Raw genomic sequence first — 72089 nt, forward strand, 5'->3', positions numbered from 1 at the left:
ATTGAAATCGGCTCTTCAACATACTCTAATTTGTTGTTCAAAGCAATCTCATCTAACGACACCCAAGTCGATTCATCCGCAAGACACTTACGGAGATGGGTAATATGAAATGTGTTATGGATTCCCGCAAGTTCTTCGGGTAACTCTAGTCTATAAGCAACCTCACCAACAAGAGCCAAAACTTTGAAAGGACCAATAAACCGAGGAGCTAACTTTTCTAGTTTTTGAAACCGAATAACACCTTTCCATGGCGAAACTTTAAGCATCACCATGTCACCTTCTTGAAACTCAATCAGTCGCCTTCGTTTATCGGCATAAGATTTTTGTCTATCCTGCGCCGCCTTGAGTCGAGCCTGAATCATCTCAATCTTACTATTCGTCTCTAAGACCAAATCGGTACTCCCGATTTCTCTTTGATCCACTTTACCCCAACAAATAGGAGTTCGGCACCTACACCCATAAAGCATTTCATAAGGTGGCATTCCAATACTAGCATGATAGCTATTGTTGTACGAGAATTCCACCAAAGGTAAGTGCTCATCCCAACTACCTCTGAAATCGATAATACACGCCCGTAACATATCCTCCAATGTTTGATTCGTACGTTCGGTTTGACCGTCCATTTGAGGATGGTACGCCGTGCTCATTCTCAATTATGTACCCATATCTTCATGAAACTTATTCTAAAACCGAGATGTGAAACGAGTATCCCGATCCGAAATAATAGATATAGGAACCTCATGCCTCGATATTACCTCCTTGATAAACAACTTTGACAAAGTCTCTGACGATAATGTTTCCCGAATGGGAAGAAACAAAGCACTCTTCGTCAACCGATCGACTATCACCCAAATCGTATCAAATTGGGTTCTCGCCGTCTTTGGTAGCTTTGTAATGAAGTCCATGGTAATGTGCTCCCATTTCCATTTCGGGACTTCAATGGTTGTAACTTACCATACGGCGTTTGGTGTTCGGCCTTAACTTGTAAACACGTGACGCATTGTTCAACATACTTAACGACATCACGTTTCATGCCCGGCCACCAATACTCTTTCTTCAAATCATAATACATCTTTGTTTCACCCAGATGAATGGAATACTTTGACTTATATGCTTCATCGAGTAGCACTTGTCGGAATTCTCCCATTCTAGGCACCCACACTCGCCCTTAAAAGGACAACAAACCATGCGGGCCTAAGGTAATAAACTCCGTTTGGCCCGCGATTCGTTCCTCATGTTTGTTGTTAACAAAAGCTTCAATTTGTATCTCACCAAGCTTTACAAGAAAATCGTTAGTAATAATCATGCGTAACGATCCTACTCGTATCGCCGGGTGTTGACTCTTTCGACTCAGCGCATCTGCGATCACATTCGCCTTACCCGGATGATAAAGTATTTCATAATCGTAATCCTTTACCACATCCATCCACCTACGTTGACGATAATTCAAATCTCGTTGGTCAAAGAGATGCTTTAGACTTTTATGGTCCGAATAAATCGTACACTTGACACCATACAAGTAGTGGCACCAAATTTTCAACGCATGAACCACTGCCGCCAATTCAAGATCATGAGTCGGATATCTCTTTTCGTGCTCCTTTAATTGTCAAGAGGCATAAGCGATAACCTTACCTCTTTGCATTAGAACACACCCAATTCCATTTAGTGAGGCATCACAATAAACCGTCATATCTTCTACACCTTCCGGTAATACTAACACCGGAGCTTGACATAATTTCTCTTTTAATAATTGGAAAGCAATTTCTTGCTCGTTCTCCCAATTGAATCTCACATTCTTTCTCGTCAACTTCGTCAAAGGAGAAGCAATTTTAGAAAAGTCTTGGATAAACCGACGATAATAACCGGCCAATCCGAGAAAACTTCAGATTTTCGTAGGCGTAGTCGGTCGTTCCCAACTCTTCACCGTCTCTATCTTCCCCGGATCCACTTGAATACCTTCTTTGTTCACAATATGGCCAAGGAATTGCACTTCCCTTAGCCAAAATTCACATTTGGAAAGTTTAGCATACAACTTCTCCTTCTGCAACGTCTTCAATACTTCATTCAAATGACGTTCATGTTCCTTCATACTTTTTGAATAGACAAGTATGTCGTCGATGAACATAATTACCAACTTGTCCAACATAGGTTGGCACACCCGGTTCATAAGATCCATGAATGCTATCGGTGCATTCGTAAGACCAAAAGGCATAGCTACAAACTCAAAATGCCCATAACGTGTTCGAAAAGCCGTTTTCTCAATATCTTCCTCGCGGACCCGCATTTGGTGATAGTCGGACCGTAAGTCAATTTTAGAAAAATACGTCAACCTTGGAGTTGGTCAAACAAATCGTCAATCCGAGGTAATGGATAACGATTCTTGATCGACACCTTGTTCAACTCCCGATAATCGATGCACATCCGCATACTACCATCTTTCTTTTTCACAAATAGAATCGGAGCACCACATGGAGAGGCACTCGGTCGAATAAAACCCTTTTCAAGCAACTCTTGGATTTGATTTAACAATTCTTGCATTTCAGTCGGTGCTAAACGATAAGGAGTTTTAGCAATGGGAGTAGCTCCCGGAACCAACTCAATGCGAAATTCAACCTGTCTTTCCGCCGGAACACCCGGTAACTCATCCGGAAAAACGTCTTCAAACTCATTAACCACCGGAATTTCACGAATGGATGGTGTCTCATCACGAGTATCAACTACATGGGCGAGAAAAGCCATGCCACCACTACTAAGGAAATGACGTGCCCGTGCAATAGTGCATAATGGCAAAAGTCTTCTTCGTCTTTCGTCATGAATAATTAACTCTCCCCCACTTGGGGTCTTCACACGAATAAACTTTTCATAGCATGCAATATCGGCTCTATAACGGTCGAGCCAATCCATACTAATGACAATATCAAACTCACCCAAAGTCATCAGAATGAGATCGATTTTAAACGTTTCGGTACCGAGCACCAAATTACAATCTTTACAAACATCAACCCCTAGCACCGTCTTGCCATCCGCTATTTTGACTTCTACCGGATGACTAACGGTTTATTAAGTTTAGGCACGAATCGAGGTGACACAAAAGACAAATTAGCACTGCTATCAAATAATATCCTTTCCGGATTATAGTTAACCATGAAAGTACCTGAGACAACTTCATTGGATTGTTTGGCCTCATCATTGGTCATTAAATAATTTCGCCCTCGAGCCGTACCCGCCGCCTTCTCCAACTTCTTAACATGATCATCCCGTAACTCGGGACACTCCGTCCTTCGGTGCCCTTCCTTACCACAATTATAACAAGTAAGTTTGGTTGTAGTAGATGGTTTGGTGCAATCACGGGCCATATGCCCCTTTCGTCCACAATTGTGACAAGAATAAGGAAAAACTCCGGAAGCACCTTTCTTCACACTACCAACACTCTCGGTTGCACCTTTACTCTTCTTGCTCGAGTGACTAGTAGCTTCAAACTTCCTTTTGCCAAAAGTAAAGCCACTATTTCTCAAGATGAGCGACTCAGAACCTTTGGCCATATCGAACAACTCATCAAAACTTTTCACCACGTTTACACTAATCTTCTCTTGATAGTTGTCGTTAAAGATTCGTTAGTAGTCTTCCTTCAACATTTTATCATTCCCGACATACTCCGGGCAAAATTGGGTCTTTGACAAGAAAACGGATTTGAGAGTGTTCAAATCCATCGACCCTTGCTTCAAGGTACGCAACTCGTCCTTAGCTCTAGTAAGATCGGCCGAAGTTCAGTACTCTTGGAAAAACTCTGCCTTGAACTCGTCCCAAGTAAAATCCATACATTGTTCTTCACCGTAAAGTTGGATTTTCGCATCCCACCATAACTTGACATCACCTCTTAACATGCTACAACCATACCTCGTCTTCTTATCGAGAGGGCATTCATAAGTACGAAAGGCCCCCTCCATATCCGAGATCCAACGGGTACTCTTAAGTGGGTCCCGTTCACCCTCAAAAGTGAGAGGTTGAGCATCTTTGAAGTTCTTGTAGAAAAAGTCTCGCCTTCCAACATTATCTTTGTGAAGAACGGCCTTAATTTGTTCCTTAACAAGATCAACTACTTGCTCGTCGATAGAATCTAAGAACATCTTCCTAACATCCTCAAGAAACTCCGTTATTTGATGTTTAAAGATGGCCTCAACTTTGGCCGTGAATTCGGAGTCCTCGCTCGGGCCTCCATTTTCGGTATCATGACCGTTTCTCATCTTCATTCAATAAAACGATATAAATTAGGCAACGAAACGATAAGTCATGACATAAATATATACACATATACACCTTACCGCCCCATGTTGCTCAACAATCGTCGTACTTCGCTTGTTTGACACGATTTGCACTCGTAACAATGGTAGCTAGTCATTATTATGCGAGCATCTCGCATTAACTTGCTAGTACAACGTCTATCTCACTTGATGGATTCCAAATACAACACAAAACAAATAGCTCAAGGCTAGTTCACATAAACCTATGCACTAACCAAACCCGGTCTGACCCGTCTCCTACAAATCCCGTATAAAACGCATACGCAAATAAGTCTAAGTCTAGGCACCTATCTCAAGTTGCCTAAATCCCTTAGACCATGCTCTGATACCACTTGAAACAACCCAACCCGTAATCAGCACGACAAATTTTTTTAAAAAATTTAATAAACCATTAACGCCCAATTAAAAGATTACATAAGGTAAACCGTTCCATACAATCCGTTTAAACCAAGACAACAAGTTTAATGTTTACAAAGAAGGCACGAAGGCCCTTAATCAATGTAATGTAAGTTCGACCCATTAACATGATAGTTTTAATCTAAACAACACCCGAGCATAGTTTGGGGCTAAACTACCCAAAACGGTAGGTCGACTTCCAAAAGCTCCAACAAGCATCCAACACCGGGAAACTAGTGCCTAACAACCCCTTCCCTTTCTTAGCACCTACAACTAAAAAGTAAACAACCAGAGGGGTAAGCTAACGCTTAGTGAATGCAATAATTATACATATACATATATAACCTACTTACTTGCAATCACTTACACAATACCGCATACAAGCTAGCAATTCGACAACCATGCAAACATTATGCATAAAGTAATATCCGCAATTCACAATAAGCTAGCAATACCAATAGCATATAGTTCACAATTAAATATGCCAATACGAAAATTCACACAACCATGGTTAACCAATCGTACAAGGGAACGGTACTCGCGAAAGACCGTCAGAGTTCATAACATCCATTAGTGTACTTAACACCGCGTAATCACTAATCCCCCGGGTGATGTCTTGAACACCGCGACTAACTCACCCCCATGACAATGTGGTGTCTTAAACACCGCGACTATCCCACATGTCAATCAAACCCATGAGTGGTGTCTTAAACACCGCGACAATCCCACTCCAATGACAATGTGGTGTCTTGAACACCACGAAAATTCCACATGTTAATCAACCCATGAGTGGTGTCTTAAACACCGCGACTAACCCACTCGTTATGTAGAATGTGGTGTCTTGAACACCGCGACAATCCCACATTTCACGCTTCACAAATAAATACATTATATACGTACACGCATAATTATTCCACTCACCTTATCACGCCAGTGGTGATTAAACACTTCCATAAGCTTCAAAGCAAGTACCTAATTCATTAAGTACACATTTATTACACAAACTAGTTGGACTAGTCACCAACATTTAACACTTGAGCATTTAATGACCCACTTGCATTAAATGACTCATTTACACCACAACCGCCCACTAAAGGCCAAGACTCATCATTAATCACTAAAAGCTAGTGATTAAAGTCTACTAACACCAACTAACCCGAACTTAGGGCATTTCATACCCATTTTCACCCAATTAGGTCAACCATAACCCATTTGACCCATTTTTAACACTTAGACTTACAAATTTTGGTCAAACTTAACCCATTAACAACCTTTCATCATTTTACAAGTGTATTAGTAACTAACAACACCATTAAAACTTACAAGCCTCAATTTACATGACCAAACCCTAAATTATAACCATTAGGGTTTTCCTTACATCAATTTAACCCAAATTTACCCATTTAATCCCCAAATGGGTTTTACAAGTCTCAAATGACCATACCCTAGTCATAAATCAACTAAAACTCAAAACACGGAGTTAAGACTTACCAACACTATCAAATCGTAGCTAAGAACGATTGGAACAATTTTACTTCTTGCTCCAAAGATCGATTCACAAATCTTCACCTTCAAATCTTACTTTGAATCTAAGTGGGTTTTAAGTTTTGAGAGAAAATAGAGAAAGAAAAGAGGAAACAAAATGAAGAAATGAGATAAGTGGCTGGGATTTGAGCCACAATCTGATCCATACACAAAAAAATGAAAATACCCTTGAACCACCCCTTTTTAAAAACTGAAAAACGGATCAGGCTGGCCGTATGGTCGCGGGACGACCCCGTTTCTCCGCGGCGCAGCATTACACACTATTTTCGAGCTGTTTGTTTATCCTCCTGATCTTGATTCACGTTTAGTGTCGCGGCGCGACTTTTCCCCACCACGGCGCGACAATGGCCTAAATCTGATCACATTTTGACAATTTAAACCAACTATTGTTTATACAACTCGTACACTCCGTTCTTGCTTCGTATATACATCAAAACTTCACCATAAAGTCTCACTCGACTTAATACACTCCTAACCCATGCTTATACCTATACATGTATACATTCTCATGTATATATATATATATATATGTATATATATATATATATATATATATATATATATATCGTGTACATAAAATTAACACTTTATATCATTTAAACACATATATGATGAAGTATAAACGTTCTAAAGGTCAATCACGTACCTTAAATCACGTATGGGAAAAACAGGATGTTACACTACAATACCCGTACCATGATGCTACCAGCTCCGTGGTTCACATCATAGCACACTCGCACATACTATGGCACTTCCGGCTCTGTGGATCATACCATAGCATACAAGTAAATACATTATATACATACATGCATAATTATTCCACTCACCTTAACGCCTTTGGTGAATGATATCCCGAGCTCGCAACCTTCAACGTAACGCACCTATTACATTATGCATATAATTGATGTGCAAAACGTGGTATATGAATTATTGTATAAAATAGTATGGAAAAATACCTATTAAAGATTGCTACACACTAACGGGCAGTGTACCCGATCGTGTAGTAGTATAGTAAATGGTAAAATCCGTGTATCGTTCCAAAGACAATATCTAAGTCAAATTAGGATTATAAACTAAATTGTGATTAACTAATAAAATTACAATTACAAGATATTTTGGTTTGCCCTTTTTCGATGGGCGAATCAAGTGATGAATAAGATTAAAAGACAATATTTTTGGTATTTTAAGTTTATGAAAGTAAAAAGATAGTTTTGATATCAAATTAAGGAAATATGCTCATCTAGACTTTTTACCCTTAATGTTGAATGTTATTTAGGATTAAGATCGGATTGATTGGTTATGCACGAGAACTAATTAATTGGTTCACCAAGAGTAATCTTGCGCAAACACTCAAACGGGATTACATGACGCAAGTGATATTCTTGTCATCTAAGACCTCCTATTTGTAATCAACTAATTCAACTAGTTTGAAGACTTGAAGAATGATCAAGTCAATGGTGTGTTGTACATGATCCACTCCTATATCAACTAATGGTTTAACTTAGTTCATTCCCTTGGTCCGGTTAAATGATCAATTCACCTAACCCAAGTAATTAACTAAGTGTTATAATAAGATCCCTATAAACGTCACTAGATAAGGCAAATCACTAACACATGTTAATTAATGGAACTAGGTAGTTGAAAGAGTGTATAACATATTCTAAGGAATTGGCCATTCTCCTAAACGATTACACATACTAATTAAGCTATCCCAAAGTATCTACAAGAGTCGTTCTTACATTCTCATGTAAATTAACCATTTGAACTCAACTTATTCCTTTTGGTAAAAGACGAATAAACACATGTCACTAAGTGTAAATCAATACATTAACTTAACAAGATGATGTTTCTTAATCAAATGAACAATCGAATTGATTAAACTTAACAAGAATGGTTCTTGTGTTCAAACATCAAACTATCGTGCATAATAACAATCAATCAATATTTAATATTCAACATTTCAGTTATTTATCTAGATGAACATAAAATGGACTAGCCAACAATCATGTTTGAAAACTTAAACAAAACAGTAACAAAGATAGAATTCATTGTAAATACAAGATTGACCTTTTAGGAGTAATCTTGGATGAAGCTCTTGAATGATCCTTGATTCTTCAATGATTTGAGTGCTTAGATGCACTTTGATAAGCCCAAGAATTACTTTGATTCGTATATTTTAGTCTCAGAACAGAAAGGAAACTGGTGCCCTTTGAAATGAAGCTGGACATAGAATTAAATAGGCTGAACAGTGGTTGGAAAGTAGAGTGCGCCAAGCGCACCAAAGTGAGTGCGCTACGCGCACAGTTCACCTACTCCACTTTTGCTTTACAGCTCGATATCGCACGTTCAAATCTGAGTTACTGGAAAAAGTGCGCGGAGGGGTGCGCTGAGCGCGCTACTATGCGCGGCGTGCACTATGCTTGGCGCACTTTGGTTTTGGCCAAGAAATCTTCTGATCAAAAGTTGGCCTTGTGCGCTGTGCGCACCCTTAGTGGTGCGCTGAGCGCACCTCACTGTTCTTTGGCTTCTGGTCTTGGTTTCGATCTCTGGGCAGTACCATACATAATCTTCCATATTTCTTCAAGTTTACAATGATTCTAGACTATATTACAATAATATGAAATACAAACGGAAATACTATGTTTTCATACGAAATAAACAACAATAGGACTCGATATTGCGAATAAAGATATGTCTAATTGGAGCAATATCAATAATTAATCACACGATCAAGTTGGTCCACCAACTCACTCACCATCTTAGAGTCATTTTGACCCATAGTGCAAATGTGACCCATTTGCACCTTGAACCCTCACACTAGGTCAAGTCTACACCAAATCGCTAACATCGACCGACTACGGTCTTAATACACTTATTAACACAAGGTTAGTGCACTTTCACACACACTAGGAAACTTAGGTTACTCAAGACCCATTTGACCCATTTCAAGGTTAACACACCCATTTGGGTTATCCACAATCCAAATTAACACCCATTCACTCAATATCAAGGTGTGCTAGTGACTAACTTAACCATTTGAGACCCATGACACAAATTATCACTTTAAAACCCTAGGTTAGCCATTCTTGGGTTCTTTTAACTCCATCTTACCCAAAAAAACCCCAAATCACTAACAAATGGGTTTTATGTTCACCATTGACCCAAACCCTAAACCTTAAACAAATCAAAGTAAAGAAAGTCAAGATTAGGACATACCACCACAATCAAAACGTAGCTAGTAACTAGATGAACAACTTTAATACTCGCGCTTTAACCCGAATCAAGCTTCTTCCTCCTTGATTTGAGCTTTCTCTCTCTCAAATGGGTTTTCTCTCTCTAGAATTGAAGTGGAGAAGATAAGGTTGGTGAATGAGGTTAATGAGCCTCATCCACCCCTTTGATAACCTTAAAACCGGCCTCAAGTGAAAAGTCCACAATACCTCTCCTTAAAATTAATTAAAAAAAGATATCCACATCAGAAGCTAGCCGCGCCGCGAACCGATTCTGAAACATGAGCCCGCCAGCTCTTATTATATATACATAAATGTACATTTCGAACTTGGGTCTTACATTAGTAGTCAATAATATTAATATTGATATATATCAAATGTATAATACAATTACAGAATAACAAAAAAAAAATCATTTAATACTGATAACATTTGTATAGAAAACATTAATATTGAATATTAAAACATATATTATGAGCCCTTTCTGTTAGAATAATTTTAACTTCAATTGACAAATAATCGATAAATCACAAAATATGAGCCTCTAAAAAGTTATTTTAAAACCGACTGTTAAGAATAATATTTTATATACATCTCTAATTGTATATGTTTTTTTGGTACACATTAATTTCATTATTTCAAAATCTCAAACGAAGCAGAGCAAACATACATTTAAATATCTATAAGGATTATCAGATAACAATTTTAACTTTAATTAACAAGTATGAGCCCATGCGTTTATATAATATTCTACAAATATTATATTAACTTAATTTTCAAAATTTATGCGCAAACTATAATTAAGTTTATATTATGTAAAATATCTTTCATAAATAATATTACAATGTTAATAAAGAAATATATATTTTATAATTTTTATTACAATAAAAAATATTATAAATGATTTTATTACATTGTAAATATATTATTAATGTAATTATAAGATCTATTAATATAATATTATATGATAATATAATATAATATTTTAGGTAATGAAATATATATATATATATATATATATATATATATATATATATATATATATATATATATATATATATATATATATATATATATATATATATATATATATATATATATATATATAAAATTAAATTAGAAAATCTAATAATTCAATTAATATATGAAAATAACTGATAGATTGACACATCGCAGTATGAGTTGAAACGTGGCTAAAATAAATGAGAAGTTGACATATTGAATAATTATTATGCGATTTATATAATGTAAATAGATAGATATATGTCATATATAATTTATGATACTTTTAAAAAATATATATATAAACTAGTGAGTAGGGATGGCAATGGGCCGAGAAAAAACCCGTGATTCGCGGGTACCCGATCCGTGATGGGCGGGTAAAATCATTAAATCTTACCCGCAGGCACGGGTACGGGTAAAAATTTATACCCGTCGACGGGTTGCGGGTATATACTACCCGTCGCGGGTATATACAACCCGTCGCGGATAAAACCTAACCCGTGAGTACATGAGACTTTTCTTAATTTACCCACGAATTAATACTTATAATTTTTAAATTTAAAAACTATTTTACTAGTATTTGAATAATGAATAAAAATATAATATTATATACAAGTACAAAACTTAATTTTCACATCATTATACATATAGCTTGTAAGTATGATTTTATAATTAATAAAATTATTTGAATTTTCTAATAAAAAGTTGTATATTATTATTACCCGCGGGTTACCCGTGGGTCACGGGTATTCGCGGATCACGGGCATGAGCGAAATGTTTTTACCCGTGGACGGGTAATGGGTCTCAACGTGCAAAAAAGAAACCCGACGAGCGGGTATATAGAACCCGTACCCGTTACCCGCGGGTGCCATCCCTAGTAGTAGTGAGGCCATTGGACTTTACCACCTTGTATGTAGATTCGCCCCTACGTAAGCATAATAATCACACGTATTATTACTTAAGTCATAATAACAAATAAGTTAGTGTATACACATTCATTCTTAATATAGCTCTTGTAGGAGTAGTATATATTTGTCCCACGCCTAACTTGTTCTGATTAGCTTGTTTTGATTTTCGGTTGTTTAGTTTTTGTAATGTTTAATTTCAGGTTTGTCTAGCTTTATTAAGAGTTTACTTTTGATTTTTATTTCTTTGTTATAAGGGGACTTTTAGTTTGTTGAGTTTACTTTTGATTTTTATTTCTTTGTTATAAGGGGACTTTTAGTTTGTTTTGATCCGGGTTGGACTTAGTTGAAGATAGCTTGTACTTGTTGTTCTAGGGTGTTTTGTATTCTTGTCTCGATCCTAGCTTGTTTTGTTCTGCCTGTATTGTGTTTGGTTTCTTTCGTCGTCTTTCATCGAAAGAGCCTTTAATTTTAATTTTTGTTTATCGATAAAAAACCTATTCTTAATCTAGTAAGAGTAATATATTTCAATTCATAAATTTATATATGTATGGAGATTATTAATATTTTCAAAAGTTCAAAGAAATACAATTCATATAAGTTTGAGTTCAAAGTTTATTTAGAAATCACGTGACTCGGATATTGTACAAAAAGCCCTCCGGTTATTTTTTAAACGGTCCGACCGGTTTTTTACGAGCTTCAATTTGCTCTGGTGCATTTCCAGCACCCAAAATGCAGCAGTAGGGTTTTAAGGTTTAAGGAGCAAAACATCACTTTACATTTCAATCCAGATCAATGGCGTCTTCACTTTGTAGAAGAATTTATCGTTCTATTATATCAACTACAAATCACAATCAATCTCTCCCTATCTCTCTCCATTATTTCACCACTGAAACATCATCAGACTCTACATCCGGGTCGGATTCTGAGCCCGATTCAACTATCCACCCGGAACCCGAATCAGGTCCGATTCCCCAATTTTCCGATTCCAATACTCGGCAGACGAACTCCGGTGACCGCCCCCTTGAAAACGGGTTAGATGTCGGCATTTACAGGGTACATAATTACATACATTGATTGATTATTGATTATATTATACTTATTATCCCTTAAACAAATTGCATAAAGGTTTTATTTTTAGTATTTTGCTAGTTATGAAAATTAGGGTTTTGCTGTGTTGAGTAGGCATTTTAAGGGTACATAATAACATCAATTTTACTTTGTTCTCTTTATAGTTATAATTATAATTATAATTATAATAATAATAATGCTTACAGTTTTGAGTGTCATTGTTTATTAGCTTTGAATTTTATAATTAACTTTGTTTATGAAATGAGTTAGCATTCACAGGGTATTGATTATATTCTCTTTATTATTAGACTACATAAGCAAAAGCATGCTGATTTCAGCCTTTTAATAGGTATTAGCATGGTTTATACATGGATGTTTTTTGTAGAATGGGTGAAGTTGTTAGATTTTGATTGTTTGTTAGCTGTGAATATTTATGATTATGTTATGTTGAATAATGAATGAATAGGCGATATTGATCGGGAGAGTTGGTCAAAATGCAATAGAGAAGAAACTGAGAAGTGGGAGGACAGTGACTATGTTGTCGATAGGGACTGGTGGAATGAGGAACAACAGGAGGCCGTTACAGAATGAGGAGCCAAGGGATTATGCCAATCGGAGTATGGTCCAGTGGCATCGTGTCTCTATTTATGCTGATAGATTGGGTGCACTTGTAGCCAAGAATGCTGTTCCGGGGTAAGATTTAAGTCTGCTTTGAAGTTCTTTTTTTTGTTCTTTGAGTTTTTTGTTTCACTAGTGCACTTAATTTTGCTAAATGTAAGTGCGATGGTATATTGTCTATGTGGACGAATTTGGGGAAATTTAGGGTTTAGCTCTTTTTCTGATGTGTATTGGAATCTTATGCAATGTCAATTAATATTTTTTTTAGTTTTTAATTTCAGTTTAACGGGAATAGCTAAATGCGTATCCTTATAATGGTTTAAGAAGATAATATAAAATTGCATAGAGAATTTTAGTCGAATGGACTACACCAAAGTAGTTGGCCGTAGAGAAGATTCAAGGATTGTGTGAATGTTTACTTCTCGTTTTGTCAACCGTAATGCATTAGGTTCCGCTTGCTTATTATTAAGTGGAACATTATGTAGTTTAAGAATTGGTATTTTGCTCTTCTACACTTGTTACATTGTCATTTTTTTTTCTTACATCTGCCGATGGGAATGGTGTTTTGTGCTTATTATTGAAGCTATTACATCTGGGTGGTTTGGTTTACTGTTGTGTACTAATTAGTTTTATAAGGCAAATTACTAATATGTACCTTTTTTGTTTGTAGTTCGATCTTATACTTGGAGGGGAATCTGGAAACAAAGATTTTCAATGATCCAATAACAGGTCTAACTAGGCGTGTTAGAGAGGTAGCCATTCGTCGAGATGGTAAGTTCCCTACTTCCTTTCAAGTTAAATTTATATCATGAATATTATGAATCTATTATCAAATGAAAAGCGATCATATAACATCCGAGAAAGAAAGAAAGCAAGTAAGCTTAATTCATTTGCTCCTTTAACATTACCATCAATAAATTATACAATATATATATATATATATATATATATATATATATATATATATATATATATATATATATATATATATATATATATATATATATATATATATATATATATATATATATAGAAAGAAAGCAAGTAAGCTTAATTCATTTGCTCCTTTAACATTACCATCAATAAATTATACACTATGTTTCACCTCATTAAACAAATATTACATATGATATTGTTGACCATTAGCAATTTAGCATCTTACACGTTCCGTAATTGAATCACAGGTCGTGTCGTGTTTCTTGATAAAGGGGGTGGTGGTCAAGAAACCCAGCAAGCAGAATTGAAGGGGGTTGGTTATTACTGAAGGAATATCATTGTTTATTTATGGCCATTACGATAAGTAGCTGCTATGTAGATGATAGTCAAAGGTCAACGTTATCATTTTCAATTTGCCCCTTCCGGTGATAATTAGTGGTAGTAATATTGTGCATACGTTTTGTGCAAACAGTCACTACCTGATGGACAAGTGTGCTATGTACACATTGTCTGAAAATGAGCAGGGCATGGGCAAAGTCTCAACAATTTTATCATTTACTGCATTACATATTTTATTTTGAACTACAAGCTTTGCATCAGTGTATTATTTATTTCAACGACACTCATCATTTGCACACACACGCGTTCGGGAGGAAACCCGAATCGCATTACAGGAACCCGATCCTTTAACCATCCCGAGGGGCAGGCGGACTGGGTTTGAATTCTGAATGGATCTGGGAGAAAACCCCTGGGTCAATTTGGATATCCATTTTTCAGGCAGATTAATTAATAGGATGAACATAGCGAGGCTCGAACCCATGACCTAACCCCCAACCCTAACGCACAAGGTGAAGGGGATGCCGTTTTACATAGTTCTCTCTCGCTAATATTTTAATCCAGACATTTTGATCATGTAGTTTTACTTATTTTACTGTATAATGTGACAGTAATATTCTGTGCTGCACTCTGAACCATTTGTTGTCGTATTGACCACTGCCACATAAATTTACACCAACTGCAAATTTGTAACGCGTAAACGAAAATGGCTATGAAGATTTGCTAAAAGGCCGATCTAAAAGTTAGGCAGGAGTGTCCCGTGAGACTTGCAAGTAGTATTAAATGTAGACTTTATGGACTTCAAATGTTATGCAACTGTTAAAAGTTGATTTGTGAGTGCTTATACCACTCTCTATCTTGACATTTAGGAGTTAAGACCGACTTATTGACTGTCACAACCAAATATTGAATATTGAATATTGTCTATTGTAACACATGGACTCAAAAAACATAAAGAGAACATAAGACTAAGAAGGATTGAACCCTGCCTATTTCATAAATCACCGCGCATCACTTGGATATGAAAAAGACCGGAATGGAAATTGAGATAAAATGCTATTTTGCAACTAAAGAAATTATTAGAACACTTTTATTGGCAATATCCATAGTTTAGGATTTAAAAATGCACAATGGCAAATAAATAAGAGTAAAGTTCAGTTGAATTGCAATTAAGATTATAATTGAATTTCATATATTGTTAAAAAAATTAAAAACACTTTTTTTTTTTTTTTTGTAAAGACAAGTATTTGCGATCACTAACGAGAAATAACCCACCAACTCGATCATTTTCCATGCACACACGCGCTTTCGGGTAGACCCTAACCGCAGGGACTCAATCTTTAAACTATTCTGAAAGGCAGGTGGAGCGAGCCAAAATCTTGAAAAACGAGCCCGGTGTCACTCCATAAAAACCCTATTTTTCCTTTTAGTTACACCAAGTTCTAAGGTTTTTCTTTCGGGTTATCTGGGACCGGAGGTGAGTAATCCAATCTCATACGTATGGCCACCACAAGATTCAAACCTATTGTATACTTAGCATCAAGAATATTTCTGAAATATCATAAATTAAAACCAGCAATTGATGTAACTTTGAAGACGGATCATAAGGAAAACAATGTCAAATTCACATAACCCTATGACACAAGCCGAACTTCATGAAAAGGGCGTATCTTAAGGTTAAAATGTCATGTAATCAAAGCCACTTTGTACTTTTTAGGAGGGCAACTTATGATTGGTAATTAAAAAATTATCCATTATCCATATATACTAATCGCAACTAAGTTTTTGGTCGTTTTACCCCACCCCTCACCCAAAAAATGCCCAAAACAACGAGGAAAAAAAAGGGGGGGGTAAAAAAACAAATCAACCCCTAAAAATGTACTAATCACAACCAAGTTTTTGATCGTTTTACCCCACCCCTCACCCAAAAAATGCCCAAAACGACGAGGAAAAAAAAAAGAGGGGTAAAAAAACAAATCAACCCCTAAAAATTGTGCCAACTTACCCCCAACCCTCAAACTAGGGGTAAAAAGTGTAAAATCAATATTTTAATAAAAAAATCTTAACCAAACTTCACCCATATTTTCAACAGGACATATCTTTCCGCTCGCCTTACGTTAAGTTTTTTCGAACCCACCGTTCAACTCAAAAAAATCTTACGAACACAACGGGACTAACTATATGCGAAACGGACACTTCTAAAAAAAACGCTAAATACCTCGGACTATATTCAATACTCAACGTGACATATCTTTCCGCTCGCCTCGCGTTAATTTTTTCCGAACTCACCGTCCAACTCAAAAAAATCTAACAAACACAACGAGACTAACTATACGCGAAACGGACACTTCTAAAAAAAACGCTAAATACCTCGGAATATATTCAATACATACACACACCTATAATAAACTCCCCAAACTAGCTACATCATATCGATAATTCTGTTTCCCTTTTTTTTACACGATCTTCCCGCCGTTAAAAACGCATAGACCATTAGGTACATTAGATACTAACTACGTGTATTTAAAAACACCCGTAGCAAAACGTTTTTACTTCTGTAAATACATAACGCTCCATTAACTATGAATACGCAACCCAAAAGGTCCCGCGGCATCGCGCGGGCCCATTTTACTAGTTCCGACCATTGTGGATGGGAATGGGATTACTCTCTCTTGTTGTCCACAAAACTAATTCCTTGCAACCCCACACACTCAATTTCCCCATCTCTCTCTCATTCTCTCTATCCATCATTCTTTTTCACACACACACACACACACACAGCAATCCATTAATGGAGAAGATGTGGCAAAATGCAACAGTACGGCATTCAACAGCTATGCCACCACCACCACCAATAACACCGCCACAGATTCAAACTCCAGAAACTATCAAACTGTCACGTAGACAGCTTGCAATATGTACTAAGTCATCTGCACTACTCATCCTCACTTCCCATTTTCAAGACTTTTTCTATCTGCCTAAAGCAAGAGCACAAGAACAACAAAACTTGTTAATAGACGACATTCCAATCGAGACTAATACCGCCACAAATTCTATGCAAGAAATCTCAGTTGACGACAGTTCCACCACCGCTCCAACTGAAGAGACCCCAATCGAGAATATTGACAACACTACCAACACCACCGAAGAAAACCCAGTTGACAATGGTGAAATCACCAGCACCACCGAAGAAAACCCAGTTGACAACGGCGACATCACCAGCAGCACCGAAGAAAACCCAGTTGACAATGGTGACACCATGGGTCCTGCCGAAGAGAACCCGGTCGAAAATAGGAGCAATGCGGGTCCTACCGAAGACAATCAAGTTGAGACTACTAGCACCATTAGTCCTGTTGACAATGATTCGTACTCAACCGCAACGGACAGCTGCACCGACAAGATTCTTACCAAGCGGGCTTTTCTGGATATATCGATCGACGGACAGCCCATTGGTCGAGTTGTTATTGGGTTATATGGGAACAATGTACCAGCCGGGACTACTAAGTTCAGTGATTTTGTCAGTGGTGCAGCAGGTCTATTAATGTTTCATAATTCCCTAAACTAATATCATAAGAGTATATAATTATAATCGTTCGAACATGTACTTGCAGGTATTAGTTACAGAAGAAAAGAGTTCATAAAGATCACACCAAATTATGTGCAACATGGTGGGGTTAGATCATATGGAGTTGATGCTGAACTCGCAGCTAAAACCGGGAGGAATTTTGCAGTCGAAAATCTCGTTGCTGAACTGGAGAGAGAGAATGGAAGATGTGCCGGGATTAAGAACGTTGCAGGAACTGTTGGTATTATAGTACGGGACCCATTTAAGCCGCCACCTAAGCAAAAGCTGGTTGCCCGAAATGGTAAGTTGGTTATTGATGAGGAAGAAATTGGGAAGGAACCAAACGGGACGGAGTTTGTGATTTCGACAAAAGATTCGCCGGAATTGGACACATCAACATTAGTGATAGGGAAGGTTCTAGAAGGTATGGAGGTTGTTGAGAGGATTGGTCAGGTTAAGACTGTTCAAGATAACACTAGTTCTGCCTATTTCAGGTACTGATTTATTGATGAACAATTAATCTACATCTACATTAATATCAAATTAAGTATAAGTATTAATGAAATTAAATAAATTTTGTTGTTAAACAGGGTGGCTAAGTTGATTGGAGATAAAAGGGCTGTGGTTGCAGAGAGAGGGTTCAACAGACCATATTCAAAAGTAATAGTGACTAATTGTGGGTTAATGGCTTAATTTTCATTTGTTCATGTTAGTAACCTATATTTACAAGGATCAAAGAGTTGTGGATCAATGCAAATATTGTTATACGTTTGATTGTGTAAAGCCTGAAAATTTTGTTACAAACAGTTGAGCCTATCCCTAAAAAAGAGCATACCATGGATGACAGGATATTCAAAAAATTGTTTAAAGCGAAAAGAAAACACTTCTTACTTTGTGACACATGTTTAATTGATGTTTTATGCTAATGGTGTGCTTCTTTAGCTCGAACCAAGAGTGAAATTCTTTCTTTTAGTTGATGGTGACGTGAGAAGCTTTTCGACAGAACCAATGGGGTCTTCCACCTGCAAGGTAAACACAGATTGGTAACAGATCAATCTATTTGTTGCCATATATTAAAGAGAAGTCGTTTAGAAACTGAAGCCGGTAATTAGACCGCAGATCACAACGCACAAATGTATACATTATACAGACACACTAGTGATTAAAACGTTTTACTTTTTTAGTTCACATGTAGACTAAAAAGCACATACATCTAACATCCAATTAATAGTAGCAAAGTGGACCCAAAGCAAAACATATAGTTAACTGACATTACTGTGGGTTACTATTTCATCAATGTTAATTCACAATTTCACATACTGTGAAACTAGTTCCGCAGGTCATACTTAATACTATCTGAAGTTTGCTAGTTCTTCTAGCACATTATCACTATCATTCAAAGTTTTGCAGTCTAAATTTTCTGGTTGACCTGAAGTTGTAGTGTCCAGTTCAGTGGATCAAGAAATTGGAGTTCTCATAGTATTATTCCTCCCACTAATTTGATTCAGCTGACCGATTAGTTGTAGAACTAAGGTGATTACCATCAACAGATTCAAATGAAAAAGAGTCCTCAAATTTCGTCCAACAACAGGCAGAGAAAATGTTGGGCGAAAGTTCTGCTACTACCTGCTAATGTCGATGTTAATAAGGTTTCTATTTGAGGATATGGTACCACTATTAGCAATAATTGCTGCTTGTTCACCATTTTCATCAAGAGAATTTGGCGGACTGTGGTATTTCTATTTGACCAGCAGCCTCCTTTCGGGCTCTCTTAAGGTTAATCACATATGGTTAGTCCAGATCTTTTACGATTAGAGAGATTAATTCATGGTGGGGTATTGTAATGAATCTCACATCGGCCATATGAAAATGTGATTGATGGTATATATGTTTGGGTGTTCCTTCCTCCTTCAAACTAGCTTTCGGGAGTGAGTTCCATGGTTGCAAACAATGTCCGTTGTAGTGTTTTGGTGACTATACTGTCCCGAACCTGTCTCGGCGTCTCATAAGTTGGGTCAAAGGCGGGAAAAGTCGGGTCAACGCCGGTCCAAAATCAAAATTCGGTTAAAGTCGGTCAAACCAATCAAAATTGACATAGTTTAGTGTTACTTTTTGTATTATATTAGCAGTAATAGTGATTATAGGTACAAACTGGTCAACGAAAATTTGTTGGCTTTAAGATATGTGTATATATGCATTTATATATTTAAAAGTCAACGTCGGTCAACGTCCGTTTGGACCCCGTCTCAACCCTTTAAGGTCCCAACCGTCTCGACCCCGTCTCGCGTGTTTTTCTGAAACAACCCAACCCGTACTCCATACGATAATTTTTTTTTTTTTAATACACATTTATGCGCCAATTAAATATGTAAACCATTCCATAAGTTCCATTTAAACGTACATCAATTTAAATGTTTACAAAAGGCACGAAAGTCATTAATTAAGTTTAATACAAGTTTGACCCACTACAAGAATAGTTTATAATCCAAACGACCTCGAGCATGGTTTGGGGCTAAACTACCCAAAACGTTAGGCCAACTTCAAAAGCTAACACCAAAAGCACCCCCGACAACATAAGCGGGAGACCACTAGTCCAAACGTATGCCCTTACCCTTGTCCAAGCCGGAACCTATAAAATGGTAAACAACGAGAGGGTAAGCAACGCTTAGTGAGTGCAACAATTATACATACATATATATAACCTACTTACTTGCAAACACTTACCAAATCCGCATACATACTAGTTACATGCTTAGCATACATTTCATAAGTATAACGCTAAGTACCACGATAGCAAGGCTAGTATAACAATAGCAAATATCACAACAACACATTATGCTAAAATACAAGTATAACGATGATGTTCACAACATCCATAGTACTCAAGATCTCAAGGCTAGCCCAACGAATGGTATCGTCAACATCGAACTTAAACCCCATTCGCCTACATTAATGTGGTATCGTCAACACCGAACTTTAAACCCACATATGAGGTATCGTCAACATCGAACTTTAAACCCTCATCAACTCAGTACAATAGTCGTATGGCATCGTCAACATCGAACTTTAATTCCATACGTGAGGTATCGTCAACAACGAACTTTAAACCCTCATCACAACACAATATACTCTAGTGTATGGTATCGTCAACAACGAACTTTAAACCCACACCCCACAAGTAAATAAATTATATACATACACATATAATTATTCCACTCACCTTGTCACAAAGATGATGATTTAGCACTTCCGAGCTTCAACGCAATGTACCTAAATCATTAAGTGCACATTCAATTTCACAACTAGTGGGATTAACCACAATACTCCCACTTGAGCATTTAATGACCCAAATTGCATTAAATGACTCAACCACTCACAACCGCCCATAAATGGCCAAGTCTCGACTTTAATCACTAAGACTAGTGAATTAAAGTCTATTAACTTCAATTAACACAAAACTTAGGGTAATCCATACCCATTTCATCTAATTAGGTCAACTAGTACATTTGACCCATTTTACATTACTTAGACTCATAATCAAGTCAAACTTACCCATTTACACTTCTTTCATAAATCCTAAAGTGCATTAGTGACTAAAAACACCAATTGGCACTTACAACCTCAAATCACAAGGCCAAAACCCTAGATTATGGCTATTAGGGTTTCATTACAACAACATAACCCAAACTCACCCATTTTACCCTCAAATGGGTCATACAAATCTCTAGTAACCCAAACCCTAGTCATTAATCAATTAAAACTCAAAACTTAGAGTTAGCACTTACCAAGACTACCCACGCGTAGCTAGAGACAAGGAGAACAACTTTAAATCTCGCTCCTAGGTTTGATTCACAAATCTCCAACTTCAAATCTCAAGATCAAGCTAGGTGGGTTTTGTGTTTTGGGAGAGAAATAGGAAAGAAAATGGAAATAAAAATGAAATAAATGGATGTGTGGTGGAGAGTTAATGCTCCCATCAGATTTACATGTCAAATTACCATTTTGTCCCTCAAAGTCATTTAATTTAAGCTAAAACCGGAATCAGAACTGCAGAACTGTCGCGGCGCGACCTTAATCGTCGCGGCGCGACACATAAAGGGAAAATATACTCTTCTTAAGCCAACTTCTGATCCCAATTTGCTTGTTATGCCGCGGCGCAGACCCAATTGTCGCGGCGCAGCCTAAGGCATGATCTGGTCAGCTCGACCATCTTAAACACAAAAATCGATTTACACAACATTAAATTCGTTCAAGCTTCCAATACACGTCTAACTCTCATATCTAAGTCTCACAAGACTTAACACTAACCGAAACTCCTTTAAGACTTATTTACGCACACATTAACAAGTACATATATACGTATATATATATATCCACACATATATCCATGCATTTATGCATAAGTTAACGAGTTATAAACGTAAAATTGATTAAGTGAGTACCTTTCGCTACGTACGGGAAAACGGGATGTTACAACTCTCCCCCACTTGAATCGGAGCGCGTCCTCGCGATCCAAGCCGCATGACAAGAAGGAAGATAGACCAACACAAACTCTTCGGGCTCCCAAGTAAACTCAGAACCCTTACTACGACGCCATTGAACTTTAAAAGTCCTGACCTCTTTATGTCTCAACCTTTTGACCTTCTCATCAAGTATGGCAATCGGTTCCTCGATATACTCTAACTTATTATTTAGCTCAATCTCGTCTAATGGCACCCAAGACGAATCATCCGCAAGACACTTACGGAGATGGGAAACATGAAATGTATTATGGATCCCCGCAAGCTCTTCGGGTAATTCCAAACGATACGCGACTTCACCAACACGAGCTAAAACCTTAAATGGTCCAATAAACCGAGGAGCTAACTTTCCTCGTTTCCGAAATCGAATAATACCCTTCCATGGCGAAACCTTAAGCATCACCATGTCACCTTCTTGAAATTCGATCGTTCGTCTACGTTTGTCGGCATACGACTTTTGCCTATCTTGAGCCTTCTTCAAATGCTCTCGAATCACATCAATCTTGCTATTCGTCTCTAAAACCAAATCGGTACTCCCGATTTCCTTTTGTCCCACTTCACCCCAACAAATCGGGGTTCGACATCTACGCCCATAAAACATCTCATATGGTGGCATCCCAATACTAGTATGATAACTATTATTGTACGAGAATTCCACCAAAGGTAAGTGCTCGTCCCAACTACCACCAAAATCGATAATACACGCTCGTAACATATCTTCCAAAGTTTGATTCGTACGTTCGGTTTGACCGTCCGTTTGAGGATGATACGCCGTGCTCAATTTCAATTGCGTACCCATATCTTCATGAAATTTTCTCCCAAAACTGAGACGTAAAATGGGTATCTCGATCCGAAATAATAGATATAGGAACACCGTGTCGAGAGATGACTTCCTTGATAAACAACTTAGCCAACGTCTCCGACGATATCGCTTCCTTAATGGGAAGAAACAAAGCACTTTTCGTCAATCGATCAACTATAACCCAAATCGAATCAAATTGGGTCCCCGCCGTTTTAGGTAACTTTGTGATGAAATCCATGGTAATGTGCTCCCATTTCCATTTCGGGATTTCTATCGGTTGTAACTTACCATACGGCTTTTGGTGCTCGGCTTTAACTTGCAAACACATGACGCATTGCTCAACATACTTCACAACATCACGTTTCATGCCCGGCCACCAATAATCTTTCCTTAAATCAAGATACATTTTGTTGCGCCCGGATGAATGGAATACTTTGACTTATGTGCTTCATCAAGTAGCACTTGTCGATAATCTCCCATCTTAGGCACCCACACTCTTCCTTGAAAAGACAACAAACCCCGCGAGCCCATAGTAATGAACTCCGATTGTCCCACAATTCGCTCCGCATGCTTGTTGTGAACGTAAGCCTCTATTTGAATCACGCCGAGTTTTTCAAGGAAATCGTTAGTAATAATCATACGTAACAATCCCAATCGTAACGCCGGGTGATGACTCTTTCGACTTAACGCATCCGCGACCACATTCGCCTTGCCCGGATGATAAAGTATCTCACAATCGTAGTCTTTTACCACATCCATCTACCTACGTTGACGATAATTCAAATCTCGTTGATTAAAGAGATGTTTCAAACCCTTATGATCCGAATAAATCGTACACTTGACACCATACAAGTAATGGCGCCAAATTTTTAACGCATGCACAACCGCCGCCAACTCAAGATCATGAGTCGGATATCTCGTCTCGTGTTCCTTTAATTGTCGAGAGGCATAAGCGATGACTTTACCTCTTTGCATTAGAACACACCCGAGTCCTTTTAATGAAGCATCACAATAAACCGTCATGTCTTCCACTCCTTCCGGCAACACTAACACCGGAGCTTGACATAACTTCTCCTTTAACAATTGAAAGGCAACTTCTTGCTCGTTCTCCCAAACAAACCTCACGTTCTTCCTCGTTAATTTTGTCAATGAAGAGGCGATCTTAGAAAAGTCTTGGATAAACCGACGATAATAACCGGCCAATCCGAGAAAACTTCGGACCTCCGTAGGCGTAGTCGGTTGTCTCCAACTTTTTGCCGTCTCTATCTTCCCCGGATATACTTGGATACCCTCCTTGTTCACAATATGACCAAGGAATTGAACTTCCCTTAGCCAAAATTCACATTTGGAGAACTTCGCATACAACTTCTCCTTCCGCAATGTCTTCAATACTTCACGCAAATGACGTTCATGTTCGTTCATACTCTTCGAATAAACAAGTATGTCGTCAATGAACACAATTACCGACTTGTCCAACATAGGTTGGCATACTCGGTTCATTAGATCCTTGAATGCCGCCGGTGCATTCGTAAGACCAAAAGGCATAACTACAAACTCAAAATGCCCATAACGCGTTCGAAAAGCCGTTTTCTCAATATCTTCCTCACGGACCCGCATTTGGTGATAGCCGGACCGTAGGTAGATCTTAGAGAAATACGTCGCACCTTGGAGTTGGTCAAACAAATCGTTAATCCGAGGCAACGGATAACGATTCTTGATCGTCACTTTATTCAACTCCCGGTAATCGATGCACATCCGCATACTACCATCCTTCCTTTTCACGAATAAAACCGGAGCGCCCCACGGCGAAGCACTCGATCGAATAAAACCCTTCTCAAGCAACTCTTGGGTTTGATTTAACAACTCCTGCATTTCCGTCGGTGCTAAACGATAAGGAGCTTTAGCAATGGGAGTAGCTCCCAGAACCAACTCAATGGGAAATTCAACTTGTCTTTCCACCGGAACACCCGGTAACTCGTCTGGAAAAACGTCTTCGAATTCACTAACCATCGGAATTTCACGAATGGGTGGTGACTCGTCACGAGTATCAACAACATGGGCAAGAAAAGCCATGCCACCACTAACAAGAAAACGACGTGCCCGTGCAAAAGAACATATCGGCACAAGTCTTCTTCGCTTATCGCCGTGAATAACTAGCTCTCCCCCACTTGGGGTCTTCACACGTATAAACTTTTCATGGCATGAAATATCGGCTCTATTTCGATCGAGCCAATCCATACCAACAACGATATCAAAATCGCCCAAAGTCATAGGGACGAGATCAATTTTAAAGTTTTTGGTACCAAAAACGACATCACAATTCCTACACACATCAACCACTAGCACCGTCTTGCCGTCCGCTATTTCGACTTCTACCGGACGACTTAACTTAGCTAACGGTCTATCAAGTTTAGGCACAAATTTTGGAGACACAAACGACAAATTTGCACCGCTATCAAAAAGAATCCTTGCCGGATTAGAATTAACCAAGAAGGTACCTGAGACAACTTCGTTGGATTGCTTGGCTTCGTCGTTAGTCATCAAATAGTTTCGACCCCTAGCCGTACCCGCCGCCTTCTCTAGCCTTTTAACATTATCGTTGTTCAAATCGGGACACTCTGACTTTCGATGTCCTTCTTTGTTGCAATTAAAACAAGTGAGCTTGTTTGTTGAATTTGGCTTCGAACAATCTCGAGCCATATGTCCACGTACCCCACAATTGTAGCAAGTAGGGACAAAGCTCCCAAAACCACCGGTAGCGCCCTTCTTCTCACTATTGACACTTTCGGAACCCTTTTTGTTCTTGTTCCTTTTATTTGAAAAATTCGAATGACTCGAACCTTCGAACTTTCTTTTTGAAAAAGTGAAATCGCTTTTTCTTGGAACCTCTGGCTCAAAACCCCGAGCCAACTCGTATAGCTCTTCAAAAGTCTTAGCCATTCCCCGACTAATCTTACCCTTGAACTCGTCGTTCAAAGTACGGTAGAAATCTTTCATTAACTTGTGATCGTCACCAACATATTCCGGGCAAAAGCGAGTCTTTGCCAAAAAGGTAGACTTGAGAGTAACCAAGTCCATTGAACCTTGTTGCAAATGATGCAACTCGTCCCGGATTCTATCAAGGTCGGAAGAAGTTCGGTATTCTTGGAAGAATTCCTTCTTAAACTCCTCCCATATCAAGCTCATGCACTGCTCTTCGCCATACAAATTGATTTTATCGTCCCACCATAACTTGCCTTCTTCACGTAACATGCTAGACCCATATCTCGTCTTCTTCTCGGGAGGACATTCCGCGGTACGGAAAGCTCCCTCGATATCGGAAATCCAACAAGTGCTTTTCAATGGATCCCTCACCCCATTAAACATCGGAGGTTGGGTATCCTTGAAATTCTTGTAGTGGAAGTCCCGCCTTCCTTCACCTCCTTCACCGCGAGGATAAATGTTTCTAGCATCAAGGGCCTCTTCGATAGTGGCCTTCATTCGTTCATTTATCAAATCGGTCACTTGCCCATCGACCGAATCTTGGAAGACCTTTCGGACGTCCGTAAGAAAATATGCTTTTAACCTTTTAAAGACGGCCTCAACCTTAGCCGAAAACTCGACATCCTCGCTTGTACTTCCGTTATCATGATCGGGTCCGTTTCTCGTCTTCATTCTATAAAACGGAAAGGGTTAAACCATGAACGAAAAGCATAACACGTGAGTATATACATGCGTACCACACTACCCCATCTTGCTCAACAATCGTCGTACATTACTCGTTTGACACGATTTGCACTCGTAACAACGGTAGCTATATGTTTGGGTGTTCCTTCCTCCTTCAAACTAGCTTTCGGGAGTGAGTTCCATGGTTGCAAACAATGTCCGTTGTAGTGTTTTGGTGACTATACTGTCCCGAACCTATCTCGGCGTCTCATAAGTTGGGTCAAAGGCGGGAAAAGTCGGGTCAACGCATGTCCAAAATCAAAATTCGGTTAAAGTCGGTCAAACCAATCAAAATTGACATAGTTTAGTGTTACTTTTTGTATTATATTAGCAGTAATAGCGATTATAGGTACAAACTGGTCAACGAAAATTTGTTGGCTTTAAGATATGTGTATATATGCATTTATATATTTAAAAGTCAACGTCGGTCAACGTCCGTTTGGACCCCGTCTCAACCCTTTAAGGTCCCAACCGTCTCGACCCCGTCTCGCGTGTTTTTCTGAAACAACCCAACCCGTACTCCATACGATAATTTTTTTTTTAATACACATTTATGCGCCAATTAAATATGTAAACCATTCCATAAGTTCCATTTAAACGTACATCAATTTAAATGTTTACAAAAGGTACGAAAGTCATTAATTAAGTTTAATACAAGTTTGACCCACTACAAGAATAGTTTATAATCCAAACGACCTCGAGCATGGTTTGGGGCTAAACTACCCAAAACGTTAGACCAACTTCAAAAGCTAACACCAAAAGCACCCCCGACAACATAAGCAGGAGACCACTAGTCCAAACGTATGCCCTTACCCTTGTCCAAGCCGGAACCTATAAAATGGTAAACAACGAGAGGGTAAGCAACGCTTAGTGAGCGCAACAATTATACATACATATATATAACCTACTTACTTGCAAACACTTACCAAATCCGCATACATACTAGTTACATGCTTAGCATACATTTCATAAGTATAACGCTAAGTACCACGATAGCAAGGCTAGTATAACAATAGCATATATCACAACAACACATTATGCTAAAATACAAGTATAACGATGATGTTCACAACATCCATAGTACTCAAGATCTCAAGGCTAGCCCAACGAATGGTATCGTCAACATCGAACTTAAACCCCATTCGCCTACATTAATGTGGTATCGTCAACACCGAACTTTAAACCCACATATGAGGTATCGTCAACATCGAACTTTAAACCCTCATCAACTCACTACAATAGTCGTATGGCATCGTCAACATCGAACTTTAATTCCATATGTGAGGTATCGTCAACAACGAACTTTAAACCCTCATCACAACACAATATACTCTAGTGTATGGTATCGTCAACAACGAACTTTAAACCCACACCCCACAAGTAAATAAATTATATACATACACATATAATTATTCCACTCACCTTGTCACAAAGATGATGATTTAGCACTTCCGAGCTTCAACGCAATGTACCTAAATCATTAAGTGCACATTCTGTAGTGACCCGAACTTTTCCATGTTTATATATATTAATTGAGATTGATATTTACATGATTAAATGTTTCCAACATGTTAAGCAATCAAACTTGTTAAGACTTGATTAATTGAAATATGTTTCATATAGACAATTGACCACACAAGTTGACCGGTGATTCACGAACGTTAAAACTTGTAAAAACTATATGATGACATATATATGGATATATATATAGTTAACATGATACTATTATTAGTAAACATATCATTAAGTATATTAACAATGAACTACATATGTAAAAACAAGACTACTAACTTAATGATTTTTAAACGAGACATATATGTAACGATTATCGTTGTAAAGACATTTAATGTATATATATCATATTAAGAGATATTCATACATGATAATATCATGATAATATAATAACTTAAAATCTCATTTGATATTATAAACATTGGGTTAACAACATTTAACAAGATCGTTAACCTAAAGGTTTCAAAACAACACTTACATGTAACGACTAACGATGACTTAACGACTCAGTTAAAATGTATATACATGTAGTGTTTAAATATGTATTTATACACTTTTGAAAGACTTCAATACACTTATCAAAATACTTCTACTTAACAAAAATGCTTACAATTACATCCTCGTTCAGTTTCATCAACAATTCTACTCGTATGCACCCGTATTCGTACTCGTACAATACACAGCTTTTAGATGTATGTACTATTGGTATATACACTCCAATGATCAGCTCTTAGCAGCCCATGTGAGTCACCTAACACATGTGGGAACCATCATTTGGCAACTAGCATGAAATATCTCATAAAATTACAAAAATATGAGTAATCATTCATGACTTATTTACATGAAAACAAAATAACATATCCTTTATATCTAATCCATACACCAACGACCAAAAACACCTACAAACACTTTCATTATTCAATTTTCTTCATCTAATTGATCTCTCTCAAGTTCTATCTTCAAGTTCTAAGTGTTCTTCATAAATTCCAAAAGTTCTAGTTTCATAAAATCAAGAATACTTTCAAGTTTGCTAGCTCACTTCCAATCTTGTAAGGTGATCATCCAACCTCAAGAAATCTTTGTTTCTTACAGTAGGTTATCATTCTAATACAAGGTAATAATCATATTCAAACTTTGGTTCAATTTCTATAACTATAACAATCTTATTTCAAGTGATGATCTTACTTGAACTTGTTTTCGTGTCATGATTCTGCTTCAAGAACTTCGAGCCATCCAAGGATCCATTGAAGCTAGATCCATTTTTCTCTTTTCCAGTAGGTTTATCCAAGGAACTTAAGGTAGTAATGATGTTCATAACATCATTCGATTCATACATATAAAGCTATCTTATTCGAAGGTTTAAACTTGTAATCACTAGAACATAGTTTAGTTAATTCTAAACTTGTTCGCAAACAAAAGTTAATCCTTCTAACTTGACTTTTAAAATCAACTAAACACATGTTCTATATCTATATGATATGCTAACTTAATGATTTAAAACCTGGAAACACGAAAAACACCGTAAAACCGGATTTACGCCGTCGTAGTAACACCTCGGGCTGTTTTGGGTTAGTTAATTAAAAACTGTGATAAACTTTGATTTAAAAGTTGTTATTCTGAGAAAATGATTTTTATTATGAACATGAAAATATATCCAAAAATTATGGTTAAACTCAAAGTGGAAGTATGTTTTCTAAAATGGTCATCTAGACGTCGTTCTTTCGACTGAAATGACTACCTTTACAAAAACGACTTGCAACTTATTTTTATGACTATAAACCTATACTTTTTCTATTTAGATTCATAAGTTCAATATGAAACCATAGCAATTTGATTCACTCAAAACGGATTTAAAATGAAGAAGTTATGGGTAAAACAAGATTGGATAATTTTTCTCATTTTAGCTACGTGAAAATTGGTAACAAATCTATTCCAACCATAACTTAATCAACTTGTATTGTATATTATGTAATCTTGAGATACCATAGACACGTATACAATGTTTCGACCTATCATGTCGACACATCTATATATATTTCGGAACAACCATAGACACTCTATATGTGAATGTTGGAGTTAGCTATACAGGGTTGAGGTTGATTCCAAAATATATATAGTTTGAGTTGTGATCAATACTGAGATACGTATACACTGGGTCGTGGATTGATTCAAGATAATATTTATCGATTTATTTTTGTACATCTAACTGTAGACAACTAGTTGTAGGTTACTAACGAGGACAACTGACTTAATAAACTTAAAACATCAAAATATATTAAAAGTGTTGTAAATATATTTTGAACATACTTTGATATATATGTATATATTGTTATAGGTTTGTGAATCAACCAGTGGCCAAGTATTACTTCCCGATGAAGTAAAAATCTGTGAAAGTGAGTTATAGTCCCACTTTTAAAATCTAATATTTTTGGGATGAGAATACATGCAGGTTTTATAAATGATTTACAAAATAGACACAAGTACGTGAAACTACATTCTATGGTTGAATTATCGAAATCGAATATGCCCCTTTTTATTAAGTCTGGTAATCTAAGAATTAGGGAACAGACACCCTAATTGACGCGAATCCTAAAGATAGATCTATCGGGCCCAACAAGCCCCATCCAAAGTACCGGATGCTTTAGTACTTCGAAATTTATATCATATCCGAAGGGTGTCCCGGAATGATGGGGATATTCTTATATATGCATCTTGTTAATGTCGGTTACCAGGTGTTCACCATATGAATGATTTTTATCTCTATGTATGGGATGTGTATTGAAATATGAAATCTTGTGGTCTATTATTATGATTTGATATATATAGGTTAAACCTATAACTCACCAACATTTTTGTTGACGTTTTAAGCATGTTTATTCTCAGGTGATTATTAAGAGCTTCCGCTGTCGCATACTTAAATAAGGACGAGATTTGGAGTCCATGCTTGTATGATATTGTGTAAAAACTGCATTCAAGAAACTTATTTTGTTGTAACATATTTGTATTGTAAACCATTATGTAATGGTCGTGTGTAAACAGGATATTTTAGATTATCATTATTTGATAATCTACGTAAAGCTTTTTAAACCTTTATTGATGAAATAAAGGTTATGGTTTGTTTTAAAATGAATGCAGTCTTTGAAAAACGTCTCATATAGAGGTCAAAACCTCGCAACGAAATCAATTAATATGGAACGTTTTTAATCAATAAGAACGGGACATTTCAGTTGGTATCCAAGCGTTGGTCTTAGAGAACCAGAATTTTGCATTAGTGTGTCTTATCGAGTTTGTTAGGATGCATTAGTGAGTCTGGACTTCGACCGTGTTTACTTGAAAAATGATTGCTTAACAAATTTTGTTGGAAACTATATATTTTTAACATGTGAATATTATGTGATATATTAATCTCTTAAAGCGTTTGGTATTATGTGATAGATGTCTACCTCTAGAACAAGTCCCATTGACTCACCTAATAATAATGAAGAGTCAAATGTAAATTGGAATGATTCGTGGACTGATTCACAAGTTCCCGAAGAGGAACCGGAAGAAGAGTCGGAACCGGAAGAAGAATCGGAACCGGAAGAAGAATCGGAACCGGATGAAGAAATAGAACCGGTGGGGGAAATAATAAAACGGTTAAGTAAAAGAAAATCCTCAACCAACCGACCAAGGTTAATTATGGTCAATGGTGTTTCCGCCAAGGAAGCAAAATATTGGGAGGATTACCAATTCTTCGATGAATCGGATTCCGACGAGAATTCCGATGATGTTATAGAAATTACCCCAACTGAATTTAAAAAGGCAAAAGAAAATAATAAGGGAAAGGGCATAAAAATAGAGAAATCTAATTCCAACCCCGATGAACTTTATATGTATCGTCAACCCCCGAAGTCCTTAAGTTGTAACAATGACCCGGGAACCTCTAAACCACCAGATTTTTCTAAACCAATGTGGATAACGACGGCTCGTATTAGGGGAACATCATATATCCCTAGAAACTTGGCAAAACGAACCAAAACCGAAGAAGAAGAAACAAGCGAGTCGGAATAAGATAGTTGTATTCGTGTGGTGTAATATATGTAATATAGTGTGCTTATGCTTTATGATATATGTAAAAATTGCTTGTATTAATAAGTATTTTTTTTATGAATCTAACTCTTGTCTATTTTACAGTATAAAAACACAAAATGGATAGACAACCCAATATTTTAAGAGACCTACCCGAAGACATGATTGATGAAATCTTGTCTAGAGTCGGTCAGAATTCTTCGGCACAACTATTTAAGACGAGATCAGTTTGTAAGACATTCGAAGAACGTTCCAAGAATGCCTTGGTTTATAAAAGGCTTTCGTTCGAAAGATGGGGGATATCACATTGGGAAATCCATAAGTTACGATGTGTTTACTTTGACGCATATATTGCGGGGAACCCAAATGCTATTTTACGCAATGGGTTAAGAAATTATTTTGACTCAATATATCCGAATATTGGACTTCGTGATTTAGAAAAAGCGGCTAACATGCAACATAAAGAAGCATGTTATGCTTACGGATTAGTAATGTTCGCTTCTCACCAAAGTGAGAACAAGAACATCGGGCTACAACTATTAAACAAAACGTTCCCACAAGTGACGGAGTCGGTAATTGGGGTAAGAAATGAGGTTTTTAGATTGTTACGGGACTGTTGGACATTACGTAACCCTCGTCCCTTTGACGACGTTACAATACGCTGTCTTATCAACGGCCATAACGGTTATGTTTCACAAGACCAATGATGGGAAGTAATCCTAGTAAAACCAGAATGCATGACTTGTTTTTGGACGTATGAATTACGTGTCTTTATTGCCTTTGCTGAACGACTTGTGTACTAGCTAGAATTATCTTCACAACCATCTTGTATCAAATTTATTGTGTGCTATATTTCATGCTATATGTAAAATAAGCGGTATTGTAAGTTTGTAAAATATTGTGTAAAAGTTTGAACGCGAAATATTATTATAATCAGTTTTTCATATAGAATTGTAGTAGTTGAATTGTATATTAGCTACTAAGTATGAACTTAACGGGTAGGTACTACCCGAATTTAAACTTATAAAATGCTAATATGAAGAAAAAGCTTTTATAAATGAGTTCATATTATGCTACGAAATACTATTAACTACTCTTAATATTCTGTATGATTAACTTGTTCCATTTGACTATTTTGAAGGAAATGGCACCGACTACTCGACACACCGTGAATATGAATGAAGAGGAATTCCGTACTTTTATAGCTTCAAACATAGCCGCAGTACAGGCTGCGCTACATACCAACAATAACCTTGGATCTAGCAGTACAGGAAATCGTGTAGGATGCACCTACAAAGAATTCACTGCCTGCAAACCTTTGGAATTTGATGGAACCGAAGGACCGATCGGATTGAAACGGTGGACCGAGAAGGTCGAATCGGTGTTTGCCATAAGTAAGTGTACTGAAGAGGACAAAGTGAAGTACGCTACGCATACCTTCACAGGTTCTGCGTTAACATGGTGGAATACCTATCTAGAGCAAGTGGGATAAGACGATGCGTACGCACTACCGTGGTCAGCATTCAAGCACTTGATGAACGAGAAGTACCGTCCCAGAACCGAGGTCAATAAGCTCAAGACAGAACTTAGAGGGTTACGACCCCAAGGATTTGATATTACCACGTACGAAAGACGATTCACAGAATTGTGCCTATTGTGTCCGGGAGCATTCGAAGATGAGGAAGAGAAGATCGACGCGTTTGTGAAAGGATTACCGGAAAGAATCCAAGAAGATATAAGTTCACACGAGCCCGCCTCCATACAACAGGCATGTAGAATGGCTCACAAACTAGTGAACCAGATTGAAGAAAGAATTAAAGAACAGACTGCTGAAGAGGCCAATGTGAAGCAAGTCAAAAGAAAGTGGGAGGAAAACGGTGATAAGAATCACCAATACAACAACAACAGCAATTACAACAATAATCGCAACAATTATCCCAACAATCGCAACATCAATCGCAACTACAACAAACGGCCCAACAACAACAACAACAACAACAACAGCAACTACAACAATCATCCCAACAACAATAATAACCGCAATAACAACAACAATCAGAAGCAGCTATGCCAAAGGTGTGAAAAGTATCACTCGGGGTTCTGCACCAAATTTTGCAATAAGTGTAAAAGAAATGGTCATAGCGCGGCGAAGTGTGAGGTCTACGGACCAGGGGTTAATAGAACGAAAGGAACAAATGGTGTCGGAACGAGTAATGGCGGAGCAAGTAGTGTCGGAGCAAGTTATGCCAATGTAGTTTGTTATAAATGTGGAAAATCGGGCCACATTATTAGAAATTGCCCGAACCAGGAGAACACGAATGGACAAGGCCGCGGAAGAGTTTTCAATATTAATGCGGCAGAGGCACAGGAAGACCCGGAGCTTGTTACGGGTACGTTTCTTATTGACAATAAATCTGCTTACGTTTTATTTGATTCGGGTGCGGATAGAAGCTATATGAGTAGAGATTTTTGTGCTAAATTAAGTTGTCCATTGACGCCTTTGGATAGTAAATTTTTACTCGAATTAGCAAATGGTAAATTAATTTCAGCAGATAATATATGTCGGAATCGAGAAATTAAACTGGTTAGCGAAACATTTAAGATTGATTTGATACCAGTAGAGTTAGGGAGTTTTGATGTGATAATCGGTATGGACTGGTTAAAAGAAGTGAAAGCAGAGATCGTTTGTTACAAAAATGCAATTCGCATTATACGAGAAAAAGGAAAACCCTTAATGGTATACGGAGAAAAGGGCAACACGAAGCTACATCTTATTAGTAATTTGAGGGCACAAAAACTAATAAGAAAAGGTTGCTATGCTGTTCTAGCACACGTCGAGAAAGTACAAACTGAAGAAAAGAGCATCAATGATGTTCCCATTACAAAAGAATTTCCCAATGTATTTCCGAAAGAATTACCGGGATTACCCCCACATCGATCCGTTGAATTTCAAATAGATCTTGTACCAGGAGCTGCACCAATAGCTCGTGCTCCTTACAGACTCGCACCCAGTGAGATGAAAGAACTGCAAAGCCAATTACAAGAACTTTTAGAACGTGGTTTCATTCGACCAAGCACATCACCGTGGGGAGCTCCTGTTTTGTTTGTCAAGAAGAAAGATGGTACATTCAGGTTGTGTATCGACTACCGAGAGTTGAACAAACTTACCATCAAGAACCGCTACTCACTACCAAGAATCGACGACTTATTTGATCAACTACTAGGCTCGTCTGTTTATTCAAAGATTGACTTACGTTCCGGGTATCATCAAATGCGGGTGAAAGAAGATGATATTCCAAAGACTGCTTTCAGAACACGTTACGGTCATTACGAGTTTATGGTTATGCTGTTTGGTTTAACTAATGCACCAGCTGTGTTCATGGACCTTATGAACCGAGTGTGTGGACCATACCTTGACAAGTTTGTCATTGTCTTCATTGATGACATACTTATTTACTCAAAGAATGACCAAGAACACGGTGAACATTTGAGAAAGGTGTTAGAAGTATTGAGGAAGGAAGAATTGTACGCTAAGTTTTCAAAGTGTGCATTTTGGTTGGAAGAAGTTCAATTCCTCGGTCACATAGTGAACAAAGAAGGTATTAAGGTGGATCCGGCAAAGATAGAAACTGTTGAAAAGTGGGAAACCCCGAAAACTCCGAAACACATACGCCAGTTTTTAGGACTAGCTGGTTACTACAGAAGGTTCATCCAAGACTTTTCTAGAATAGCAAAACCCTTGACTGCATTAACGCATAAAGGGAAGAAATTTGAATGGAATGATGAACAAGAGAAAGCGTTTCAGTTATTGAAGAAAAAGCTAACTACGGCACCTATATTGTCATTGCCTGAAGGGAATGATGATTTTGTGATTTATTGTGATGCATCAAAGCAAGGTCTCGGTTGTGTATTAATGCAACGAATGAAGGTGATTGCTTATGCGTCTAGACAATTGAAGATTCACGAACAAAATTATACGACGCATGATTTGGAATTAGGCGCGGTTGTTTTTGCATTAAAGACTTGGAGGCACTACTTATATGGGGTCAAAAGTATTATATATACCGACCACAAAAGTCTTCAACACATATTTAATCAGAAACAACTGAATATGAGGCAGCGTAGGTGGATTGAATTATTGAATGATTACGACTTTGAGATACGTTACCACCCGGGGAAGGCAAATGTGGTAGCCGATGCCTTGAGCAGGAAGGACAGAGAACCCATTCGAGTAAAATCTATGAATATAATGATTCATAATAACCTTACTACTCAAATAAAGGAGGCGCAACAAGGAGTTTTAAAAGAGGGAAATTTAAAGGATGAAATACCCAAAGGATCGGAGAAGCATCTTAATATTCGGGAAGACGGAACCCGGTATAGGGCTGAAAGGATTTGGGTACCAAAATTTGGAGATATGAGAGAAATGGTACTTAGAGAAGCTCATAAAACCAGATACTCAATACATCCTGGAACGAGGAAGATGTACAAGGATCTCAAGAAACATTTTTGGTGGCCGGGTATGAAAGCCGATGTTGCTAAATACGTAGGAGAATGTTTGACGTGTTCTAAGGTCAAAGCTGAGCATCAGAAACCATCAGGTCTACTTCAACAACCCGAAATCCCGGAATGGAAATGGGAAAACATTACCATGGATTTCATCACTAAATTGCCAAGGACTGCAAGTGGTTTTGATACTATTTGGGTAATAGTTGATCGTCTCACCAAATCAGCACACTTCCTGCCAATAAGAGAAGATGACAAGATGGAGAAGTTAGCACGACTGTATTTGAAGGAAGTCGTCTCCAGACATGGAATACCAATCTCTATTATCTCTGATAGGGATGGCAGATTTATTTCAAGATTCTGGCAGACATTACAGCAAGCATTAGGAACTCGTCTAGACATGAGTACTGCCTATCATCCACAAACTGATGGGCAGAGCGAAAGGATGATACAAACGCTTTAAGACATGCTACGAGCATGTGTTATTGATTTCGGAAACAGTTGGGATCGACATCTACCATTAGCAGAATTTTCCTACAACAACAGCTACCATTCAAGCATTGAGATGGCGCCGTTTGAAGCACTTTATGGTAGAAAGTGCAGGTCTCCGAATTGTTGGAGTGAAGTGGGGGATAGACAGATTACGGGTCCGGAGATTATACAAGAAACTACCGAGAAGATCATCCAAATTCAACAACGGTTGAAAACCGCCCAAAGTCGACAAAAGAGCTACGCTGACATTAAAAGAAAAGATATAGAATTTGAAATTGGAGAGATGGTCATGCTTAGAGTTGCACCTTGGAAAGGCGTTGTACGATTTGGTAAACGAGGGAAATTAAATCCAAGGTATATTGGACCATTCAAGATTATTGATCGTGTCGGACCAGTAGCTTACCAACTTGAGTTACCTCAACAACGCGCGGCTGTACATAACACTTTCCACGTCTCGAAATTGAAGAAATGTTTTGCTAAAGAAGATCTCACTATTCCGTTAGATGAAATCCAAATCAACGAAAAACTTCAATTCATCGAAGAACCCGTCAAAATAATGGATCGTGAGGTTAAAAGACTTAAGCAAAACAAGATACCAATTGTTAAGGTTCGATGGAATGCTCGTTAGGACCTGAGTTCACCTGGGAGCATGAAGATCAGATGAAGAAGAAATACCCGCATCTATTTCCAGAAGATTCGTCAACACCTTCAACAGCTTAAAATTTCGGGACGAAATTTATTTAACGGGTAGGTACTGTAGTGACCCGAACTTTTACATGTTTATATATATTAATTGAGATTGATATTTACATGATTAAATGTTTCCAACATGTTAAGCAATCAAACTTGTTAAGACTTGATTAATTGAAATATGTTTCATATAGACAATTGACCACACAAGTTGACCGGTGATTCACGAACGTTAAAACTTGTAAAAACTATATGATGACATATATATGGATATATATATAGTTAACATGATACTATGATAAGTAAACATATCATTAAGTATATTAACAATGAACTACATATGTAAAAACAAGACTACTAACTTAATGATTTTTAAACGAGACATATATGTAACGATTATCGTTGTAAAGACATTTAATGTATATATATCATATTAAGAGATATTCATACATGATAATATCATGATAATATAATAACTTAAAATCTCATTTGATATTATAAACATTGGGTTAACAACATTTAACAAGATCGTTAACCTAAAGGTTTCAAAACAACACTTACATGTAACGACTAACGATGACTTAACGACTCAGTTAAAATGTATATACATGTAGTGTTTTAATATGTATTTATACACTTTTGAAAGACTTCAATACACTTATCAAAATACTTCTACTTAACAAAAATGCTTACAATTACATCCTCGTTCAGTTTCATCAACAATTCTACTCGTATGCACCCGTATTCGTACTCGTACAATACACAGCTTTTAGATGTATGTACTATTGGTATATACACTCCAATGATCAGCTCTTAGCAGCCCATGTGAGTCACCTAACACATGTGGGAACCATCATTTGGCAACTAGCATGAAATATCTCATAAAATTACAAAAATATGAGTAATCATTCATGACTTATTTACATGAAAACAAAATAACATATCCTTTATATCTAATCCATACACCAACGACCAAAAATACCTACAAACACTTTCATTCTTCAATTTTCTTCATCTAATTGATCTCTCTCAAGTTCTATCTTCAAGTTCTAAGTGTTCTTCATAAATTCCAAAAGTTCTAGTTTCATAAAATCAAGAATACTTTCAAGTTTGCTAGCTCACTTCCAATCTTGTAAGGTGATCATCCAACCTCAAGAAATCTTTGTTTCTTACAGTAGGTTATCATTCTAATACAAGGTAATAATCATATTCAAACTTTGGTTCAATTTCTATAACTATAACAATCTTATTTCAAGTGATGATCTTACTTGAACTTGTTTTCGTGTCATGATTCTGCTTCAAGAACTTCGAGCCATCCAAGGATCCATTGAAGCTAGATCCATTTTTCTCTTTTCTAGTAGGTTTATCCAAGGAACTTAAGGTAGTAATGATGTTCATAACATCATTCAATTTATACATATAAAGCTATCTTATTCGAAGGTTTAAACTTGTAATCACTAGAACATAGTTTAGTTAATTCTAAACTTGTTCGCAAACAAAAGTTAATCCTTCAAACTTGACTTTTAAAATCAACTAAACACATGTTCTATATCTATATGATATGCTAACTTAATGATTTAAAACCTGGAAACACGAAAAACACCGTAAAACCGGATTTACGCCGTCGTAGTAACACCTCGGGCTGTTTTGGGTTAGTTAATTAAAAACTGTGATAAACTTTGATTTAAAAGTTGTTATTATGAGAAAATGATTTTTATTATGAACATGAAACTATATCCAAAAATTATGGTTAAACTCAAAGTGGAAGTATGTTTTCTAAAATGGTCATCTAGACGTCGTTCTTTCGACTGAAATGACTACCTTTACAAAAACGACTTGTAACTTATTTTTCTGACTATAAACCTATACTTTTTCTATTTAGATTCATAAAATAGAGTTCAATATGAAACCATAGCAATTTGATTCACTCAAAACGGATTTAAAATGAAGAAGTTATGGGTAAAACAAGATTGGATAATTTTTCTCATTTTAGCTACGTGAAAATTGGTAACAAATCTATTCCAACCATAACTTAATCAACTTGTATTGTATATTATGTAATCTTGAGATACAATAGACACGTATACAATGTTTCGACCTATCATGTCGACACATCTATATATATTTCGGAACAACCATAGACACTCTATATGTGAATGTTGGAGTTAGCTATACAGGGTTGAGGTTGATTCCAAAATATATATAGTTTGAGTTGTGATCAATACTGAGATACGTATACACTGGGTCGTGGATTGATTCAAGATAATATTTATCGATTTATTTCTGTACATCTAACTGTGGACAACTAGTTGTAGGTTACTAACGAGGACAGCTGACTTAATAAACTTAAAACATCAAAATATATTAAAAGTGTTGTAAATATATTTTGAACATACTTTGATATATATGTATATATTGTTATAGGTTCATGAATCAACCAGTGGCCAAGTCTTACTTCCCGACGAAGTAAAAATCTGTGAAAGTGAGTTATAGTCCCACTTTTAAAATCTAATATTTTTGGGATGAGAATACATGCAGGTTTTATAAATGATTTACAAAATAGACACAAGTACGTGAAACTACATTCTATGGTTGAATTATCGAAATCGAATATGCCCCTTTTTATTAAGTCTGGTAATCTAAGAATTAGGGAACAGACACCCTAATTGACGCGAATCCTAAAGATAGATCTATCGGGCCCAACAAGCCCCATCCAAAGTACCGGATGCTTTAGTACTTCGAAATTTATATCATATCCGAAGGGTGTCCCGGAATGATGGGGATATTCTTATATATGCATCTTGTTAATGTCGGTTACCAGGTGTTCACCATATGAATGATTTTTATCTCTATGTATGGGATGTGTATTGAAATATGAAATCTTGTGGTCTATTATTATGATTTGATATATATAGGTTAAACCTATAACTCACCAACATTTTTGTTGACGTTTTAAGCATGTTTATTCTCAGGTGATTATTAAGAGCTTCCGCTGTCGCATACTTAAATAAGGACGAGATTTGAAGTCCATGCTTGTATGATATTGTGTAAAAACTGCATTCAAGAAACTTATTTTGTTGTAACATATTTGTATTGTAAACCATTATGTAATGGTCGTGTGTAAACAGGATATTTTAGATTATCATTATTTGATAATCTACGTAAAGCTTTTTAAACCTTTATTGATGAAATAAAGGTTATGGTTTGTTTTAAAATGAATGCAGTCTTTGAAAAACGTCTCATATAGAGGTCAAAACCTCGCAACGAAATCAATTAATATGGAACGTTTTTAATCAATAAGAACGGGACATTTCACATTCAATTTCACAACTAGTGGGATTAACCACAATACTCCCACTTGAGCATTTAATGACCCAAATTGCATTAAATGACTCAACCACTCACAACCGCCCATAAATGGCCAAGTCTCGACTTTAATCACTAAGACTAGTGAATTAAAGTCTATTAACTTCAATTAACACGAAACTTATTGTAATCCATACCCATTTCATCTAATTAGGTCAACTAGTACATTTGACCCATTTTACATTACTTAGACTCATAATCAAGTCAAACTTACCCATTTACACTTCTTTCATAAATCCTAAAGTGCATTAGTGACTAACAACACCAATTGGCACTTACAACCTCAAATCACAAGGCCAAAACCCTAGATTATGGCTATTAGGGTTTTATTACAACAACATAACCCAAACTCACCCATTTTACCCTCAAATGGGTCATACAAATCTCTAGTAACCCAAACCCTAGTCATTAATCAATTAAAACTCAAAACTTAGAGTTAGAACTTACCGAGACTATCCACGCGTAGCTAGAGACAAGGAGAACAACTTTAAATCTCGCTCCTAGGTTTGATTCACAAATCTCCAACTTCAAATCTCAAGATCAAGCTAGGTGGGTTTTGTGTTTTGGGAGAGAAATAGGAAAGAAAATGGAAATAAAAATGAAATAAATGGATGTGTGGTGGAGAGTTAATGCTCCCATCAGATTTACATGTCAAAATATCATTTTGTCCCTCAAAGTCATTTAATTTAAGCTAAAACCGGAATCAGAACTGCAGAACTGTCGCGGCGCGACCTTAATTGTCGCGGCGCGACACATAAAGGGAAAATATACTCTTCTTAAGCCAACTTCTGATCCCAATTTGCTTGTTATGCCGCGGCGCAGACCCAATTGTCGCGGCGCGGCCTAAGGCACGATCTGGTCAGCTCGACCATCTTAAACACAAAAATCGATTTACACAACATTAAATTCGTTCAAGCTTCCAATACACGTCTAACTCTCATATCTAAGTCTCACAAGACTTAACACTAACCGAAACTCCTTTAAGACTTATTTACGCACACATTAACAAGTACATATATACGTATATATATATATATCCACACATATATCCATGCATTTACGCATAAGTTAACGAGTTATAAACGTAAAATTGATTAAGTGAGTACCTTTCGCTACGTACGGGAAAACGGGATGTTACATTTTCAACCTTGGTGAGTTCTACACTTAGGCTAAACAATAAACCCTAAACCTTAAATCACCTAAACCTTAAATCACCCTTAACTACCAACATAGCAGTGGCTGGTTGGTATCCTTGGTTTCACTTAGGTGGGGCCAGGGCAAGGGGGAGAGTGGACTCAAGTTCGAGTCCCACTCTTTAAAAATACCCGTGGTAGGCTTACTTACCATAAGCCGGGTTGCCCCTGGGAAGGTTTTACCGACCTATTCAGGACCCAGATCCGACCCGCCTGCCCCTCGGGATGGTTTAAGGTTCGGATCCCTGTAATATGGTTCGGGTTTCCTGCCCGAACGCGTGTGTATGTGCAAATGATGAGTGTCGTTGAAATAGATGATACGCTGATGCAAGCTTGCCGTTCAAAAAAAAAAAAAAATTCACCCTTAACTAAATTCATACCCTTTTCAATCATGTATGGTTCAAGTGGGAGCATTACTCTAGGGCGCGCTTAGTTTCAGGGGCTCGTTTAGGTTAATGACCCAAGGTTTGAAAGATTAATCCAAGAAGATTCATAACAATTATATTTATCAAATTTATATACTTATATACTTATTTATTACAGTATTTTTCTATTTTATTTCTAATTTATATTTATATTCTTTTTTTATATGCATTAAAGTTGGTCGGGGTCTTCAAGAAGCAGTCTCTTCGAGAGTATGACGGTATACATCTTACCTCAGCCATACCTCGCCCAAGCGGGATTGAGTATTATACTATTATCGTTGATGTAATGGCTCAAAAACACGTGCGTACATATCATTTACAATGTAGTCATATAACAAAAAGCATGGGTTACCTTGTTGTTGTGCCCAAGATAATGGAGTCGAAAAGAGGAGTCAGACCCCACAGGATTCACATGCGATTGTGTCCATATCTACATTCACCCGACCTCTCCTCGCACATAATATTGCGCTGACTACCTGATAAAAATCGACGGCGGTACCCTCTTGTTGCACCTAAATTTAAACAATGAATTGTAAAGAAAAAATGAAGTGGTATAGACCTTAAATGACTTATTGAACCAAACGAGAGACAAGGGTGAATAAATACCCGAACAACTCTCCCCCAAATATCCGAAATTAAATACCGTGCGAAGAACTACAAAATTCAAAGTCTCAAACCGAGGAAACTTTGAACACGATAAAGCTCAAAAGCATCCTTTATATTGTTTCAAAAAATAAACTATAATGCATAAGGGATAAAAATAATTCAACAGATGCATCATCAATTATCAATACACAGACACAGACGTCTTAACACAAAACGTACACTCCAGAAAGGTTTTGTATGTAGCAACGACTGTAATTCCTTTTATTGAAACATAACTCCAAAAAAGGGTAAAAGATATTTTTAAGCTGTTAAACTTATGAACAGTTGTATAAAATGCACAATGCATACAACCAAATCAATAAAAGTAAACATTCGGTTAGATAATTAGCTGTACCAAATCTATCTGGTAGTAAGACCAGGATAAGCAAAATCATTTATGTGACAAAGACCTCGACATATATACAAATTATAAAAAGGATGCAACATCATCAAATTTCATTCAATAAGTGAACATATATGATAATGATGAACTCATAATTGTAACACATTTATCATTCCAATCATCAATGCTAACTGAATTAAATTCACTATTTATGACTGTGCTTCTCCGGTAAAAAAAATGTCATTGACACTAATATACCTAATCACCAATAATTTAATGTCTTTAAGGTGGAACTACGTGATAACAGGATTAGCGAATGAGGTGTATAACTAATCTTAAGTTTGTGCACTATTTAGTAAACCTGGTACCAAGTCATGTTTATTGGAAACTATGTATGCAACGCTGAGTCAGTGTTACAGAACTCGGGAGTACTTGGGGAGTAGGCTGAAAAAAGTTCCCGTTTACTCGGTCCAATTACTCGGATTACTCAGTCAAACTCGGTCAAAACCCTGTATTACTCAGTCAAACTCTGGCTAACTCGGTCAAAACTTAGGATTACTCGGAAAATTGGTCAAAATTGGTCAAAACTCGGGATTACTAGGTCAAAATCAGTCAAAAGTCGAGCAAACTCGGCAAAAACTCGGGATTACTCAGAAAATCGTTCAAAACTTGGTCAAAGTTAAACTTGGTCAACATCCGAGTACTCCCTAAAAAAAATCCCGACTGAGTAGTTCCCAAGTAGCAATTATTGCAACCTTGCATTGAGTGATAAAATAGTACAAGGCAGAAACTTGCAAACCAAATGCAGTAGAATATATTATGACTTTAAAAAGTCAGTAAGTGTACCAGTAAACGCAATTTTGTAAATCCTCTCTATCCCACGCTCTACACGTAGGTGTTTGCACTGTCCCAATAAGACACATTTTGTAAGTCCTTGATCCATCGTATTTTTCGGTTCAGCAAAAAGCTAATGTTGCAGTCATGATATTAGTATACGGACGCTTCCTGCCTCCCGATAATCCACCTGTAGTTGCACTATCAATAGTAAAAAAGTAATTATTATTACTAGTTTACTACTAATAAACCCGCAAGAATTTGACTAAAGCTGGTTTTCATTGACCTGTACATTTTCACCTAATCTCAAAATGTAACATAAGCATAGCACTATTATCGCTTTAAGGTATGAATGAATGTATATGATGTTCAAATGAATAAACCCTATAAATGAACTGAATTAAGTATATCCTATACATTTAACTATAATCGAACTGAAACAACAAATGAAAATATACTGAATGCAGATACAGGATCAACATATGGTTAGAAATCGAATTTACATTAATTAGCACACGGAGTATTAATCAACATATTTACATATTCAGTATTTGACATACATTTACAATTAGAAAGGATATAATCATACCTAATAGAAGGGAGAGTTGTAATCCATGAGTACGTGAAACCTCTTTTCTGATTCTTCAACCATTATATAATGGAGATTTGAGGATGAGGATGTCGATATAGCCATTCAAAATACTTTAACGTGACAATATGGTAGGGTAGTTAAGTTTCCTTCATAGTTTGGTTTATTTTTTCATGGACAAAATTGCATGGGGGTCCATGTGGTTTGTTCGAAATAACAAGCGGAGTCCAAAAGAATTTTTTCACCTTGGGGGGTCACTGTGGTTTGCAATAGTTTCAGGGGGGTCCAATTGCCTAACACCGTTATCTTTTTCTGTTAACTTTCATCATGTGCATAGCATTTGAGGGTATAAACGTCATATTTGTTCACCTTGTCCTTTTATAATTTTTTTGGACCCCGGTTGTTTTATCAAACAAACCACAGGGACCCCCCATGCAATTTTGTCTTAATTAAATAATTTAATTTTTTTTTCTTTTCTTTTTTTTTTTCTCTTCAAATCACCCACTCCTGCTATTCTCGATTTCATTACTTCTTCACTTGCATATATCAAAATTAAAACCTCATTATTAAATTATCTACCTGCACCCATTCTTCATTAAATTATACCTACATCTTCATATCATCTTTTTATTTATCATCAAAACATCAAAAAATAAAAAATAAAAAATAAAAATCATCATCATTATCCATTTGTTCATGTTCATCAAACAACGCCATATCCTCATTATCTCTCAAAACCGAAACAAATCTGAAATTATAGATCTATATCATTATCTTCATCAGATTCAGAAACAATAACATAACGAGATTCATCATTCATCTTCAACCATGTTCTTCATGTTCATACATCAAAATTTGGGGGTTTTTGATTATGTGAACTAAAATGATTTATGAGACTAAATTCTTATTGATCACAATGCTTCTTACTCACTACCCTAACCTTCGACAACAATCAAAGAGTGATTTCAAGGTTGACAGTGGCCGGAATCTAATTTTCTGATTTATGGAGCTCAAAAATGGTGAAACCCTGTTCTTCATCAGTTATCAAATTTAAGAGTGTTTTGGTACTTGAATCTTTTCAACTCATGTTAATCGATGATACAACTCATGTTAATCGATGATACAGAATCAGTTAACTCTCAACAATTGGACATAATTCAACATCAATATAAATCTATACAGGAAACAATGAAATGGATCAAGATTAGGTTAAAATTGGAAAAAACCAAACCTTTCACGAAGTTGTTCAGGAGTCAAACCCAATTGTATCACCAAGAACGAAAACAATTGTAAACAACCATCATCGAACTGAACTCATCGGAGTAAACATCGACAACAACAGTTCTCCTCACGGCGTTGCACGAATATTTGAAAGGAAAACAGATATTCCGGCGTTCACTATCGTCACCACTATCGATTCATCATCATCGCTTCATCTTCATCGATTCATCGTCATCGCTTCATCTTCATCATTGATTATGGGTGTGTTTTTTTCAGATCTAGTTTTCGAGATCCAAACTTTTGTATTTGTGATTATGAATGAATAATGGGGTATTAAAGTAGATCTAATAATGGGGTTTTAATTTTGATATGTGCAAGTGAAGAAGTAATGAAATCGAGAATAGCAGGAGTGGGTGATTTGAAGAGAAAAAAAAGAAAAAAAAAAAAAAAAATAAATTATTTAATTAAGACAAAATTGCACGGGGGGTCCCTGTGGTTTGTTCGATACAACAACCGGGGTCCAAAAGAATTATAAAAGGACAAGGTGAACAAATATGACATTTATACTCTCACATGCTATGCACATGATGAAAGTTAACAGAAAAAGTTAACGGTGTTAGACAATTGGACCCCTCATGAAACTATTGCAAATCACAGTGACCCCCCAAGGTGAAAAAATTCTTTTGGACTCCGCTTATTATTTCGAACAAACCACAGGGACCCCCATGCAATTTTGTCTTTTTTCATGTATACTTGTTGTAGTTAAAGTTTGATGTTACTTTTTTCTTAAAGTTTTAGTGTCAAGATAACTAGTAGTTGTTTATGAAGTTAGTGTTGTGCTTTCGTAAGTTTGTCGGTGTGACTCGGTAGTAGATAGAGGGTAGGGACTAAACCCAAAACACCAAACCCTAAACCTTAAATCCTAAACTCTAAATCGGTCTAAATTTTGAAAAAAACACTTCACACATGATGAAAACAAAACGATGCAAATAAACTCAGAATCAAAACATTCAATGCATTGAATGTTTTCATTTTTTTTCTTCGAGTGTTTTACCGCCAAATAATAACATTCACCACAAAGTGTCTTTTTTAAATGTTCATATTTTCACTTAAACTTGATGTCTGAAATTTTTTTTCGAAAAAAAATGAAAAAAATTACTTTCTCCCAGAAAAGTGATTCCATCTTGATTATGACCCTATATATATATATATATATATATATATATATATATATATATATATATATATATATATATATATATATATATATATATATAGTACTCAATGTTAAAATAGTTTTTTTGATAGTTAGACAAATTTAAAGTTGTTAGTGCATGTTATAAAGCCATTTTCTACCGTTCACTTTCACTGAACTTCTCTCCCCCATATTAGCACCACACCAGCAGAAACATTATAACATTTCTTTCACTAATTCCTTCGTAGTCCCTATAATAAACTCCATCATCCAAATTTACCAATTTTTAATTCTTTTTTAATTACAAAATATAAATATAAATAACATTGTTAAGTTAATAAATAAAAATAAATATTACATTACATTAAAAAAAAGTACATAAATTAAAAACAGATTACATAAATAAAACTACGATTACAGAAATAAAATACAATAAAATAACTTAAACTATGATTAAAGAAAAATTAAACTACTAGTAATGAAACTACGATCAATCGGTATAATATCCATCCTCACTACGATCAGTCTCGTCACTCATGAGGAATGTCGTCCCAAATATCCTTGGTATACAACGCGATATATGTCGAGTTTATTTTTTCTTTTCCGAGTAGTTTGGCTCATTTATCATTGTCCTCAAGCCACTCGAACACCGTCTCGTCTTCATCCCAATATGCAAACTTTGACACCTCGTAATCATCGTTCCTTCTTAAATAGTCGAACAAAGTACATACATAAACGCCGCTAACAACAACATCCAACGTATGGACAGTTTCACCGGAGTGTTGCTTCATATCGTCGGGGAAAAAACTCACCGACATTAACATCGAAGGTAACAATGTTAGTTAAAACCATGTTTGTGAGAAATTGTATAAAAAAGAGAGTGATATGTGAAATATGAGACTAAAAGTGAAGTAGTATAAAAATTGAAGTGTTTGAGTTTTATTTATATTGGGAAAAAGTAGAATTTTAGAAAGAAAAAAAATTAAATTTCAAACGACTCAAAATTGAACCCTTTAGAATTGATCTGGGTCCCACTTCCATAGTCACTGCATCGTTGCAGGCTCCACGAACGGTAAATGTGGCAATTTGTTGCCTATGGTTGTCAGAGGGTGGCAATCGGTGGCAGTGGGTGGTGGCTTCTATGGCAATCGATAGGCTATGGCCTAAATGAAACACTCTGGAGTGACGTTACTTTCGATTCTAAAAAAAAAGTGTCAGATAGACATGTGGTGTTTTTTATTGGCTTGAACAATATATTCGATTGACAATGGATATATCATTTTTTTTTAATTCATATTTTTATCCCTATAAAAACATATGTTATTCACCAGTTTTATACACAGTTTCTATTTCTTTCTGTATCGTTTACGCATTATTCAAGAAAATTATAAAATGGAGTCATAAAATTTAACATTTGTGAATGCATTCGAAGACAAGATAATAGTCGATTTTATTCAAAATTACGTTGGTCAGTCTTAATCTTCTTAACTTCAACGTTTGTGGGACGATTATTTTTCAGAGACGCCTAAGTATCCATGAATAATTTCTAAGACGATCACTTTAATTATTTTAAAGAAACATTTGATGTGATAGATTGTCAATATTTGAGTACACTACAAAAGCGTACTACGTCTTACGCCAATTGGCTTATGGCACTACTGGGAATATGTTTGACGAATACTTACAAATGAGCAAAACAACAGCGATAAATTGTTTAGACAATTTTTGTAAGTGCATTATTCAGTTATACCATCCCCGAGTATATGACAAAACCCAATGAACAATATATTATTGGGTTATATAATACACATGAACAAAAATATTAGTTTCGGGGGATTGCTTGTGAGCATTGATTGCATGAATTTGAATTGAAAAAAATTGTCTCGTTGCTTTAACAGTTCAATATGCAAGAAGTGATCACAAGAAACTGACCATTATGTTTGACGTGTTTGCTTCGTATGACATGTAGATATGTCATGCTTTTCTTAGAATGGAGAGATCGAATAATGATATAATGTCTTAAAAACTCCCCCAGATTTGATACATTAATAATGGCATTGCTCCACCCACACCGTTCGAGGTTAACAGGCATCATTTACCAAAGGTTACAACTTAGCTGATGGTATATATCCGGATTGGGCGACACTTGTCAAAGGGTGATCGTGTCCAACTGACTATAGACTGTTAAATTTACGAGATTTCAAGCAAGTGCCCGAAAAGATGTTGAGTGAACCTTTGGTGTATGGCGAGGTCGGTTTAATATCTTAAAGATGCCTTCTCGAACAATGACAGCGAATAAGATGAGAAAGGTACTAGACATTTGTGTTATATTACACAATATGGTACAAGAAAACAATGGTTTTGCGATCATTACGCTTGAGGAAGAAATGTTTGTTGAGCCATCGAGCAGGATCAGACGTATTACAGACAGAGGACGAGATCGATATATATTTGCACAAGAAGTACGAGACAAACAGGTGCACTGTAGTGACCCGAACTTTTCCATGTTTATATATATTAATTGAGATTGATATTTACATGATTAAATGTTTCCAACATGTTAAGCAATCAAACTTGTTAAGACTTGATTAATTGAAATATGTTTCATATAGACAATTGACCACCCAAGTTGACCGGTGATTCACGAACGTTAAAACTTGTAAAAACTATATGATGACATATATATGGATATATATATATATAGTTAACATGATACTATGATAAGTAAACATATCATTAAGTATATTAACAATGAACTACATATGTAAAAACAAGACTACTAACTTAATGATTTTTAAACGAGACATATATGTAACGATTATCGTTGTAAAGACATTTAATGTGTATATATATATATCATATTAAGAGATATTCATACATGATAATATCATGATAATATAATAATTTAAAATCTCATTTGATATTATAAACATTGGGTTAACAACATTTAACAAGATCGTTAACCTAAAGGTTTCAAAACAACACTTACATGTAACGACTAATGATGACTTAACGACTCAGTTAAAATGTATATACATGTAGTGTTTTAATATGTATTTATACACTTTTGAAAGACTTCAATACACTTATCAAAATACTTCTACTTAACAAAAATGCTTACAATTACATCCTCGTTCAGTTTCATCAACAATTCTACTCGTATGCACCCGTATTCGTACTCGTACAATACACAGCTTTTAGATGTATGTACTATTGGTATATACACTCCAATGATCAGCTCTTAGCAGCCCATGTGAGTCACCTAACACATGTGGGAACCATCATTTGACAACTAGCATGAAATATCTCATAAAATTACAAAAATATGAGTAATCATTCATGACTTATTTACATGAAAACAAAATAACATATCCTTTATATCTAATCCATACACCAACGACCAAAAATACCTACAAACACTTTCATTCTTTAATTTTCTTCATCTAATTGATCTCTCTCAAGTTCTATCTTCAAGTTCTAAGTGTTCTTCATAAATTCCAAAAGTTCTAGTTTCATAAAATCAAGAATACTTTCAAGTTTGCTAGCTCACTTCCAATCTTGTAAGGTGATCATCCAACCTCAAGAAATCTTTGTTTCTTACAGTAGGTTATCATTCTAATACAAGGTAATAATCATATTCAAACTTTGGTTCAATTTCTATAACTATAACAATCTTATTTCAAGTGATGATCTTACTTGAACTTGTTTTCGTGTCATGATTCTGCTTCAAGAACTTCGAGCCATCCAAGGATCCATTGAAGCTAGATCCATTTTTCTCTTTTCCAGTAGGTTTATCCAAGGAACTTAAGGTAGTAATGATGTTCATAACATCATTCGATTCATACATAAAAAGCTATCTTATTCGAAGGTTTAAACTTGTAATCACTAGAACATAGTTTAGTTAATTCTAAACTTGTTCGCAAGCAAAAGTTAATCCTTCTAACTTGACTTTTAAAATCAACTAAATACATGTTCTATATCTATATTATATGCTAACTTAATGATTTAAAACCTGGAAACACAAAAACACCGTAAAACCGGATTTACGCCGTCGTAGTAACACTGCGGGCTGTTTTGGGTTAGTTAATTAAAAACTATGATAAACTTTGATTTAAAAGTTGTTATTCTGAGAAAATGATTTTTATTTTGAACATGAAACTATATCCAAAAATTATGGTTAAACTCAAAGTGGAAGTATGTTTTCTAAAATGGTCATCTAGACGTCGTTCTTTCGACTGAAATGACTACCTTTACAAAAATGACTTATAACTTATTTTTCCGACTATAAACCTATACTTTTTCTGTTTAGATTCATAAAATAGAGTTCAATATGAAACCATAGCAATTTGATTCACTCAAAACGGATTTAAAATGAAGAAGTTATGGGTAAAACAAGATTGGATAATTTTTCTCATTTTAACTACGTGAAAATTGGTAACAAATCTATTCCAACCATAACTTAATCAACTTGTATTGTATATTATGTAATCTTGAGATACCATAGACACGTATACAATGTTTCGACCTATCATGTCGACACATCTATATATATTTCGGAACAACCATAGACACTCTATATGTGAATGTTGGAGTTAGCTATACAGGGTTGAGGTTGATTCCAGAATATATATAGTTTGAGTTGTGATCAATACTGAGATACGTATACACTGGGTCGTGGATTGATTCAAGATAATATTTATCGATTTATTTCTGTACATCTAACTGTGGACAACTAGTTGTAGGTTACTAACGAGGACAGCTGACTTAATAAACTTAAAACATCAAAATATATTAAAAGTGTTGTAAATATATTTTGAACATACTTTGATATATATGTATATATTGTTATAGGTTCGTGAATCAACCAGTGGCCAAGTCTTACTTCCCGATGAAGTAAAAATCTATGAAAGTGAGTTATAGTCCCACTTTTAAAATCTAATATTTTTGGGATGAGAATACATGCAGGTTTTATAAATGATTTACAAAATAGACACAAGTACGTGAAATTACATTCTATGGTTGAATTATCGAAATCGAATATGCCCCTTTTTATTAAGTCTGGTAATCTAAGAATTAGGGAACAGACACCCTAATCGACGCGAATCCTAAAGATAGATCTATCGGGCCCAACAAGCCCCATCCAAAGTACCGGATGCTTTAGTACTTCGAAATTTATATCATATCCGAAGGGTGTCCCGGAATGATGGGGATATTCTTATATATGCATCTTGTTAATGTCGGTTACCAGGTGTTCACCATATGAATGATTTTTATCTCTATGTATGGGATGTGTATTGAAATATGAAATCTTGTGGTCTATTGTTACGATTTGATATATATAGGTTAAACCTATAACTCACCAACATTTTTGTTGACGTTTAAAGCATGTTTATTCTCAGGTGAATATTAAGAGCTTCCGCTGTTGCATACTAAAATAAGGACAAGATTTGGAGTCCATGTTTGTATGATATTGTGTAGAAACTGCATTCAAGAAACTGATTTCGATGTAACATATTTGTATTGTAAACCATTATGTAATGATCGTGTGTAAACAGGATATTTTAGATTATCATTATTTGATAATCTACGTAAAGCTTTTTAAACCTTTATTTATGAAATAAAGGTTATGGTTTGTTTTAAAAATGAATGCAGTCTTTGAAAAACGTCTCATATAGAGGTCAAAACCTCGCAACGAAATCAATTAATATGAAACGTTTTTAATCAATAAGAACGGGACATTTCAGTTGGTATCCGAGCGTTGGTCTTAGAGAACCAGAATTTTGCATTAGTGTGGCTTATCTAGTTTGTTAGGATGCATTAGTGAGTCTGGACTTCGACCGTGTTTACTTGAAAAATGATTGCTTAACAAATTTTGTTGGAAACTATATATTTTTAACATGTGAATATTATGTGATATATTAATCTCTTAACGCGTTTGATATAATGTGATAGATGTCTACCTCTAGAACAAGTCCCATTGACTCACCTAATAATAATGAAGAGTCAAATGTAAATTGGAATGATTCGTGGACTGATTCACAAGTTCCCGAAGAGGAACCGGAAGAAGAGTCGGAACCGGAAGAAGAATCGGAACCGGAAGAAGAATCGGAACTGGATGAAGAAATAGAACCGGTGGGGGAAATAATAAAACGGTTAAGTAAAAGAAAATCCTCAACCAACCGACCAAGGTTAATTATGGTCAATGGTGTTTCCGCCAAGGAAGCAAAATATTGGGAGGATTACCAATTTTCCGATGAATCGGATTCCGACGAGAATTCCGATGATGTTATAGAAATTACCCCAACTGAATTTAAAAAGGCAAAAGAAAATAATAAGGGAAAGGGCATAAAAATAGAGAAATCTAATTCCAACCCCGATGAACTTTATATGTATCGTCAACCCCCGAAGTCCTTAAGTTATAACAATGACCCGGGAACCTCTAAACCACCAGGTTTTTCTAAACCAATGTGGAAAACGACGGCTCGTATTAGGGGAACATCATATATCCCTAGAAACTTGGCAAAACGAACCAAAACCGAAGAAGAAGAAACAAGCGAGTCGGAATAAGATAGTTGTATTCGTGTGGTGTAATATATGTAATATAGTGTGCTTATGCTTTATGATATATGTAAAAATTGCTTGTATTAATAAGTATTTTTTTTATGAATCTAACTCTTGTCTATTTTACAGTATAAAAACACAAAATGGATAGACAACCCAATATTTTAAGAGACCTACCCGGAGACATGATTGATGAAATCTTGTCTAGAGTCGGTCAGAATTCTTCGGCACAACTATTTAAGGCGAGATCAGTTTGTAAGACATTCGAAGAACGTTCCAAGAATGCCTTGGTTTATAAAAGGCTTTCGTTCGAAAGATGGGGGATATCACATTGGGAAATCCATAAGTTACGATGTGTTTACTTTGACGCATATATTGCGGGGAACCCAAATGCTATTTTACGCAATGGGTTAAGAAATTATTTTGACTCAATATATCCGAATATTGGACTTCGTGATTTAGAAAAAGTGGCTAACATGCAACATAAAGAAGCATGTTATGCTTACGGATTAGTAATGTTCGCTTCTCACCAAAGTGAGAACAAGAACATCGGGCTACAACTATTAAACAAAACGTTCCCACAAGTGACGGAGTCGGTAATTGGGGTAAGAAATGAGGTTTTTAGATTGTTACGGGACTGTTGGACATTACGTAACCCTCGTCCCTTTGACGACGTTACAACACGCTGTCTTATCAACGGCCATAACGGTTATGTTCCACAAGACCAAGGATGGGAAGTAATCCTAGTAAAACCAGAATGCATGACTTGTTTCTGGACGTATGAATTACGTGTCTTTATTGCCTTTGCTGAACGACTTGTGTACTAGCTAGAATTATCTTCACAACCATCTTGTATCAAATTTATTGTGTGCTATATTTCATGCTATATGTAAAATAAGCGGTATTGTAAGTTTGTAAAATATTGTGTAAAAGTTTGAACGCGAAATATTATTATAATCAGTTTTTCATATAGAATTGTAGTAGTTGAATTGTATATTAGCTACTAAGTATGAACTTAACGGGTAGGTACTACCCGAATTTAAACTTATAAAACGCTAATATGAAGAAAAAGCTTTTATAAATGAGTTCATATTATGCTACGAAATACTATTAACTACTCTTAATATTCTGTATGATTAACTTGTTCCATTTGACTATTTTGAAGGAAATGGCACCGACTACTCGACACACAGTGAATATGAATGAAGAGGAATTCCGTACTTTTCTAGCTTCAAACATAGCCGCAGTACAGGCTGCGCTACATACCAACAATAACCTTGGATCTAGCAGTACAGGAAATCGTGTAGGATGCACCTACAAAGAATTCACTGCCTGCAAACCTTTGGAATTTGATGGAACCGAAGGACCGATCGGATTGAAATGGTGGACCGAGAAGGTCGAATCGGTGTTTGCCATAAGTAAGTGTACTGAAGAGGACAAAGTGAAGTACGCTACGCATACCTTCACAGGTTCTGCGTTAACATGGTGGAATACCTATCTAGAGCAAGTGGGACAAGACGATGCGTACGCACTACCGTGGTCAGCATTCAAGCACTTGATGAACGAGAAGTACCGTCCCAGAACCGAGGTCAATAAGCTCAAGACAGAACTTAGAGGGTTACGAACCCAAGGATTTGATATTACCACGTACGAAAGACGATTCATAGAAGTGTGCCTATTGTGTCCGAGAGCATTCGAAGATGAGGAAGAGAAGATCGACGCGTTTGTGAAAGGATTACCGGAAAGAATCCAAGAAGATATAAGTTCACACGAGCCCGCCTCCATACAACAGGCATGTAGAATGGCTCACAAACTAGTGAACCAGATTGAAGAAAGAATTAAAGAACAGACTGCTGAAGAGGCCAATGTGAAGCAAGTCAAAAGAAAGTGGGAGGAAAATGGTGATAAGAATCACCAATACAACAACAACAGCAATCGCAACAATTATCCCAACAATCGGAACATCAATCGCAACTACAACAAACGGCCCAACAACAACAACAGCAACAACAACAACTACAACAATCATCCCAACAACAATAATAACCGCAACAACAACAACAATCAGAAACAGCTATGTCAAAGGTGTGAAAAGTATCACTCGGGGTTCTGCACCAAATTTTGCAACAAGTGTAAAAGAAATGGTCATAGCGCGGCGAAGTGTGAGGTCTACGGACCAGGGGTTAATAGAACGAAAGGAACAAATGGTGTCGGAACGAGTAATGGCGGAGCAAGTAGTGTCGGAGCAAGCTATGCCAATGTAGTTTGTTATAAATGTGGAAAACCGGGCCACATTATTAGAAATTGCCCGAACCAGGAGAACACGAATGGACAAGGCCGCGGAAGAGTTTTCAATATTAATGCGACAGAGGCACAGGAAGACCCGGAGCTTGTTACGGGTACGTTTCTTATTGACAATAAATCTGCTTACGTTTTATTTGATTCGGGTGCGGATAGAAGCTATATGAGTAGAGATTTTTGTGCTAAATTAAGTTGCCCATTGACGCCTTTGGATAGTAAATTTTTACTCGAATTAGCAAATGGTAAATTAATTTCAGCAGATAATATATGTCGGAATCGAGAAATTAAACTGGTTAGCGAAACATTTAAGATTGATTTAATACCAGTAGAGTTAGGGAGTTTTGATGTGATAATCGGTATGGACTGGTTGAAAGAAGTGAAAGCAGAGATCGTTTGTTACAAAAATGCAATTCGCATTATACGAGAAAAAGGAAAACCCTTAATGGTGTACGGAGAAAAGGGCAACACGAAGCTACATCTTATTAGTAATTTGAAGGCACAAAAACTAATAAGAAAAGGTTGCTATGCTGTTCTAGCACACGTCGAGAAAGTACAAACTGAAGAAAAGAGCATCAATGATGTTCCCATTGTAAAAGAATTTCCCGATGTATTTTCGAAAGAATTACCGGGATTACCCCCACATCGATCCGTTGAATTTCAAATAGATCTTGTACCAGGAGCTGCACCAATAGCTCGTGCTCCTTACAGACTCGCACCCAGCGAGATGAAAGAACTGCAAAGCCAATTACAAGAACTTTTAGAGCGTGGTTTCATTCGACCAAGCACATCATCGTGGGGAGCTCCTGTTTTGTTTGTCAAGAAGAAAGATGGTACATTCAGGTTGTGTATCGACTACCGAGAGTTGAACAAACTTACCATCAAGAACCGCTACCCACTACCGAGAATCGACGACTTATTTGATCAACTACAAGGCTCGTCTGTTTATTCAAAGATTGACTTACGTTCCGGGTATCATCAAATGCGGGTGAAAGAAGATGATATTCCAAAGACTGCTTTCAGAACACGTTACGGTCATTACGAGTTTATGGTTATGCTGTTTGGTTTAACTAATGCACCAGCTGTGTTCATGGACCTTATGAACCGAGTGTGTGGACCATACCTTGACAAGTTTGTCATTGTCTTCATTGATGACATACTTATTTACTCAAAGAATGACCAAGAACACGGTGAACATTTGAGAAAGGTGTTAGAAGTATTGAGGAAGGAAGAATTGTACGCTAAGTTTTCAAAGTGTGCATTTTGGTTGGAAGAAGTTCAATTCCTCGGTCACATAGTGAACAAAGAAGGTATTAAGGTGGATCCGGCAAAGATAGAAACTGTTGAAAAGTGGGAAACCCCGAAAACTCCGAAACACATACGCCAGTTTTTAGGACTAGCTGGTTACTACAGAAGGTTCATCCAAGACTTTTCTAGAATAGCAAAACCCTTGACTGCATTAACGCATAAAGGGAAGAAATTTGAATGGAATGATGAACAAGAGAAAGCGTTTCAGTTATTGAAGAAAAAGCTAACTACGGCACCTATATTGTCATTGCCTGAAGGGAATGATGATTTTGTGATTTATTGTGATGCATCAAAGCAAGGTCTCGGTTGTGTATTAATGCAACGAATGAAGGTGATTGCTTATGCGTCTAGACAATTGAAGATTCACGAACAAAATTATACGACGCATGATTTGGAATTAGGCGCGGTTGTTTTTGCATTAAAGACTTGGAGGCACTACTTATATGGGGTCAAAAGTATTATATATACCGACCACAAAAGTCTTCAACACATATTTAATCAGAAACAACTGAATATGAGGCAGCGTAGGTGGATTGAATTGTTGAATGATTACGACTTTGAGATTCGTTACCACCCGGGGAAGGCAAATGTGGTAGCCGATGCCTTGAGTAGGAAGGATAGAGAACCCATTCGAGTAAAATCTATGAATATAATGATTCATAATAACCTTACTACTCAAATAAAGGAGGCGCAACAAGGAGTTTTAAAAGAGGGAAATTTAAAGGATGAAATACCCAAAGGATCAGAGAAGCATCTTAATATTCGGGAAGACGGAACCCGGTATAGGGCTGAAAGGATTTGGGTACCAAAATTTGGAGATATGAGAGAAATGGTACTTAGAGAAGCTCATAAAACCAGATACTCAATACATCCTGGAACGGGGAAGATGTACAAGGATCTCAAGAAACATTTTTGGTGGCCGGGTATGAAAGCCGATGTTGCTAAATACGTAGGAGAATGTTTGACGTGTTCTAAGTGTAACATCCCGCCTTTTTCCATTTACTTTTCCGTTTAACTATTTGAGTTCCGTTATATGTTTATAACACATCTCGTTAATACGCGTTTGAATTATCTTGTTAGGTAATTCCCGCACCCGATTTAAGTTGAGGGACCAATCTTGCCAAATGTTGAAACTTGTGACTAGGTCAAGAGTCAAACTCTCATTCTATCCATTCATTCATCTCTTCCAATTTCTTAATACTTCAACTTTTCCTCTCAACTTCAAGAACAAAGATTCATCATCCAAAACCGAGCTAGTGATCTTCTTGCCAAACAAAATACATATTTGAACTCCTCGTGATCTCCTCTTCGTTTCCATACCGATTTCATCAATTTTGGGTAACTTTCTAAAATCACTAATTCTTGTGTTCTTGAGGTTTTTAATTTATAAAAGTGTTAATTAGTGTCTATGGCTCAAGTCTAACATGAATATATGATTTATATGCTCGATCTCGTTGTTTTAGTGTAACTAGCATGAACTTGAATTTTGGTGTGTTATTCTTGAATTTTGGATGATCATATGTTGTTAGATGTTAAAAGTTGATGTTTTAATTGTGTTACTAGCATCACTAGCTTCAATTTGATGTGTAGGTTGCCTTAGAAAAACTTCATGAACTTGATTATTGATTTTGGTGAATTTGGGTTAGGGTTTGATGAACTTGAAATGGACTTTTGATGCATTGAATGCCATGGATTATTATTGATAAGTGTTTAGTTGGATTGTATGCTTGATTACCTTCGAAACGGCATATCATTCATGTAAATTGGTTGCCCGAATCATAAAATGCGTTTTTGGAACTTGAACTTCGATTATGAACGTTTAATTACGGTTTTTGGTTGTTTTAAGTGTAAGTTTGATTGATGATATGTGTTTAGTTGCATTCCTCGTCAAAATACCTTTCCAACGATGTATGATAGGCGTTATAAGTGTTTGCGAGTCAAGAGTTGTGTTAGAAAAGGTTTTGGTTCGTGCACACTTGAAAAACTGGCCAGGATTCTCTGCCCAGGAAGTGGCGCGGCGCGCCCCCTTCCTGCGCGGCGCGCAGAATCACCTGGCCAGATTCTGTCCAACTTGGTCAATTTTCGAATAATGTTTGCTATGCTACGCACCTCCGATTAACATGTAACTTGGCCAACATGCTCATATATGATTTCTAAGATTAGAAAAATAGTTCGGAACCCGACCCGAACGTGTTGACTTTCGTTGACTTTGACCGACCAAAGTTTGACTTTTTGTCAAACTTAACCAAATGATTATGCAACCTTCCTAACTTATTTATATACTTGTATCTTGCATGAAACTTGGCAATTTGATTTCACATGCTAAATAATCGAGTCGTAACGAGCCATAGGACTAATTGAACATCTTTGACCTATCGTGTTTACCGTTATTGATACAACCTATTGTTTAGGTCAAGACTAGCATTGTTCTTTGCACACGTTTACTTGTTGAAGTACTTTACTACTCGTGCACTCAAGGTGAGATCATAGTCCCATTTTTACTCTTTTAAACTTACTTTTGGGATGAGAAAACATAAACGATTCTTTTGAACTAAGTGAACACAAGAACGGGAAAACAAACATTCTACATACGAGTTTAGAACGAAAATCCTCAATCCGATTATCATTAGTTACATCAGATGGTGTAAGCGAGAACTTATGTTATATGGCCATATGGGTTTGACAAACCCTCATTCAAACGGTTCGCTACCGTTTACGAATGAAATATATTTTCGGGAACAGTGTTGTTCTAGCACTAATTGATGGGGTATTCAACGGACGGAACGTTAAGCTTTGATAATTGGGTGCTCGTGAATATTAACTTTTAGAATGTACTATGGCTTTATTGATGTTACAAATCTTGTGGTTCAACTTACTATTACTCATTTACTTATTTAAACCTATGATTTCACCAACGTTTTCGTTGACAGATTCTCTATGTTTTTCTCAGGTCCTTGAACTTAGGTGATACATGCTTCCGCTCATACTATTTGATACTTGCATTGGATGTCGAGTATACTTGCATACGTGGAGCGTCTTTTGACTACTTTTAATCGTGTCGCATGTGTTTCATACAAACTTTAACCATTGTTATGTACTTGTTATGGAAACTACTTTTGTAAACTTTGAAACACCCTTATTTATGAAATGAATGCGACATACTTTTCGGTCAAACTTTGTTATAAAGACTTACGACCATGTAATGGGACCATACGTAGATGACGCCGTCATTTGACGATTTGTCGGGGTCGCTACAAGTGGTATCAGAGCCTTGGTTGTAGGGATTTAGAGTTCATTGGTGTCAACCCCGAGTCTTAGGGTACATTGGTGAGTCTAGACTACAACCGGCATATAGACTTGACATAGGAATTACCTGACTACTTGTGCATTTATACTCGAACTCTCTTACTCATATCTACTCTTATTCTATCTTACTCTTGCGTTGTATGATTTAATTGACACGCCACCTTGACTATATGTAGTAATGTCGAATGCACATATGAATTAGGGTAATGTAATTTCCGGGATTATATTACGGTGACTCATATGAACGTTCCGACATTATGACATAAAGAATTTAAGGCGGGTCAAGGATAATTTTTCTCTCTATCTTTATCCCATATCACGGTTAGTATCATTTAGAATACTAACCAACGGTATTATTTTGTTTTGAAGGAACAATGGCTCCTCGTCGTGTACGCCGCAATGAAACTCCCGAACAAGCTCTCGAACGGATGATAGCTACCGCCGTAGATGCGGCCATGGCCGGTCACTCTTCCAACAACAATAACAATAACAACAACCAAAACAACAACAACAACAACAACAATGGGGCCGGTAACTCAAACGAGGGATGCTCCTACAAAGCTTTCATGGGGTGCAAACCTCACACTTATGATGGAACCGGTGGACCGGTTGTGCTTACTCGTTGGTTTGAACAAACCGAGGCCGTCTTTAGCATAAGCGGTTGTCGTGATCAAGACAAGGTCAAATACTCCACCCACACGTTCTCCGGTGTTGCTCTCACTTGGTGGAACACCTATGTTCAATCGGTGGGTACCGATGAAGCTCATGCCCTCTCTTGGACCGATTTGAAGGAAAAGATGATTGTCGAATATTTTCCGCGCGAAGAAACCCGAAAGCTTGAAGAAGAACTAAGAGCTTTGAAAGCGGTCGGAAACGATCTTAAGGCTTATAATCAACGCTTCGCCGAACTATCCTTAATGTGTCCTAATCTTGTTAACCCCGAATCTCAAAGGATTGAGCTTTACATGCTCGGTCTTCCAAAAAGCATCAAACAAGGGGTGATGTCATCCAAACCCACTACTCATCAAGCCGCTATGAACATGGCTCGCCAACTAATTGAAACGGTTGACGAAATCGTAGCGCCGGCTCCTAAGGCCGAGGACAAGTCGGGTGGCAACAAAAGGAAATGGGAAGCCACTCCATCAACCAACTACAACAACAACACCTTCACCAAAAAGCCCTTCAACAACGACGGCAAGAAGGGTTATGTCGGAAACTTACCTTTGTGCAACAAGTGCCACAAACATCATTACGGCGAATGTAACAAACTAATTTGTCACCGTTGCCAAGGAGTTGGTCATAGGGCCAACAATTGCACAAGCACCGCCCCCGTCGCTCGAAAGGGGCCCAATCCTCCAAAAACGGTCACTTGTTACGAATGTGGCCAAACGGGCCATTATAAGAACGAATGCCCGAAAAAGAAAGCCAACCCCAACAACCGAGGCCGAGCCTTTAACATCAACACCGAGGAAGCCCGAGATGACAATGAACTAGTCACGGGTACGTTTCTTCTCAACAACTCTTATGTTACTTGCTTATTCGATTCGGGTGCAGACAAATGTTTTGTGTCCAAGACTTTAGCTCCTACCCTTTGCACTCCACCACACCCTTTAGATACTACTTATTCCATCGAAGTGGCCGACGGAAAACTCTTAAGTGCCGACACATATTACCGGGGGTGTACTTTGAACATTTTGGGTAAGGAATTTGAAATTGACTTGATACCCATGGAACTAGGAAGCTTTGATGTAATAATCGGTATGAATTGGTTAGTCAAAACGAAATCTCACATTCTTTGTGATCTTAACGCAATCCGAATTCCTATCGAGAATGGTGAACCTTTGATCGTCTATGGCGATAAGAGTTGCACCGGACTCAACCTCGTTTCGAGTATTAAAGTTAGAAAACTACTCCGTAAGGGTTGTTTTGCGATCCTTGCTCACGTTATGAAGGTCGAGTCCGATGAGAAGCACATCGATGATGTGCCAATTGTTAGTGACTATTCCGATGTATTTCCCGACGAATTACCGGGTCTTCCACCTCATCGACCGGTCGAATTTCAAATCGATCTTATTCCAGGAGCCGCACCTGTAGCGCGTGCACCATATAGACTCGCTCCATCTGAAATGCAAGAATTGCAAAGTCAAATCCAAGAACTACTTGATCGTGGTTTTATCCAACCTAGCCATTCACCTTGGGGCGCTCCGATTTTGTTTGTTAAAAAGAAAGACGGATCCCTACGAATGTGCATTGATTATCGTGAACTAAATAAATTGACGGTTAAGAACCGATATCCTCTTCCTCGCATCGATGACCTCTTTGATCAACTACAAGGGTCTTGTGTATATTCGAAAATCGATCTCCGCTCGGGTTATCATCAATTAAGGGTTAAGGGGGAAGATGTCTCCAAAACCGCTTTCCGAACTCGTTATGGTAGTTATGAATTTCTTGTAATGCCATTTGGTCTCACTAACGCACCAGCGGTGTTCATGGATCTTATGAACCGCGTGTGCAAACCGTATCTTGACAAATTCGTTATCGTGTTCATCGATGATATTTTAGTCTATTCAAAAAGCGAAGAAGAACACGAGGAACACCTCCGACTTGTACTTGAACTTTTAAGACAAGAACAACTCTATGCCAAATTCTCCAAGTGTGAATTTTGGTTAAAGGAAGTTCAGTTTCTTGGTCATGTTGTGAGTGATCAAGGTATTAAAGTCGATCCCACGAAAATCGAAGCCATTAGCAAATGGGAGACTCCTACTACTCCTACTCACATTCGTCAATTTTTGGGTCTCGCCGGGTACTATCGTAGATTCATCGAAAACTTCTCTTTGGTTGCACGTCCTCTAACCGCATTGACTCACAAGGGAAAGAAATTCATTTGGGCGACCGAACATGAATCCGCATTCCAAATCTTGAAAACGAAGCTAACCACCGCTCCTATCTTGTCACTTCCCGAAGGCAATGATGACTTCGTTGTATATTGCGATGCCTCAAAACATGGTTTTGGGTGTGTATTGATGCAACGAACGAAAGTCATTGCTTATGCTTCTCGACAACTCAAAATTCATGAACGAAACTATACGACACATGATCTCGAACTCGGAGCCGTTGTCTTTGCACTTAAAATGTGGAGACACTATCTTTATGGAACCAAGAGTACTATCTTTACCGACCACAAAAGTCTCCAACACATTTTCGATCAAAAGCAACTAAACATGAGACAACGAAGGTGGATTGAAACCTTAAACGATTACGATTGCGAGCTTCGTTACCATCCCGGGAAGGAAAATGTAGTAGCCGATGCCTTAAGTCGAAAAGAAAGAGCGGTGCCTCTTCGTGTCCGAGCCTTAAACATCACCATCCACACAAACCTTAATAGCCAAATTCGGGTAGCCCAAGATGAGGCTCTCAAGGATGAAAACCTTTCACACGAGCTCTTGAACATTCTCGTCTCTCGATTCGAAATTAGGGAGACCGGACTCCGATATTACGCCGAAAGGATTTGGGTGCCTAGTTATGGGGACCTACGAAGCCTTATTTTAGATGAAGCCCATAAGTCACGATACTCGATTCACCCCGGTGCCAATAAGATGTACCACGACCTTAAACAGCTATATTGGTGGCCGAACATCAAAAGGGACGTAGCTACTTATGTTTCCAAGTGTTTGACATGTTCCAAAGTCAAAGCCGAACACCAAAGACCGTCCGGACTACTTCAACAACCCGAGATCCCGCAATGGAAGTGGGAAAGGATAACGATGGATTTTATCACCAAGCTACCAAAAACGACGGGCGGTTATGATACCATTTGGGTTATTGTTGACCGTCTCACCAAATCCGCACACTTCCTTGCCATGAAAGAAACGGACAAAATGGAGAGACTTGCACAACTTTACATTAAGGAGATCGTAGCCCGACACGGTGTACCTTTATCGATCATCTCCGACCGAGATGGCCGTTTCGTTTCTAGATTTTGGCGTACATTGCAAGAAGCGTTGGGAACGCGTTTAGACATGAGCACCGCATATCATCCTCAAACCGATGGACAAAGCGAACGTACAATTCAAACCTTAGAGGACATGTTACGAGCTTGCGTGGTTGATTTCGGAAAAGCTTGGGACAAGCACTTACCTCTCGCCGAGTTCTCTTACAACAATAGTTATCACGCGAGTATTAAAGCCGCACCCTTTGAAGCGCTATATGGCCGTAAATGTCGTTCACCTCTTTGTTGGGCCGAGGTAGGCGACGTGCAAATCACCGGACCCGAACTCATTCACGAAACCACCGAGAAAATCGTTCAAATCCGAGATAGGCTTAGGACGGCCCGAAGTCGTCAAAAGAGCTATACCGACAAACGACGCAACGATCTTGAATTTCAAGTCGGTGACCGAGTAATGTTGAAAGTCGCACCTTGGAAGGGTGTAATCCGTTTTGGGAAACGCGGGAAGCTAAATCCGCGGTATATTGGTCCTTTCGAAATCTTGGAGCGTATTGGAACCGTTGCTTATCGTTTAGATCTTCCGCCTCAATTGAGCTCCGTTCATCCTACTTTCCATGTATCCAACTTGAAAAAGTGTCTTGCCGAACCCGATATCGTCATTCCTCTCGAGGAGCTTACCATTGATGACAAACTTCATTTTGTGGAGGAACCGGTTGGAATTGTGGACACCTCCGTCAAGACATTGAAACAAAGCCGAATCCCGATTGTCAAGGTTCGTTGGAATGCCAAAAGAGGACCCGAGTTTACTTGGGAAAGACAAGATCAAATGCAAAGGAAGTATCCTCATCTATTCGTGAATTCGGAAACGCAAGATCTCGAGGAAGAAACAACGACTACTACGCCTACTTAAATTTCGGGACGAAATTTCTTTTAAGGTGTAGGTAATGTAACATCCCGCCTTTTTCCATTTACTTTTCCGTTTAACTATTTGAGTTCCGTTATATGTTTATAACACATCTCGTTAATACGCGTTTGAATTATCTTGTTAGGTAATTCCCGCACCCGATTTAAGTTGAGGGACCAATCTTGCCAAATGTTGAAACTTGTGACTAGGTCAAGAGTCAAACTCTCATTCTATCCATTCATTCATCTCTTCCAATTTCTTAATACTTCAACTTTTCCTCTCAACTTCAAGAACAAAGATTCATCATCCAAAACCGAGCTAGTGATCTTCTTGCCAAACAAAATACATATTTGAACTCCTCGTGATCTCCTCTTCGTTTCCATACCGATTTCATCAATTTTGGGTAACTTTCTAAAATCACTAATTCTTGTGTTCTTGAGGTTTTTAATTTATAAAAGTGTTAATTAGTGTCTATGGCTCAAGTCTAACATGAATATATGATTTATATGCTCGATCTCGTTGTTTTAGTGTAACTAGCATGAACTTGAATTTTGGTGTGTTATTCTTGAATTTTGGATGATCATATGTTGTTAGATGTTAAAAGTTGATGTTTTAATTGTGTTACTAGCATCACTAGCTTCAATTTGATGTGTAGGTTGCCTTAGAAAAACTTCATGAACTTGATTATTGATTTTGGTGAATTTGGGTTAGGGTTTGATGAACTTGAAATGGACTTTTGATGCATTGAATGCCATGGATTATTATTGATAAGTGTTTAGTTGGATTGTATGCTTGATTACCTTCGAAACGGCATATCATTCATGTAAATTGGTTGCCCGAATCATAAAATGCGTTTTTGGAACTTGAACTTCGATTATGAACGTTTAATTACGGTTTTTGGTTGTTTTAAGTGTAAGTTTGATTGATGATATGTGTTTAGTTGCATTCCTCGTCAAAATACCTTTCCAACGATGTATGATAGGCGTTATAAGTGTTTGCGAGTCAAGAGTTGTGTTAGAAAAGGTTTTGGTTCGTGCACACTTGAAAAACTGGCCAGGATTCTCTGCCCAGGAAGTGGCGCGGCGCGCCCCCTTCCTGCGCGGCGCGCAGAATCACCTGGCCAGATTCTGTCCAACTTGGTCAATTTTCGAATAATGTTTGCTATGCTACGCACCTCCGATTAACATGTAACTTGGCCAACATGCTCATATATGATTTCTAAGATTAGAAAAATAGTTCGGAACCCGACCCGAACGTGTTGACTTTCGTTGACTTTGACCGACCAAAGTTTGACTTTTTGTCAAACTTAACCAAATGATTATGCAACCTTCCTAACTTATTTATATACTTGTATCTTGCATGAAACTTGGCAATTTGATTTCACATGCTAAATAATCGAGTCGTAACGAGCCATAGGACTAATTGAACATCTTTGACCTATCGTGTTTACCGTTATTGATACAACCTATTGTTTAGGTCAAGACTAGCATTGTTCTTTGCACACGTTTACTTGTTGAAGTACTTTACTACTCGTGCACTCAAGGTGAGATCATAGTCCCATTTTTACTCTTTTAAACTTACTTTTGGGATGAGAAAACATAAACGATTCTTTTGAACTAAGTGAACACAAGAACGGGAAAACAAACATTCTACATACGAGTTTAGAACGAAAATCCTCAATCCGATTATCATTAGTTACATCAGATGGTGTAAGCGAGAACTTATGTTATATGGCCATATGGGTTTGACAAACCCTCATTCAAACGGTTCGCTACCGTTTACGAATGAAATATATTTTCGGGAACAGTGTTGTTCTAGCACTAATTGATGGGGTATTCAACGGACGGAACGTTAAGCTTTGATAATTGGGTGCTCGTGAATATTAACTTTTAGAATGTACTATGGCTTTATTGATGTTACAAATCTTGTGGTTCAACTTACTATTACTCATTTACTTATTTAAACCTATGATTTCACCAACGTTTTCGTTGACAGATTCTCTATGTTTTTCTCAGGTCCTTGAACTTAGGTGATACATGCTTCCGCTCATACTATTTGATACTTGCATTGGATGTCGAGTATACTTGCATACGTGGAGCGTCTTTTGACTACTTTTAATCGTGTCGCATGTGTTTCATACAAACTTTAACCATTGTTATGTACTTGTTATGGAAACTACTTTTGTAAACTTTGAAACACCCTTATTTATGAAATGAATGCGACATACTTTTCGGTCAAACTTTGTTATAAAGACTTACGACCATGTAATGGGACCATACGTAGATGACGCCGTCATTTGACGATTTGTCGGGGTCGCTACACTAAGGTCAAAGCTGAGCATCAGAAACCATCAGGTCTACTTCAACAACCCGAAATCCCGGAATGGAAATGGGAAAACATTACCATGGATTTCATCACTAAATTGCCAAGGACTGCAAGTGGTTTTGATACTATTTGGGTAATAGTTGATCGTCTCACCAAATCAGCACACTTCCTGCCAATAAGAGAAGATGATAAGATGGAGAAGTTAGCACGACTGTATTTGAAGGAAGTCATCTCCAGACATGGAATACCAATCTCTATTATCTCTGATAGGGATGGCAGATTTATTTCAAGATTCTGGCAGACATTACAGCAAGCATTAGGAACTCGTCTAGACATGAGTACTGCCTATCATCCACAAACTGATGGGCAGAGCGAAAGGACGATACAAATGCTTGAAGACATGCTACGAGCATGTGTTATTGATTTCGGAAACAGTTGGGATCGACATCTACCGTTAGCAGAATTTTCTTACAACAACAGCTACCATTCAAGCATTGAGATGGCGCCGTTTGAAGCACTTTATGGTAGAAAGTGCAGGTCTCCAATTTGTTGGAGTGAAGTGGGGGATAGACAGATTACGGGTCCGGAGATTATACAAGAAACTACCGAGAAGATCATCCAAATTCAACAACGGTTGAAAACCGCCCAAAGTCGACAAAAGAGCTACGCTGACATTAAAAGAAAAGATATAGAATTTGAAATTGGAGAGATGGTCATGCTTAAAGTTGCACCTTGGAAAGGCGTTGTTCGATTTGGTAAACGAGGGAAATTAAATCCAAGGTATATTGGACCATTCAAGATTATTGATCGTGTCGGACCAGTAGCTTACCGACTTGAGTTACCTCAACAACTCGCGGCTGTACATAACACTTTCCACGTCTTGAATTTGAAGAAATGTTTTGCTAAAGAAGATCTCACTATTCCGTTAGATGAAATCCAAATCAACGAAAAACTTCAATTCATCGAAGAACCCGTCGAAATAATGGATCGTGAGGTTAAAGGACTTAAGCAAAACAAGATACCAATTGTTAAGGTTCGATGGAATGCTCGTAGAGGACCCGAGTTCACCTGGGAGCATGAAGATCAGATAAAGAAGAAATACCCGCATCTATTTCCAGAAGATTCGTCAACACCTTCAACAGCTTAAAATTTCGGGACGAAATTTATTTAACGGGTAGGTACTGTAGTGACCCGAACTTTTCCATGTTTATATATATTAATTGAGATTGATATTTACATGATTAAATGTTTCCAACATATTAAGCAATCAAACTTGTTAAGACTTGATTAATTGAAATATGTTTCATATAGACAATTGACCACCCAAGTTGACCGGTGATTCACGAACGTTAAAACTTGTAAAAACTATATGATGACATATATATGGATATATATATATATAGTTAACATGATACTATGATAAGTAAACATATCATTAAGTATATTAACAATGAACTACATATGTAAAAACAAGACTACTAACTTAATGATTTTTAAACGAGACATATATGTAACGATTATCGTTGTAAAGACATTTAATGTATATATATCATATTAAGAGATATTCATACATGATAATATCATGATAATATAATAATTTAAAATCTCATTTGATATTATAAACATTGGGTTAACAACATTTAACAAGATCGTTAACCTAAAGGTTTCAAAACAACACTTACATGTAATGACTAACGATGACTTAACGACTCAGTTAAAATGTATATACATGTAGTGTTTTAATATGTATTTATACACTTTTGAAAGACTTCAATACACTTATCAAAATACTTTTACTTAACAAAAATGCTTACAATTACATCCTCGTTCAGTTTCATCAACAATTCTACTCGTATGCACCCGTATTCGTACTCGTAGAATACACAGCTTTTAGATGTATGTACTATTGGTATATACACTCCAATGATCAGCTCTTAGCAGCCCATGTGAGTCACCTAACACATGTGGGAACCATCATTTGGCAACTAGCATGAAATATCTCATAAAATTACAAAAATATGAGTAATCATTCATGACTTATTTACGTGAAAACAAAATTACATATCCTTTATATCTAATCCATACACCAATGACCAAAAACACCTACAAACACTTTCAATCTTCAATTTTCTTCATCTAATTGATCTCTCTCAAGTTCTATCTTCAAGTTCTAAGTGTTCTTCATATATTCTACAAGTTCTAGTTACATAAAATCAAGAATACTTTCAAGTTTGCTAGCTCACTTCCAATCTTGTAAGGTGATCATCCAACCTCAAGAAATCTTTGTTTCTTACAGTAGGTTATCATTCTAATACAAGGTAATAATCATATTCAAACTTTGGTTCAATTTCTATAACTATAACAATCTTATTTCAAGTGATGATCTTACTTGAACTTGTTTTCGTGTCATGATTCTGCTTCAAGAACTTCGAGCCATCCAAGGATTCGTTGAAGCTAGATCCATTTTTCTCTTTTCCAGTAGGTTTATCCAAGGAACTTAAGGTAGTAATTATGTTCATAACATCATTCGATTCATACATAAAAAGCTATCTTATTCGAAGGTTTAAACTTGTAATCACTAGAACATAGTTTTGTTAATTCTAAACTTGTTCGCAAGCAAAAGTTAATCCTTCTAACTTGACTTTTAAAATCAACTAAACACATGTTCTATATCTATATGATATGCTAACTTAATGATTTAAAACCGGGAAACACAAAAACACCGTAAAACCGGATTTACGCCGTCGTAGTAACACTGCGGGCTGTTTTGGGTTAGTTAATTAAAAACTATGATAAACTTTGATTTAAAAGTTGTTATTCTGAGAAAATGATTTTTATTATGAACATGAAACTATATCCAAAAATTATGGTTAAACTCAAAGTGGAAGTATGTTTTCTAAAATGGTCATCTAGACGTCGTTCTTTCGACTGAAATGACTACCTTTACAAAAATGACTTGTAACTTATTTTTCCGACTATAAACCTATACTTTTTCTGTTTAGATTCATAAAATAGAGTTCAATATGAAATCATAGCAATTTAATTCACTCAAAACGGATTTAAAATGAAGAAGTTATGGGTAAAACAAGATTGGATAATTTTTCTCATTTTAACTACGTGAAAATTGGTAACAAATCTATTCCAACCATAACTTAATCAACTTGTATTGTATATTATGTAATCTTGAGATACCATAGACACGTATACAATGTTTCGACCTATCATGTCGACACATCTATATATATTTCGGAACAACCATAGACACTCTATATGTGAATGTTGGAGTTAGCTATACAGGGTTGAGGTTGATTCCAGAATATATATAGTTTGAGTTGTGATCAATACTGAGATACGTATACACTGGGTCGTGGATTGATTCAAGATAATATTTATCGATTTATTTCTGTACATCTAACTGTGGACAACTAGT

The 72089-nt window shown here is 36.9% G+C and overlaps 2 protein-coding genes and 1 long non-coding RNA gene across 3 annotated transcripts; 2 read left to right on the plus strand and 1 right to left on the minus strand.

The window, feature by feature from the left end:
- The first annotated feature begins 12070 nt into the window (after window positions 1-12070).
- LOC139892354 (single-stranded DNA-binding protein, mitochondrial) lies at window positions 12071-14596 on the plus strand. The gene is made up of 4 exons (XM_071875423.1): window positions 12071-12435; window positions 12917-13143; window positions 13739-13839; window positions 14253-14596. The coding sequence occupies exons 1-4, from the start codon at window positions 12175-12177 to the stop codon at window positions 14330-14332; spliced, it is 669 nt and encodes a 222-aa protein (XP_071731524.1). The 5' UTR covers window positions 12071-12174; the 3' UTR covers window positions 14333-14596.
- Window positions 14597-17058: 2462 nt separating this feature from the next.
- Window positions 17059-18800, plus strand: LOC139892355 (peptidyl-prolyl cis-trans isomerase CYP26-2, chloroplastic). The gene is made up of 3 exons (XM_071875424.1): window positions 17059-17873; window positions 17952-18399; window positions 18496-18800. Exons 1-3 carry the CDS (start codon window positions 17132-17134, stop codon window positions 18596-18598), a joined length of 1293 nt encoding a protein of 430 aa, XP_071731525.1. The 5' UTR covers window positions 17059-17131; the 3' UTR covers window positions 18599-18800.
- On the minus strand, window positions 18499-43904 carry LOC139892356 (uncharacterized). The gene is made up of 3 exons (XR_011774042.1): window positions 43791-43904; window positions 43537-43696; window positions 18499-18927 (listed from the first exon to the last, which is right to left on the minus strand). It is a non-coding gene; the product is annotated as an uncharacterized lncRNA (long non-coding RNA).
- Window positions 43905-72089: the final 28185 nt, after the last annotated feature.

Source organism: Rutidosis leptorrhynchoides, chromosome 2 (genome assembly GCF_046630445.1).
Source record: "Rutidosis leptorrhynchoides isolate AG116_Rl617_1_P2 chromosome 2, CSIRO_AGI_Rlap_v1, whole genome shotgun sequence".
Classification (NCBI taxonomy): Eukaryota; Viridiplantae; Streptophyta; class Magnoliopsida; order Asterales; family Asteraceae; genus Rutidosis; species Rutidosis leptorrhynchoides.

Excerpts from the sequence above, each read along its gene's own strand:
- LOC139892354 (XM_071875423.1), top strand. The coding sequence starts at position 12,175 with ATGGCGTCTTCACTTTGTAGAAGAATTTATCGTTCTATTATATCAACT. Across the intron at positions 13,144-13,738 it reads GCCAAGAATGCTGTTCCGGG|TTCGATCTTATACTTGGAGG; the intron begins GTAAGATTTAAG and ends TTTTGTTTGTAG. Across the intron at positions 13,840-14,252 it reads GGTAGCCATTCGTCGAGATG|GTCGTGTCGTGTTTCTTGAT; the intron begins GTAAGTTCCCTA and ends ATTGAATCACAG.
- LOC139892355 (XM_071875424.1), top strand. The coding sequence starts at position 17,132 with ATGGAGAAGATGTGGCAAAATGCAACAGTACGGCATTCAACAGCTATG. Across the intron at positions 17,874-17,951 it reads TTTTGTCAGTGGTGCAGCAG|GTATTAGTTACAGAAGAAAA; the intron begins GTCTATTAATGT and ends ATGTACTTGCAG. Across the intron at positions 18,400-18,495 it reads ACTAGTTCTGCCTATTTCAG|GGTGGCTAAGTTGATTGGAG; the intron begins GTACTGATTTAT and ends GTTGTTAAACAG.